We start from the raw sequence: 72,089 nt of genomic DNA, 5'->3' as shown, positions 1-72,089 counted from the left end.
GTCCACTTTTACCGCTTCTTTTTTGAAAGCTTACTCTGTTTATATGATAAGCTGTCATAAAACCTACTATCATCATGAAAAGAGATAGAGTTGGAATATTTACCTGAGTCCAGAATCTCATAACTTGTCAATGAGATCTTTACATCCTTTAATGATCAGATTCAAATTAGCTTGTTGAGTTACTCTATTAGATGATGTTTCCCAAGTGTTTCATGTACTTTTTGAGTATCTTTACGAACCCTTATCTGTGAAGGATTTTTTGACTTATTCTTTAAACAATTTGAGCTACTACTAACATTATGAATCAGTATTTTACTTATTTGTGGATCATTTAATGGTTGTTAAGTATACCGTATCTATTTTTAGACATATTCATTTTTATAGCAATAAATAAAATTTTCTATAATGGCTTTGACATGCGAATATCAGTTACACCTTTAAGAATCAGATTTAAGGTGTACTGGAGACGACCAAACTGGTTATTTTCCAATCTTAACTTGCACTTTCTTCGAACATGTCCTTTTGTTTTGCAATAGAAGCACACTTTCTGTGTTTCTGAGAAATCAGATCAAGTAGTTTTGACACACATGTTTTTTTTAAGCTTTCTTCCTTCCTAGAGAAACATTATTTTCTTGGTCAGAGAAATTCAGTTGTTTATCTCTAGACAAAGTACGTATACCTTGTTTATGTAATTCTAAAGAAAATTTTGTTAGATTATCATGAGACTCAGTAACTGCCACATTTTCTAACATGTTAATCTTATCAGAAGCGATTGATATGGTAGACTCTTTTGAATCACAAACGTTAAGTGGAGTTTTAGATGCACTCAACAAACGTTTGAATTTTAAGGCATTATCTCTTAGTTTGGCCTCAAGTGAAATTATTTTCAAATCCACTTCGGCTTTTTCTTCAATAGGAATCTTTATTCGAGAGTCACGTTCATTAACTATACCAATCAAATTATTGACTTTTTGTTTCAGCCTATTGACATCAGAGGACCGAATTCTAACATTTTCTTTGGATGCTTTCCTTTCTACTTCAGAGTCAGACTCATCGGTAAGATAATAAGGATAACACTTCTCCATGTTGGGTTGTTTTATTATGAGAAAAAAAATTTCATCTATATTTGGGGCAGAGGAATCAGTCTCATTAACAGAATCCATAACAACAACGCTTTCAGACCTGGTGCTACGTTTATCAGATATAGAATTGTCCATAGAATCAGATTGCTTCAAACACAAACTTATTAGGTCTTAGTATGTTTTCCTGCTCTAATACCAACTGAAAAGACCGGGGGTACAAGTACATCACCAACTTTCTTGTTCGGCAACCTATATGAACTAAACTCAATTACAATCCCGAGAGTTACAACTTGATGAATCTCAATCAGGGAATAATATAAAGAGTCTATATCTGTTTCTCTCACAATCAGTAGTAAAACAAAAACAAGTTTGTGAACCTGATTATACCGTGGGAGTACTTGAGCGATTACAAAGATCAATATCCAAGATCAATCAAGTCGTATCCAACAAACAAGGATGGATATATTTACATTGATTGATTTACGCACAAACTGTGATATTTCAATTATATAGATAAACAAATATAATGCGGAAAATAAATAACACAGACACCAGAAGTTTTGTTAATGAGGAAACCGCAACTGCAGAATAACCCCGGGACCTCGTCCAAATTTGAACACCAAACTATATTAAGCCGTTACAAACTCAAGCCTACTATCAATAACTTCGGACTGGAGATGTTTATGGATTTCTAATGTAATATTTTTGTTTTTATAAAGAAAGTTATCTTTAAATTAATATTCAAATCGAAACTAGTTTTACATTTATTAAGTTCTAACATATAACTAAAATTAACCATAATTGCATTACATATACTTAATCAATATTAAATCCCTACACATGAATCTTGTAGAGTTGATAGCATTCATCATGCTTAAACCGTCTTCTGTTGTCTTCAACAAATTTTGTATGAGCTATAATATTTAGTTCATCGATTGAAAACCCAGGATGATCCCGACCTTTTTATCATCCATAAAATTTGCGCATACTTTCTCACTTCTGTATTAATGAAGCAATATCTTTCTTGAAGATACTCATTTATTTTTCTTGAATTTATATGACTTAACATCATAGAATTTTGAAACAAAGTGTTTCATAAATTAAAAATCGTTAAATTGAAATCTCTATCGCTTGTAAATGATATCCAATATCGAATTAGAGAAACATGTTCTTCTTAAGTGAAATGAGCACTAACCACTTTGGTGTAGCGAGAACTAACTATGTTAAAGTGATTTTGAAGTTGGGTATTTATAGGAGGTGAATTCCTGGATGTTAGATGATTAACTGCTAAACGATGATCATACTAGCGAGCCAGCGCTATGCTGGCTAGCGAGCGTTTGTATGACCATAAAGCGATGAACATTTCGAGCGCTCGCTAGAGACTCCATCTTGTATGCCTAAGTGGTATATTTGGCAGGCACATACATTTTCCATTTTACCATACCCATAATGGGTGCAAAAGTGGCAAACCATGGTGATTGGCATGTGCATAGAAATAGGCCTAAGCATGTGAAATTCCACTACAAGCTTAGAAGAAAATATTAAAACGTGTCACCAGATTTCTTGTGTGGTATGTGTCCAATACCAAGTGTCATCATTATCAGCAGTTGTGATTCATTTCCTTGAACTTTCTTTTACGTATGTCTGGGGATAAGTATAGGTGGAAGAAGGAAGGGAAAGAAGGATGATACTAATGGATGTCGTTGCTTTTTCATTTGTATGCCAATGGAGTCTGAGTTCTCTGTATAGGCATCATCAATTCACTTCGATGGATTGAATTTCCAGCAGTAAAGTTAGGTTTCAACAGGTTGAACTTGACTGAAATAAGTGCATTTGGTGATGGGTTTTCGAAGGCAAAAAAGTTAATAAGAGAAATGACGTTTACGATTGATGCTACCTGGGGCAAATGGCTAGTTCTCTATCATGAGATTTTGGTTCTCGATTTAAAAATGGGCTAGCGATGTATGATTCTAATCATATGTTGGTTGGATGGTTTTTTGATGGTAATTGGTTGAGCTTGTGTATCCCAGCGATAATGAGATTTATAAGGTATGAGAATGTATGGATGATGCTGGTATTTGCATCAGGAAGGAATGTTAGAAGATGAAAGCTTGCTGGAATTGGGTCTAATTAGAAACTGGTGGTGAATTGGAGTTGGTGGTTGTAGGTGGATAAAACTGGTGAAAAGACGAGGGTACCCAAATACACCACAATCTTTTTATTTGATCACAACCTATTCAATCTCTACCGTGTATAAACCTCTTGGAGAAACAATCACTCAAGGAATATTTCAACACAGTGTCCACTTGAAATAGGGTTAGTCCGGACTGTCCTAACACGTGAATAATTATATCAGATAAGTAGAGAAATCCAATACACTTTGTGTGATCGTCTATGGATATGAAATCGAGACAATACTACAACAAAGTGTTCACTTGATAACCGAAACCTTATAAGATAAATATCAAGTGCCTAGTTAATGTACAAGTGTAATTACTTTAATTATAATATAAAAAACATTATAATGCGGAAATAAAGTAAAGCACACACCAGAATTTTGTAAACAAAGAAAACTACAATCTTCTAGAAAAACCCCGGGACCTAGTCCAGATTTGAATACTCAATGAATTAAGACACTATAAAAAGTAAACCTGTAACTTCGTGTAGACACTACTAAGTAAACTTAAATCCTAGTTACTCAGCTTCAGCAGTATTCTTGTTTTGACAATATCTAGCAGAACCGAAGTTCTCAATAGATATTTAATACCAGATATCCTAACAGAACATGCGTTCTCTTTAGGACTAAATCTAATATATCTTCTTAATGGTTCACAACAACTTCTTCTTCAACTCCACAAAATCTTCAGTCTTCGATTTAATCTTCAAAGTAACAATCTGCAAAAACAAATTTGATTCCTTATTGATTTGTCACACAGAACGGAGTCTGTTAAAAATGGCAAATCAATGAATCTATCTTACGGATCTAGAAAAAACTTAGATCTGTAGAAACGTTAAATCTTTGATCTAGTTTGAGTGATCCTTATATCAGAAGAGAAGGTTCTCAAGAATAAACAAACTAGGTACAATCAAAGATTCAACAACCGTTAGTCAATCAAATCAATCGAAAACAAAAGATAAACTGCAATTATCTAGTTTCCCACCAACGGTACTAATAGAGCTTCTCAATCCCAAAGAAGACTGTAAAATGAGCGGCTGTAAAAGATTTCGCCTAATTAGGTTACTCTCCTCTCCGAATAGGCGGCTACACCAGTAACAACACAACCGAGGAAGTTTGCTGTCACGAAGGATTAGTTTGCTAGAAATGCAAACTTCAAGTATTTATAGACTAGGAAGTTTGGACACCAAGGAATTTCCAAAATCGAAATATTCTCAAGATATTCATTAAAGCATAAATTCCGTTTCCATAATTCCTGGAAATGCTCTGTCCAAAAATAATGATCGAAATCTCTCAGAAAATCTTTAGTTAGTAAACGCACATTACTAATTCTTATTTTCCTAAAAATGAAGTAATTACCTTAATTAAAATATTCTTAACTTATTTGTGTTTCGATCCTGGGATTCTCTTCCCTTAGTTATTAAGGAATAACTTTGAATAATTAAATAATAAATATTCACAGCACGTGTTCAAAGTATGTCGACATTTTTATACATTAACCAAATATATTTTCGGTATCCCTAATATTTCTAGAATAATAGAAAATTCGAAAAGATATTTTTGGATAACTTTTTGTGTTAAAAACACAAAACATGCTCGGATTTGATTGAGACTTTTTGTGACGGACCGGAAAATTACGCTTTTGGCGCGTTGCCCCGCAGACCGTAACTTCCCTTTGTGTGCCATGATGAAGCAACGATCCGGGCCTTAAGGCTAGGAAGATGTACTTCCATACTCCCTTGCAGGCATGCTCGTGGAGCATGATGCAGCTAACTTAGCTTCCACACCGTTCCAACTCATCCTTTTTCCGCGAAGTGTTTATTAAGAAAATCAAAAACCTCCTAAAATGGCGAAAACGGCCTTTTGAGGCCCTAAACGAATGAATTTGGCTAAATTCTGGTGAGCATGTGGATCTACAGATCGACATGTCTTGATCTTTGGGCCGTTTCCCATCAAAATGGACTCCTCTTGAGCTAAATTACGACCCTCGGGTCCTTAACTTCCAAATAATCCAGCGCGCGTGCTATAACTTGCTCTTTGTAGCTTGATAGGAAGTATGAGCATTCCACTTGCTGGCATGCAACTAAGCCTCATCAAGCTTGACCACAATCATCCCTTGCATCGATCTACCGAGCTTAGATGATATGAGGGGCCAATCTGCAGCAATCATCTCGCAATTAGATGATATGAGCGACAAAATGCTGGACCGGAAATGTTGCAACTCATTGCGGCTTCCTACGTACCATTCCCTACTCTAAAGGGATCAAGCATAGACCGTAGTTCATCCGCAAAGGGACAGAAAACTTAAACCAACTCGTTTGCGAGGCCGTGGCCTAGCAAAAATGGTAATGGCGTAGTCCGTATATGCCGTTTCGTCATGATGCACAATGATTATGCATCATCGGGTCCGCGACATGGCATAGTAATGCCTAAGCATCAAATTCTCCATTCGTAAGGCTACGCAGCTATAAATGAGGCATAAACATCATTTATACTCTTATGTCTAAGCTATGAAGCTTACTTGGTACATAGTCCGCATATGCACCTTCAACTCACCACCCCTCCCTATATATGTCTTAATGGAATTTCTACAAGTATGGAAAGGGGACCATATTGACATGCCTGCTTCACTATTCATCGCAATGATTGCATGTAATGATTGCGCAACACTCCTTTGGTCATCCCTCTCTGGCCTGATGCACAATGATTGTGCATTACTCGTTCCGCCAGCCCTATATGTCCTGATGCATAATGATTGTGCACAATGATTGCGCTGCAACGCTCAAAGCCACCGACCCAACTAGACTAATGCATCATAAATGATGCAACGCTGGTTTCGGGAAAATGCATCTTACTATACAAAGGAAGATTTAATGAAGCCTCAATATCGGGCTATGACGCATCTTTTGCATGCGCCATGCTAAATACACGGGGTGTTACATTATTCACCCCTTTAAAGAATTTCGTCCCAGAAATTCAAAACAAAACTATTGTGGACAATCTCTTCGGTTTGGATTTCCTGAGCAAAAGTCTCATACCAGATGCTCAGAAATCACGGGTTTCTTCAAGCTATCATGAACAAAAATTTAGACCTTCTGAGCAACCGTCCCATACCGCCTGCCCGTGAATCCAAAAGTGCCCACAACAATTTCAAGAATCGCAATTGTCCAGTGCCAAGAGGATATCTCGACCAGGTATCCTAGATGACATCCCATACTACCACCCAGGAATCCCTAAGGTTCACAAGTTTAAAGATGTCATCGAAATGACAATATTTTCGCACAGTACTGTGTGGAACAGTTTCCAGTTGCCCACCGTCCCTGACGGTCATCCAGGTTGCCACTCGTAAGTGGGATGCTAGCCTGGCCTGAAAATGCACACCCTTGGCCAGTTGCCAACGTGTGGGGATGATCAGTCTCATTGTCTACCCACCGTCCCAGACGGGCTTCCGGATATCCACTCATAAGTGGGGTGCCACTTAGCAGGCAAACTCACAGTACTTGAACAATCTCAACTCGATTCCCATAGTAACTGGATAACCAGTTACAAACTCTTTCTGTGCAAAAGTTGGCCTACCCTCCAACTTTAAGTTTCCATTAAGGAAAATACTCGCCAATGGGTCCACTCCGCACAAGTCCCTAGAATTTTCTCGGAACTTGCTCTGATACCAACTATGACGAACCGGAAACTTACGCCTTTGGCGCGTTGCCCCGCAGGCCGTAACTTCCCTCGGTGCGCCATGATGAATCTACGATCTGTGAAACTTAAAACTAGAGGCATTTTGAGGCCTTCCTAAAACGGAAAAAACGGCCTTTTGAGGCCCTAAACGAATGAATTTGGATAAATTCTGGTGAGCATGTGGATCTATAGATCGACATGTCTTGATCTTTGGGAAGTTTCCCATCAAAATTGACTCCTCTTGAGCTAAATTACGACACTCGGGTCCTTAACTTCCAAATAATCCAGCGCGCGTGCTATAAGTTGCTCTTTGTAGCTTGATAGGAAGTATGAGCATCCACTTGATGGCATGCTAAGCCTACCAAGCTTTAACACGAGCTTAGATGATATGAGGGTCCAATCTGCCGCAATCATCTCGCAATTAGATGATATGAGCGACAAAGTGCTGGACCAGCAATGCTGCAAATCATTGCGGCTTCCTACGTACCCTTCCCTACTATAAATGGATCAAGCACAGACCGTAGTTCATCCGCGAAGGGACAGAAAACTTAAACCAACTCGTTTGCGAGGCCGTGTCCTAGCAAAAATGGTAATGGCATAGTCCGTATATGCCGTTTCGTCATGATGCACAATGATTATGCATCATCGGGTCTGCGACATGGCATAGTGATGCGTAAGCATCAAATGCTCCGTTAGTAAGGATATGCATCTATAAATGAGGCATAAGCATCATGTATACTCTTCCGTCTAAGTTATGAAGCTTACTTGGTACATAGTCCGCATATGCACCTTCAACTCACCACCCCTCCCTATATATGTCTTAATGGAATTTCTACAAGTATGGAAAGGGGACCATATTGACATGCCTGCTTCACTATTCATCGCAATGATTGCATGCAATGATTGCGCAACACTCCTTTGGTCATCCTTCTCTGTCCTGATGCACAATGATTGTGCGTTACTCGTTCTACCAGCCCTCTATGTCCTGATGCATAATGATTGTGCGCAATGATTGCGCTGGAACGCTCAAAGCCACCGACCCAACTGGCCTAATGCATCATAAATGATGCAACACTGGCTCCGGGAAAAATGCATCTTACTATGCAAAGGAAGCTTTAATGAAGCCTCAATCTCGGGCCATGACGCATCTTTTGCATGCGCCATGCTAAATACACGCTAAATTAACATTCAAACAGCACAATAACCTGGAGAGATTCAAACCATAAATGCCACTGTTGACATTATAATAACAAAGCTATACTACTCCCCCTAAAAGTAAGATAGGTAAATTTCAATCCGCACGTCTTTGTTATACCAATTAATATGATATGTTACTCCCCCTTAGTCTATGCTTTCACTCTTTCGTTTACATAAACGTTTAAGCACCAATGTTATTTTCCTTAGCGATACCAATCAATATAAAATCAATGCCAGTATTGAAAAAGCGGGGGTCTAACAACACCACCCAATATTTCGTTTAACAATCTGTATGGACTAACTCCGAAATACTATATAGAGAATCAATTAGACAGTCAGACTCAATCTAGGTAAAAGTATCTCAAGGAGTTAATATCTCTCTCTTGTTTTGATTTACTCGAGCTAATAGAAATCAGCGAGTCTTTAATCAAACACAAGGAATAACTTGGATGGTACCAAAATTAGTGTTTGGGTCGTAAATTTTGGTCATATTTAGTGTTTGGGTCCTAAGTTTGTCCGTTATAGTGTTTGGGTCGTAGACCCGTTAGTCAAAGGGTCAAACTGTTAAAGTCCGTTAACTTCCGTTAGAAAATTAATTTACACATTTTCCATTATAAAATCTCGTAAATTTTTTTGAATATACGGTCTAGATTGAAGCATCTGCGTGGTTACTGTCTCAATCAACGGGAACAGTTTCAACCTCAGTCCTGTCATGGCCCTCGATCTCCTCCGTTCATCACTAAAATACATGGAAATAATCAAGGTTCTTCCCTATTTTCTCGGCAACAGAACAATTCAGAATCCCACCAAACTCTTATCAAATTTACAGTGTCTCTCTGACCTATGAATTCTTTCTAACATGTTGAAAACACCCACTGAACCATACTTATGTCGAACACTTGATGGGCAGGAGCTGGTAATGGTGTTGTCCGGCAAGGAATCATCTTTTATTGCTCTCAAATTCCCTAAAAACCTGATATTTTTATCCATAAGCCTTTATACCCAAGATCACTGAGCTTCATTGGTAGGTCAGTTGTATATAGAATTTTCTGTGTTGCACATCATCAAGTAGCTTCTCTATACTCTTGTCCTTCTTCTCTGAATAGTATGGCAAGGTTCAAATGTGGTCCTTCATGTACTCGATTATTCTTGGTGCAATCCATCTTACAGTAGCCATAGGATTATCCACACATTCAAATACGAATACTTAAGGTCACCAACTGCAAACTCAACTAATCAAATACAAAATTAAACAAAGAGAAACAAGAAAGAAAACTCATAAATCCCATCCTTTACAGTTCCGCAAACAAAACCCCATCTAGAAAAAACAACACCACCCACGAATCAATTACAATAATTACATCTCAGAAACATCATAAATAAAAAAATAACTAAATCGACCGGTATATAACTTACTTGGATTGCTTCTTTATCATCGTATCACCGATTGTTGTAGAATTTACAACAGAAGCATCAAGCTATTAAAAACCCCTTTAATTATCTTATAATCTATCGAATCTTTCCTGCCCTAATTTCTCCCAATTCTATTTTTCCCTTATAGGATGATATTATAAATGGAACCATCAGGTTAAAAGGAAGGTGATCAATTATTTCTCATACATGTAAGGAAAGATTTAGAATTGAAACTTGCATGAAGGATTGAAGGACATAACTGTTCTCTTATCAGACGAAAGTTGTTGTGGAGGTGGCGGAAATGAAATACCGAACAGAGTTGACACTGTGGCAAACGTGTAAATAAAACCTTAACGGATGTTAAATATGCTAACGGCTTGACCAGCTGACTAACGGGTCAACGACCCAAACACTAAGATGGACAAACTTGGGACCCAAATCCTCTATTATACCAAAATCTACGACCCAAACACTAATTAACTCTACCAAAAACCAATATCCAAGGATCAATCAACGACAATCAACAACCAAAGGTTGGATTATTCTAATTGATGATCTAAACGCACAACCTGTATTATTTCAATTATAAAGATAAGCAATTTAATGTGGAAATAAAAATAACACTGACACCAGAAATTTTGTTAACAAGGAAACCGCAAATGCAGAAAAACCCCGGGACCTAGTCCAGATTGAACACACACTGTAATAAGCCGCTACAGACACTATCCTACTCCAATCTAACTTCGGATTATACTGTAGTTGAACCCCAATCAGTCTGCCACTGATCCAAGGTACAGTTGTACTCCCTACGCCTCTGATCCCAGCAGGATACTGCGCACTTGTTTCCCTTAGCTGATCTCACCCACAACTAAGAGTTTCTACGACCCAAAATCGCATGCTTTGATAATAAACAAATATGTCTCACACAGACAAGTCTATCAAAGGATCAATCTGTCTCCCACAAATAAACGCTTAAGGTTTTGTTCCGTCTTTTGATAATAATCAAGGTGAAAAGGAACCAGTTGATAATCCGGTCTTATATTCCCGAAGAACTGTCTAGAGTTATCAATCACCTCACAACAATCTTAATCGTATGGTAGCGAAACAAGATGTTGCGGAATCACAAACAATGAAACGAAGATGTTTGTGACTACTTTTTATATCTTGCCTATCAGAGATATCAATCTTAAGCCAACCAATCTGATTGTACTCGTACGAGAGAAGTGATAAACACATTTTTGTGTCTAATATGATCTCAATTGTATATATTTTTAGTGCTCGATTTTGTACTTATTTTGGTTATTTTATGTCTTTATAAGTATTTTGGAGAAATAAGCTTTTGCGGCGAAATTGGCTCGAAAAGCGGTTTTTGTGCTCGTGGGAGAAAATTACTATACGGACTCTCACTTTGGATAAGGGGTAACCTATTTCGGGCATGTGCTAAAGGGACACCAGAACTGGATAGGGGTAGGTCATCTTCTTCAAAATTCAAATGCAAAAAATGGCGGGAAAAGTTACAACAATTCTGGCAGATTTAGGGTTGGATTATTGGACGTGTTTTAATGAGATTCAATGGCCTATTTTCATGGGATGGACGTGATATGGATATACAATGCTAATATGGGTGATTTCATGGGATGAATTTGGCTAGAATAGCCGGAAAAAGGAAATCAAGGTTAAGTTACACACGGGTCCCTGTTTGGAGCTATTTTTGGAATTCTAGGGAGATTAAAGTGCTACAAAACTTCCCAAAGATTGGTATCTATCTAAGGAAGAGTTTGAGATAAGTTTGGAATCCCAGAAACGCGTGAAACAATTTTTAGAAGAGATTATTGCCGTGACTGCCAAGAAACAAAAAAAAAAGGAATTTAATTCAATTCGGGAGGTTTCTGAGTGATATAAAAGGATGGGTCGAGTCCCATAAATCAGAATCGAGGTCTGTCGAGAGTTTGGGGTCGAGAGGAGAGCTCAGGAGGATAGAATCGGAGATTACAGGAAGCCTGTCTCTGCTGCTGCAGCTGCTGAAGAACAAGCGTTGCAACGAAGAACAACGTCTCAAATTCGCAACAGTGCTACAATATTCTCTCTGTAACAGCTGAACAGCCACATTTATCTTCAGTTAGCCACACCTCCTGTAACAGTGAACTCTGTAACGCCAGTACGTCGTTGCATATTCACTGAATCATATCATCTCTTCAATAAAAACAACTTTTGAGCCATGATTTATTCTTTTGAGCCTGTTTTTGATATGAGGAGCTAAACCCAAACACTGGGATGACGGAGGAAGCCCTATTTCACGCATGTGGTAATTCTAATAATTCTTTTATGACTATTTGCATTGATTTTTAATTGATTTATGATTTTTATTGAATGGGTGTGATTTCGTTTGATGGTGTATGCTTGGTCTATGTATTTTTGATACATCATGCTTTTGATTTATAGTCATTGCTTTTCAAAAATCTATTTTTGGCAAAGAAAAAGAGTCCATATTTTTATTATTTGAACTATAATTGATTAGAATTATTATCTGAGTCGCATGAATGGAATTTGGCGGAATCCTAAGTCTCAGTCTCTCTCGACATTGTGACAAACCTTTTGTATATATATTTTCTATTTTTATTTTAAGTCTAGAACCCAATCTTATCGAGTCCGAGTTTGAACGATACTCTACTTACCACTTTCATTGTTGTGAGTTATCAATCACCTCACAACAATCTTAATCGTATGGTAGCGAAACAAGATGTTGCGGAATCACAAACAATGAAACGAAGATGTTTGTGACTACTTTTTATATCTTGCCTATCGGAGATATCAATCTTAAGCCAACCAATCTGATTGTACTCGTACGAGAGAAGATGCAAGATCAGATCACACAACTACGATAAAAGTAGTATCGGTCTGGCTTCACAATCCCAATGAAGTCTTTAAGTCGTTAACCTGATTTTAGAAGAAGAAAACCAAAGGTTAAAGGAGAATCGACTCTATCACGCAAACTAGTATCACACGTAAGGTGTGGGGATTAGTTTTGCACAATACTAGATGTCTCCTTTATATAGTATTTCAAATCAGGGTTTGAAATTAAGTTACCTTGGTAACAAAGCAATTAATATCCACTGTCAAATGAAAAACTGATTTAGATTCAAGCTAATATTTCTCAACCGTTAGATCGAAAACTTAGCTTGTTACACACACTTGACAATGCACGTTTCTAGGTTTGTTAACCGTACCCAAACGTATGCACTTTGTTGGTTCAACAATAGTTAACCAAAAGGTTATCCATATGAGCATTTCATATCAACCATGTTCTTCTTCGCCATAACTAGTTCAAATGACTTCAAGATGAACTAGTTAGAGAGTTGTTCAATTGAAAGGAAATCTTATGTACTCCACAAGACACAATTGAAGCAAAGATGATTTGATTCACTTGAATCGGTTCATGAACTTTTATAGCCACGGTTTGCAAACTGCATTCCTTATTCTTTTTAAGTTTAATTTCAGAAATCATCTTCAGATATATAACCTTCTCGAGTTCTCATACTAGGTTCGCGGACTTAAGTTACCGGGCAGAGTTTACAAACTCCAGCAGAAATTCTCGGGAATGAGAACTTCGCCGGTTCGCGGACTGGGTTCGCGGACTTAGCTTCACGCAAGTAGGTTTTCAACTCCAGCAGAAATTCTCGGGTTTGAGAACTTCGACAGTTCGCGGACTGAGTTTACGGACTTGGCTCACGCCATTCTTCCGGTTCTCTTGATCAACAAAGTTTGCAAAATTTGGTTTAAGGAATGGGACTTATACATAAATGTGTTTCCACAACAATGCTTATGTCCACTATTGGTTATGTAATCTAAACTCTCATTTCAATCATTGAAACATTCTTAGAGGACGTTACGTAGTTGTTACACCATTTATCGTCAAAGCAATTTTCAAGATGATTGAAACATATCATGACTTTCGTCACTAGGTAAAGATAAACTTGATCAAAGTGAAAAGCTTACCAACACATATTTCGAGATATAGATAAGTGAGGTATACTCGGCTCAAAATACCAAATGTGTATAATCAAAGTCTATATGTATAGCATACGACTTCTTCATCAAAGAGTAGGATATAGAGTAGATAGAATTTTGAGTGATAGATAAGTTCAAGTCTTCACATACCTTTTTGTAGAGAAGTTTCACCGGTTCCTTTAGTAGTTCTTCTACTTGTATGATGAATCTCCATGAAGACCTTGAGCTCAACTACACTTTCTATCCTAGTCCGAGACTTAGCTATAATAGACTAGAAATCAAGAGTTATAATTTTTATCACTAACATTGACAAACATGCTTGAGATAGCAACGCATGCGAGTTCGACCGAGCAATGCTCTAACAATCTCCCCCTTTGTCAATTTTAGTGACAAAACTATCAATATATATGGAATACAAAAAAGATAAAGAAACTTTAGTAGCTCCTATTCCACATGTCTAATCTTCAACATTCCTCGAAATCTTCGTCACTTCCAAGTACTCCAATGATCCCAAAGGTTGTAAGTTTAGCATCACCGCTGTTGAAGATCCGTAGCTATAACAATGAGATAACATAGTTCTCGATCATTATTATACAGTGTCATAGTATTATTACACAACGTCAAAGTTCAATTGTATCACAACTTCAACAATAATACTATGGTGATATGTAGCACTCCCCCTTAGTCAATACTCCATTTCACACGGAAACCACTCCCCCTTACACAATGATCCGAAAATTATATGTATTTGTAGTATGAATTACATATTAATTATCCCCCCTTTTGTCAATAAAATTGGCAAAGGTACAAGAAAGGGATCATAATAAAATTTTCGGGAGACACATTTCATGACAAAAGGAAAAATACATACCAACTAATTTAGATGCAATCATAAAGCTGCAGCTAAATGCATTCATCAAGGAGTTTAAAGATACAAGATAACCTCTCTAAAATTCCACGGCCGTACACCCCTCAAGATATGACCATTAAGCACAAGTTCAAAAGAACTCTCCCCCATTTGATGTCATTCCCGAAAGAACAACAACGAGCGACCTTAATTTCAAAAGAAAAGAAGGATTTTATTGGACACCAAAAACCATAAGAATGATTTTCTATATCCAAAAACTCAATCAAATTAATCACAAGTAAATCTATGATTAATTTAATCGGAATACTCAATCAAATTAAACACAAGAGTGATCAATTTAATTTAAAATGCTTAACATAAGAGAACTTACGGAGCTACGACTAAGTTAACCATAAGGAAATGATTAGCTTAACCATTCATATATTCAACACAAGAAAGACTTATGAAGTAATGCAGTATACACATAAAATATGGATCAGGGAAGATCAATACTGCGGAATATACAAGGATTCATTCTATCTTACGTCACTATTTGCATAACGACAATCAATAGACATAATCCTTGTTCACAAAAGATTTTAACTTATCTTCCATCAAGAATTGACAATATAGGCTTAACTTTTGTATTTGTCAAAAGTTCATTCACTCTCTTATCAATATGTGAATATCGACAACGAAAGACTTTACTTTTGACAAAGTATGGGACAAAAAAAGTTCACAGACATAAACACACATATCCCATAACATATTGCAATATATAAAATCATAAAGATTAGTGCTTCAAAAATCATCTTCCAAATAAATTTAGAATTTAAACCAATAAATATAAAAACATGAAGATGAAAACGTTGGACATAGCTATGTGTAATCACAATAATGGCTATTCCAAACTCTAGTAATCCTTCTCAAAAGAAGAATAAATTCTCATAAGAAGTTTCCTAGGCATCAGGACAAACTCGTAATGCACATATAAGATGATTTGTCCTTTGAGGGTAGAACCAATCTTTTTCGGCCGGATTTACACCAAGAATATCTACCAAAGGCGTATAAACATATTTTCTTAACAAAGAAGAACATACAAAGTCATTAACGACCATGCATTACCGTTCACATAAGATGATTGTGAACATTCAAGAATCCCATAGTAATGCATACTACTGCCTGTTCTTGAACTTCCTTCTTTGTGATTCACCAACAACATTCTTTTAAAAGATACAATGAGCTTAGAATAGTAGTACTCCAAGAATACAAGTGCCAAGTCCAAGAGAAGTGGAACAAGTGCAACGAAACTGAGCAAAACACTCAAAATCAAGAGACAGGACAAATACCCATCTTAACTCATCCAAAAACAATAATTCTCATATCAATTTTGAAGAGAATTCAAAGAGGAAGATAATGCAAAAATAATAAGGTTATTCCGAGTTCGAACGAAGAAGTTACGGCCAAAACAAGTTTACCGAATATCAATGTCAAGTATGCATACGGGTTTGCAAACGAATTTTCAAGTCCGCGAACTTAAACCCCTGGATTTTTATTTTAAAAGATGTTATGCATACATGGTAGGTGTACCATGAAGTCCAAACATCCCAAACTACTATTTTCAAACCTAAACGTTTAAGAACCTTAAACACAGATCAAGTTAGGTAGAAAAGAACGATAAGAAAGGTACGTGAATCGTTATAAGTTCTCTAAACAAATAAAAGCACAAATATTGCTCAAGTTTATAGACATACCTTTTTAGGTGAATCCAATTGAATTCTACAGCCTTACCGAACATAATCTGTATGCCCCAATTTTCGTACTTCCCTCACCGTATACATAGCAGGGAATTCCTTGGTTAGGATGCACTTACAACACAATCAAGTTGTGTTGGGGTGAACAATGTCTTGTTCACCACAATTGACCTTTGGATTATCATGAAAGGGATCACTTTAGAGACTTTCACATCCAATTCCATTTTTCCAAAAAACTTGTTAAGTTCCAACATCATGGATATTTCCTTCTCCATAGTCATGAAATTTTCTGGAAGATCATTCCTTTTCACACTCAAAGCATCATTAGCTTTCTTTGGTACCCACTTCTGAGTGCGTTTAGGAACAACCGGAACCTTCTTCCCATTACTCTCTTCAAGATTTCTCGGAAGAGAATTGGATTGACTATTCTTTTGCAAGTTAGTCTTTCTCCAATTGGGAGCATCGGATCTTGTCTTCGTCATTACGAAGTTATCCTTTTGATAACCATTACGATTATGAAAAGGCTTCGTATAACGTTTATAGGCAAATCTAGGTTTATCACAACAACGATCCCTTTGCCTAAAGGTTGGAAAGTTACAACCTGTAATGTTAAGGGGATTAACCTTAGCATATGATCTTGGTTTCACAACTTCTTGTGATGCCTAAACAAGAACATCATGAAGTTTTTTATTCCTTATATGAAAACGACATCTCCTTTCCAGGTGACCTTTATTTCCGCAATAGTGGAAAACATAAGGAATGTTCTTACCTCGATCAGTATGTGATGACTTTGGAGGTTGATATTCTTTGCTTTTTCGAACCTTAATTATCGATGAAGGTATTTCACTTTTGCCATCACTGGAAAACTTTTGTTGAGAAGAATCACTAGCCTTGACCAATTTTACCTCTTTGCTAATACTTGGAGCATATATTCCCTTATAGCCCAATCCTCGTGTATCACGATGAGTTTTACTTGCTCCTAGCATAATGGTTAATTTGCTTGAACTAGTATTCAACTTTTTCAAGTCATCTTCCAACATCTTGATTTTATCAAGAGAGCAGCTAAATCAGCCTCAAGGCGTTTTTCTCGAGCGAGACAAGCACTTTCTCTGTCATCGAAACTAATTTATTGAGAGTTAAACCTTTCTTCAGATTCTGCAAGTTTCTCTTCCAACAAAAAGTACTTTTGATAAATATTATCATATTCAAGTGAATTAATGATGAGTGCCAAATAATGTATATATTTATCCCTTTTTGTTGGCATTTTAACTCATCTTTTGTGCATTAATTCTACATTTTATCCCATATTCTATATTTTCATTGTTTTCAAGAATAAATATTTTTCTTACTTAATTTTGCATTTTTAGGTAATAAATAAAGTCTGGATGAATTGCGGAGCGGAATAGAGCAGAAAAGTAGTGAAAAGCCGGGAGGAATTACGCAAGGAAGCCGCAAAGAATGGAGCGCACGTCCAAAAAGCTGGAAATGGGCTCAAGAAGAAGAAAGTTTTTCTTAAAGAAGAAGTGGGCTCAAGGTTTTCCAAGCCCAAACTCATTTCCCAAACCCATATTCTATACCCAAAAGCCTAAAACCCAAATCCATACCCGCTTGCGTCTTCAGCCGTCAGATCAGTTCTCAGAAGCATCCGACGGTCGCTCCCTTGCTGTACATCGAAGTTTGATATCTCCGCCTAACACTACAACACCTAACTCCATCTGGCGTCGTTGATTTTGTTGTATTATATAATCCAGCGGTCGCTACAAGCTTCACTCCATCTCGCCGTCAGATTGTTCTGCCATCTTCCCATCCATCGGTCCAGCTTCGCGAAACATCAAAATCCTCTACACCTGCTCAACACCCTAGCAACCTATACCTATACCCTAAACTATCGACCCATTCTTCTCCTCTTTCTTTCTTCTTCTTCCCCTCTCCTGCAACAGTGACCCTTCCCCCAAATCACTCCACCATCTTCTCCCCCAAATCACTCCACCATCACCATAACCTCCACCATCACCCGACAGAACAAACCCCCAAACAATCCCCCTAAACCTAGCTGTTTTATCCTCTCTCACCAACTGTCCTAGGTGAGGTTGATAAAACATCTCGATTTAGGGAAATTAATGGTAGCAGAAGATTCAGGAGGGAGCATAAGGACGATTCAAAGCATGGGTGCTCGATTTCAAGGCTCAATTTTCAACAAATTAGGTAACCCTAATTTCTGACTTTTGGAAAAAGGGGGAAGAACCCTAATTTTAATCTGTGGGTATAAATATGTACTGTTGGGTTGTGTTATAAACTATCTCTGGGCTAGCCAGTGAACAATTTATTGAATCAATTCTCATTTTTTTCAATTTCTGTCTTAGCAACAGTTGATAGTGTGTATGTGTGTATCCTGTTTATCTGTTGCATTTGAATTCAGTTTGTTGTATGAATGCTTTAGTTATACTCATGGTTAGCATGAGCTAAACAACATCAGGCCAAGGCTCAGCTGAAGCCTTGTGCACTGTCAAGTGACTAGAAGCTAGGATAGTTACTTCCATGCTCTGTTTTGCTTGAGCAAATGGGAGATACCAATGCACATAGTGCCTGTGATTGGCTGTGCTGTCAAAAGACAGCCAATGCTAGGGGCAGACTATTGAGCAATTTAGTATTCTTCTATTTCTAGATGTATGCATAGGATCAAACTCAACCTAGAAACATGTCATTTGGTTAGGACACAAGGTGGATCCTAAGCCTTGGCTTACCCACCAATTCCTTCTCAGTCACTTACATTTTCAGTTCTGTGTGCTTTCAATTCAGTTTATTTTCTTGCCTTTTTTTCTTGCACTTTGAAGCCTTTTGTGCACTGAAGTCAGTGCACAATCCTCACCTTGCCCTTGGCTTCCAAGCCTTGGTTCTTTGCTGCTTTACCTTGCTGTTTTCTTAGCTGTTTCTTTGCTGCTTTACCTTGCACCCTTAGTTCATGCTATTTACCTTGCTTTGCTCACTGCCATAGTGCATTGTCACCATGTTGCTTAGGTTTCTCTTGTATGCTCCCACTCCTGTGGGACTGACCCCTGCTTACCTTCATATCATAACTTGGCCTTGTATACTTGCAAGCTTTTGTGTGTCTTTGCTTGTCACACCAAGTTTTTGGCGCCGCTGCCGGGGAGTGGTGTTGCCACTGCTGAGTTCCATTAGCATCTCTGCCTTGCAATCATTGCAGGCCTGCTTCACTATCATTGCAACCCTCTGCTTGCAATCATTGCAGCAGATCATTGCACACTTGCCTGACTATCTTTGCACTCTGTGATCATTGCAGGTACCACCTTGCCTGAGCTGCTGTGCTGTGCTGCTGCTGGTGCTGCTGCCAAGCCAAAGCCAAAGCCTGCTGTGCTGTTGCTGTGCTTTCTCTGTTGCTGCTGCTGTTGGTGCTTCTCTGCCAACTGCTGCTGCTGTTGTTGCTGCTGCTGCTGTGCAAGCCTGCTGCCAAGCCAACTGGGCTGCCAACTGAAGCTGTCAACTGGGCTTGTGCACCCTCTGCTGCTGGGCTCTGATCCAACTTGTGCTGGGCTTGAACCAACTGAGCTGGGCTTAGTAACCTCACTCGCTGGGCTTCGCTGCAGATTCTGCTGGGCTTGTGTTGCTGAGTCCACTTTGCTGCTGGGCTTGACGTGAGCTGCTTAGGACGATCATAAAGCCCAACTGGGCTGTGCAACTAAAAGGGGACTAAAAGCCTATTTTTGGGCTTCCCTCCAAAAAACAAGTAAGCCTAACCCATGAGTTAACCCACTTGGGCCTCATTTAAATTCAAATTCGGGCTTGTAATAATTAATTTAATTATTTATTTGGGATTGTAATTTTTTATTTTTTTTTTTTTTTTTTTTATATTGGGACTGTAATTATTTTTTTGTTTTTTTTTTATTTTTCTTTATTTTTCTTTTTCTTTTATGGGCTTGTCTTAATTATTATTATTGTTTTTTTTTCTTTTATGAGTTGTGCTAATTTATGCTAGGTTTAGTTCAAAATTTTTTTCCAAAGCCCAATTTTAAACCAAAACCAAAATCCCTTCTTATAAACCAAACCCATTCAAAACCAAATCTTCATAACCCTTGTGGGCCAAATGTTTCCGATTGCTCTGACTGAAACATGTTAGTTAAGGTACCTACTAGGACATGATTGTGACCTACAGAGACCAGACAAACAGACTTGTTAGAATTAACCCAGACGAACCTATCGAAATTCTAAGTTCTGAGGGAGACAGTCCAGATCAACCAGAAACAATGGGAGAACCCCGTACCCTCAAGGATTATATGTACCCAACTAGAGCCAGTCAACCTTCTTGTATTTGCTGCCCGAGGCTAATGGCCATTATGAGCTGAAATCAAGCACAATACAGATGCTTCCTATTTTTAGAGGTGTTGAGAATGAAAACCCGTACCACCACGTGAGAGAATTCGAGGAAATTTGTGGAACTCTGCGTTTCACTCAAATGACCGACGAAACCCTGAAGTTAAGGCTTTTTCCTTTCTCCCTGAAAGATAAGGCAAAGGCCTGGCTCTATGCTTTACAGCCTCAATCCATCATGACATGGGATGACCTCATAAAGGAGTTTTTCAAAAAGTTTTTCCCGAACCACAAGACTGCGACAATTCGTCAAAGTCTGAATAGCTTTGTGCAATTAGAAGGTGAGACCTTAGCTAGATACCTGGAGAGATTCAATGAATTATTGCTCCAATGTCCCCATCATGGTTTTGAAAAATGGAGACTTGTGCAAATTTTGTATGAAGGTCTAGATGTGTCCACCCGAACAACGGTTGAGTCGATGTGTAATGGTCTATTCGTAGATAAAACTGCTGACGCGTCTTGGGACTTCTTGATTGAAGTAGCTGAAAAGACGCAACAGTGGGAATCCATCCGTGAAACCAGAAAGACTACATCCGAAGCAAAGGCTTTTAGGATTGAAGCGGATTTTGAGGGAAGAGCAAACATGGCATCAATAGTTAGGAGATTAGAAGAGTTAGAACTACATAAAAATTCAAAACCTTCCACCACTACTCTCCGAGAACATGTCGCTTCGTCTGTTTGTGCTGCTTGTAACGACCCCAACCATCAATTCCAAAATTGTCCAGATTTGCTTGCAGTCCAGGAGTCTAGGCTTGAACAGGCACATGCCATGTTTCAAAAACCAGAGCATAACCCTTATTCACAGACCTACAATCCAGGATGGAGAAACCACCCTAACTTTTCATGGTCAAAAGGACCCACTCAAGGAGGACCATCTCAACCCAATCAGAGCTATCAAAACAATCAGGGATATCAGAACAATCAAGGTTATCAACACCCGAGAAACCCTCAACAACAATCAAACTCTCAACAACAATCATATCCTCAACACAATACCGACAAGAGATTATCCACCCTAGAGGAAATGTTCCAGAGTTTGATGCAAAGTCAGAAAAATCTAGATCAAAAGATGGATCAAATATGTGAGAGAGAAAAGGGTAAACTTCCGAGCCAACCCCAACAAAATCCAAAGAGGATATTTCAAACAGGCACAACATCCTGCACTGAAACCTCACCTGATCAAATCCATGCCATTACCACCCTCCGAAGTGGTAAAGTCATCGAGAACAACGTGGGCGAACCTAATGAATCTGATACAAATTCCACTGTCTCCACAACCCCAGAAAACCAAAGAATCTGAGCAAGTTGGAAAATCTGACAATTCTACTGCTGTGAATGTCCCTTTGCCAACTCATCTTCCTGTTGCCCCATTTCCTCAAAGATTGATCTATCAACAGAAAAGTACCCATTACAATGAGATGTTAGATCTGTTCAAGAGAGTCAACATCAACATTCCTTTTCTTGAAGCAATCAAGCAAATCCCTGCTTATGCCAAATTCCTCAAAGACTTGTACTCAAAAGCGCAAGCTCAATGTGCAAAAACGTGCTTTCTTAGCTGAGCAGGTAGTTCCATCATTCTGAACAAAACTCCACCCAAGTTTAGGGATCCAGGATGTCCAACAATTTCTTGCACTATAGGAGAACACACGGTCAATAAAGCGTTATTAGACCTAGGTGCAAGTGTTAACCTACTGCCATATTCTGTTTATGAGCAGTTAGGTCTTGGGGAGTTGAAACCAACATCTATCACTCTACAACTGGCAGACCGATCTGTCAAGATTCCTCGTGGAGTGGTCGAAGATGTTTTGATCAAGGTTGACAAATTCTATTTTCCCGTAGACTTCATTGTCTTAGACACTCAACCTGTACAAAACCCAGACTGTCACATTCCTGTCATCTTAGGACGTCCTTTCTTGGCTACGTCCAACGCGATCATTAATTGTCGGAATGGAGTGTTAAAACTGTCTTTTGGTAACATGACGGTAGAATTGAATGTGTTCGATATTAGTCAACAACCTGTGAATCTTGATGATGATGTGCATGAAGTTAATATGATTGAAGGATTAATGCAAGATTCGTTGACTAACATTCTATCCGTCGACCCCTTTCAAGCATGTATGGAGAACTTTAACCCTGATTCCTATGATGATGCATACTGTAGTGACGTCCTATCTCTGCTCGAATCTGTACCTCAAATGGACGTCACTGAAAGGAAATATGAAATGGAACCACCCCTACTCTCTGATTCCAAGCTTATTCCATCCATTGTTGAGCCACCCAAGCTTGAATTGAAAACGTTGCCTAGTACGTTGAAGTACGCATTCCTAGGTTCTTCTGATACTTTACCTGTCATTATTTCATCATGTTTAGACACGGAACAGGAAAGTAAGCTTTTAGAAGTACTTAAGGAACACAAAGAGGCCTTAGGATGGACCATCTCAGATCTCAAAGGAATTAGTCCCACCATTTGCATGCACCACATTAACCTTGAAGAGAATGCCAAACCATCGAGGGAAATGCAAAGGAGACTTAATCCTAACATGAGAGATGTAGTCAAAGGAGAGATCCTGAAACTACTTGATGCGGGTATCATATACCCAATTCCCGATAGCAAATGGGTTAGTCCCATTCAAGTTGTGCCTAAGAAGTCAGGCATTACTGTAGTTCAGAACGACAAGAATGAATTAGTCCCTACTCGTACAACCACAGGATGGCGAGTATGCATCGACTACAGGAAGTTTGAACACAGTAACAAGGAAGGATCACTTCCCGCTCCCTTTCATTGACCAAATGCTAGAACGTGTGTCTGGACACAGTCACTACTGTTTTCTAGATGGCTTTTCCGGTTATAACCAAATTCACATTGCTCCGGAAGATCAGGAAAAAACTACATTCACGTGTCCATTTGGGACGTTTGCTTATAGACGTATGCCCTTCGGGTTGTGTAATGCACCTGCTACTTTTCAGCGTTGCATGATGAGCATTTTTTCTGACATGATAGATAGTTTTCTCGAGATCTTTATGGATGATTTCTCTGTTTTTGGTTCCTCGTTTGACGAATGTTTGAAGCATCTTGCCCTCGTGATATCCAGATGTAAAGAAAAGAACCTTGTTCTAAATTGGGAAAAATGCCATTTTATGGTGAATTCAGGAATAGTTCTAGGACACATCATCTCAGAAAAGGAATTGAAGTGGATAAAGCTAAAGTTGACCTCATTCAACATCTACCACAACCTTGCTCTGTGAAGGAGATCAGATCATTTCTAGGTCATGCTGGTTTTTACCGGCGATTCATCAAAGATTTCAGCAAAATCTCCAGACCTCTGTGCAGTCTTCTCTCCAAAGATGTTGCCTTCAATTTCGATGCTGCTTGTGTGAAGGCATGGGAGGAATTAAAAACCCTTCTCACCACCGCTCCTATAGTCCGACCACCCGATTGGAAGCTTCCGTTCGAACTTATGTGTGATGCCTCTGATTATGCTGTTGGTGCTGTTTTAGGACAGCGAGTTGATAGACTACCATATGTGATATACTATGCTAGCAAAACCCTTAATGATGCCCAACTCAATTATTCAACTACCGAGAAGGAATTGCTTGCCGTCGTTTTCGCATTAGACAAGTTTAGATCTTATCTGATAGGGTCTAAGATCATCATATACACAGACCATGCGGCTTTGAAGTATCTTCTTTCCAAGAAGGATGCTAAAGCTCGCCTTATTCGATGGATACTCTTATTACAGGAATTCGATCTCGAAATCCGTGATAAGAAAGGTTGTGAGAATGTGGTTGCTGATCATTTGTCTAGATTAACTTTAGAGTCTATTGATGAATGTGAGCTGATTAGAGAATCATTCCCAGATGAACAGCTGATGTCTATCTCAGACCTTCCTTGGTTTGCTGATATTGTTAACTACCTCGCTACAGGTAGGATGCCCTCACGTTGGTCGAGACAAGACCGCTCTAAATTCCTGGCTGAAGTCAAACATTTCCTTTGGGATGACCCATATTTGTTTAAGTACTGTCCAGACCAAATCATTAGGAGATGTGTCCCCAACACTGAACAGAAAGATGTGATATCTTTCTGTCATGACCAAGCATGTGGAGGCCATTTCAGTGCCAAGAAAACCGCTGCAAAGATCTTGCAGTGTGGATTCTATTGGCCATCATTGTTCAAGGATTGCCATGATTATTGTGTTGCTTGTGAACGCTGTCAAAAGCTAGGAAGCATTTCGAGGAGAAACATGATGCCATTGAACCCCATTTTGATTGTGGAGATTTTTGATGTTTGGGGGATAGACTTCATGGGTCCATTTCCCATGTCTGACAGCAAGTTGTACATCCTAGTCGCAGTTGATTACGTTTCTAAGTGGGTAGAAGCCATAGCAACCAGAACAAATGACCACAAGGTGGTACTTTCATTTCTAAAGGAAACATATTTGCACGTTTTGGTACCCCTAGAGCTATCATCAGTGACGGCGGTTCACATTTTCGTAACAAGTACTTTGAGTCTTTAGTACGCAAGTATGGCATAACTCACAAGGTTGCTACTCCGTACCACCCTCAGACTAGTGGACAAGTGGAAGTGTCTAATAGGGAAATTAAGCACATTCTGGAGAAGACGGTCAACCCGTCCAGGAAAGATTGGTCATTGAGATTGAATGATGCTTTGTGGGCCTATAGAACAGCTTATAAGACACCAATTGGCATGTCCCCCTATCGTCTAGTGTATGGAAAGCCGTGCCATCTACCTGTGGAATTAGAACATCGTGCCTACTGGGCAATCAAAGAGCTGAACTTTTCTCTGGACGAAGCTGGAATTCAAGGAAACTTCAACTCAACGAGTTGGAAGAATTGAGAAATGAGGCTTATGACAGTGCCAAGCTGTACAAGCAAAGATGAAGATTTCATGACAAGCGTATTCTGCGCAAATCCTTCACTCCTGGTCAGAAAGTCTTGCTGTATGACTCCCGATTACATCTTTTTCCAGGAAAACTGCGTTCCAGATGGAAGGGTCCGTACCTAGTACGCACAGTTTTTCCTCATGGAGCTGTAGAGCTGGAGGATGTCTCCAACAAGAACGTTTTCAAAGTCAACGGGCAGAGATTAAAGCCATTCCTTGAGCCATTTCCACCCGACATTGAAACAACCAACCTGGAGGACCCAGTCTATGTGGACTAAACTGGTCCACTCTTTCCCTAAATAACCAAAAAGTTTTCCAAATCTTTCCCTAAAAACCAAAATTTTTCGTTTTCCCATCAAAACCAAATGTTTCCCAACAAAACCAAATTTTTTCCAAAAAGTCCAATCCCATTAAAAACCAAATTTTCTTGTAGATAATGTGTTAGTTAAATTTCCTTTTGTATATATTTTGTGCTCATCCATTGTGACTCCTAATATGATGGATTTTTGCCTTGAATAACGGAGTTTTAATCGAGCTGCCGCCGTACAATCGGGTATTCTCTCTCCTTTTACTCTACTCAGCATGTTCCTCTTCATATATTGTTTTATAATTCTTTCCATATTTTGAAACATTGAGGACAATGTTTAGTTTAGGTTTGGGGGTATAGAGTAGATACCATGATAATTTGCCATAATTGAAAACGAACTCCTTCTTTTTTTGAAAAAATTGAAAAATTCCAAAAAAAAATTGAAAAATCAAAATTGAAAAAAAATTAAAAAATGAAAAATCATAAAAATGGAGCTCATTTACCTTGAAATGTTGACTCTTGTGCAAATATGTATTATTAGGAGTCTTAGTCTAGATATTTAGGCACCCTGATTCTAGCACAATTCACATAGTGATAAGAAATTTGCACGCGCACGATCTACCAATACATGTATGGCCTCGATCTTCAAGGTGTTTGATAGGAAGTTACGATTGCCAATCACTTTAGAATACTGAACGAAACTTGACTAGCTTGTTCTTTGGTTGGTTGGGATAGAAGGTGGAGGTTACATTAAGAAAGACAACCATCGAATTTAACTGGGTGCATCAAAAAGGGCTACCTCTTGCAAAGTGTCATGTAATCTTTTGTTTCCTTTTGTTATGTATCAAAAGTGTTTCCTTTTAAAAAAAAAAAAAAAAAAAAAAAAAAAAAAATCAAAAAAAAAAAAAAAAAAAAAAAAAAAAAAAAAAAAAAATCAATTCCATCATCTCTTGTTCCAAAAATAAAAAGAGAATAGTCAATGTAAATAAGAGTCATGTAAAGAGTCATTTTTGTTTTTGTAATAAGCAAGGAGGGTGTATGCCATTGATGTACAACGCGAGTAATTGTGAAATACCTCCAACTCATTCACAATTCTCGTAAAGTCCGGACAGCTAGCTAGATTTCGACCTCAGTTCTTAGCCTGAGAAACTATCTCTTGGTGATTAGTATAACTTCAGATCTTTCTTTACACATGTGTAGATACACTTTACACTCTTATCACATGTCTTTTTTTGTTATCAGTGCTAGGATTGTGCCTTCGATAGCTAGATTGACATCTCCATTTTGCTGTGAGCTTAAACTGTTTTGCACATGTCACATTTGATGGAATCTGAGCTTATATTTTGACCTAGAACTTTGTAGGTACGTTCTAAGCAAACCTTCACGAGACTTCAACTCGTCCACTAGGGACACTTAGTGGTTTAAAAGGCTTAGTGCATACGCTAAATGCATTCGAGAGACCAGCGACAGTGGTATAGTTAGGATTTCCTTAGTTTTGTTTTACTTGAGGACAAGTAAAATTCAGGTTTGGGGGTATTTGATGAGTGCCAAATAATGTATATATTTATCCCTTTTTGTTGGCATTTTAACTCATCTTTTGTGCATTAATTCTACATTTTATCCCATATTCTGTATTTTCATTGTTTTCAAGAATAAATATTTTTCTTACTTAATTTTGCATTTTTAGGTAATAAATAAAGTGGATGATTGCGGAGAAAGAGCAGAAAAGTGGTGAAAAGCCGGGAGAAATTACGCAAGGAAGCCGCAAAGAATGGAGCGCACGTCCAAAAAGCTGGAAATGGGCTCAAGAAGAAGAAAGTTGTTCTTAAAGAAGAAGTGGGCTCAAGGTTTTCCAAGCCCAAACTCATTTCCCAAACCCATATTCTATACCCAAAAGCCTAAAACCCAAATCCATACCCGCTTGCGTCTTCAGCCGTCAGATCAGTTCTCAGAAGCATCCGACGGTCGCTCCCTTGCTGTACATCGAAGTTTGATATCTCCGCCTAACACTACAACACCTAACTCCATCTGGCGTCGTTCGTTTGTTGTATTATATAATCCAGCGGTCGCTAAGCTTCACTCCATCTCGCCGTCAGATTGTTCTGCCATCTTCCCATCCATCGGTCCAGCTTCGCGAAACATCAAAATCCTCTACACCTGCTCAACACCCTAGCAACCTATACCTATACCCTAAACTATCGACCCATTCTTCTCCTCTTCTTTCTTCTTCTTCCCCTCTCCTGCAACAGTGACCCTTCCCCAAATCACTCCACCATCTTCTCCCCCAAATCACTCCACCATCCTTTCCCCAAATCATTCAACCATCACCATAACCTCCACCATCACCCGACAGAACAAACCCCCAAACAATCCCCCTAAACCTAGCTGTTTTATCCTCTCTCACCAACTGTCCTAGGTGAGGTTGATAAAACATCTCGATTTAGGGAAATTAATGGTAGCAGAAGATTCAGGAGGGAGCATAAGGACGATTCAAAGCATGGGTGCTCGATTTCAAGGCTCAATTTTCAACAAATTAGGTAACCCTAATTTCTGACTTTTGGAAAAAGGGGGAAGAACCCTAATTTTAATCTGTGGGTATAAATATGTACTGTTGGGTTGTGTTATAAACTATCTCTGGGCTAGCCAGTGAACAATTTATTGAATCAATTCTCATTTTTTTCAATTTCTGTCTTAGCAACAGTTGATAGTGTGTATGTGTGTATCCTGTTTATCTGTTGCATTTGAATTCAGTTTGTTGTATGAATGTTTTAGTTATACTCATGGTTAGCATGAGCTAAACAGCATCAGGCCAAGGCTCAGCTGAAGCCTTGTGCACTGTCAAGTGACTAGAAGCTAGGATAGTTACTTCCATGCTCTGTTTTGCTTGAGCAAATGGGAGATACCAATGCACATAGTGCCTGTGATTGGCTGTGCTGTCAAAAGACAGCCAATGTTAGGGGCAGACTATTGAGCAATTTAGTATTCTTCTATTTCTAGATGTATGCATAGGATCAAACTCAACCTAGAAACATGTCATTTGGTTAGGACACAAGGTGGATCCTAAGCCTTGGCTTACCCACCAATTCCTTCTCAGTCACTTACATTTTCAGTTCTGTGTGCTTTCAATTCAGTTTATTTTCTTGCCTTTTTTTTCTTGCACTTTGAAGCCTTCTGTGCACTGAAATCAGTGCACAATCCTCACCTTGCCCTTGGCTTCCAAGCCTTGGTTCTTTGCTGCTTTACCTTGCTGTTTTCTTAGCTGTTTCTTTGCTGCTTTACCTTGCACCCTTAGTTCATGCTATTTACCTTGCTTTGCTCACTGCCATAGTGCATTGTCACCATTGTTAGCTTAGGTTTCTCTTGTATGCTCCCACTCCCTGTGGACTGACCCCCTGCTTACCTTCTATATCATAACTTGGCCTTGTATACTTGCAAGCTTTTGTGTGTCTTTGCTTGTCACACCAATTAATACGTAGGTTTTCCTTAGAATCCTTGAGGATCGATTCGTTAGAACGATTCGAAAAATAAACACATGCGTAACATCTTCTCAATTTCTTGTTTTCTCGACAGAGAGGAGTCATAAGAGGTGAGACATGAGAAGTTGTAATCTTCTTCATCTTCCACGAATCCAAAAACTTAACATACTCTGAGACTTCCTCATCAACATCTCTATCAATATCTGAATCACCTTCATCAGAAAGTTCATCCAACTGTTCTTCTAGGAGAGTTTCCCAATAAACAGTTTTTACATCAAGAGAATGTTTAGATATTGACTTAGATGTGCTAGTTCTCTCAGGTGAATCCAAGATTTTAGAATCATCTAGTAATTTCTGAACTGGTACGTTAGAGATAGACTCGTCCATAATCTGATCACTACAAACACAGACTTATAAGGTCTTTAACGTGTTTTCCTGCTCTGATACCAATTGAAAAAGCGGGGGTCTAACAACACCACCCAATATTTCGCTTAACAATCTTTATGGACTAACTCCGAAATACTTTCTAGAGAATCAACTAGACAGTCAGACTGAATCTAGGTAAAAGTATCTCAAGGAGTTAATATCTCTCTCTTGTTTTGATTTACTCGAGCTAATAGAAATGAGCGAGTCTTTAATCAAACACATGGAATAACTTGGATGGTACCAAAGACCAATATCCAAGGATCAATCAACAACCAAAGGTTGGATTATTCTAATTGATGATCTAAACGCACAACCTGTATTATTTCAATTATAAAGATAAACAATATAATGCGGAAATAGAAATAACACATCACCAGAAGTTTTGTTAACGAGGAAACCACAAATGCAGAAAAACCCCGGGACCTAGTCCAGATTGAACACACACTGTTATAAGACGCTACAGACACTAGCCTACTCCAAGCTAATTTCGGACTGGACTGTAGTTGAACCCCAATCAGTTTCCCACTAATCCAAGGTACAATTGTACTCCCTACGCCTATGATCCCATCAGGATACTGCGTACTTGATTCCCTTAGCTGATCTCACCCACAACTAAGAGTTGCTACGACCCAAAATCGCAGGCTTGGACAATAAACAAATCTGTCTCACATAGACAAGTTTATCAAAGGATCAATCTGTCTCCCGTAGATAAACCCTAAAGGTTTTGTTTCGTCTTTTGATAATAATCAAGGTGAACAGGAACCAATTGATAATCCGGTCTTATATTCCCGAAGAACAGCCTAGAGTTATCAATCACCTCACAACAATCTTAATCGTATGGTAGCGAAACAAGATGTTGCGGAATCACAAACAATGAGAGAAAGATGTTTGTTACTACTTTTTATATCTTGCCTATCGGAGATATCAATCTCAAGCCAATCAATTTGATTGTACTCGTACGAAAGAAGATGCAAGATCAGATCACACAACTACGATAAAATTAGTATCGATCTGGCTTCACAATCCCAATGAAACCTTTAAGTCGTTAACCTGGTTTTAGAAGAAGAAAACCAAAGGTTAAAGGAGAATCGACTCTAGCACACAAACTAGTATCACACGTAAGGTGTGGGGATTAGTTTTGCACAATACTAGATGTCTCCTTTATATAGTCTTTCACATCAAGGTTTGCAATTAAGTTACCTTGGTAACAAAGCAATCAATATCCATCGTTAGATGAAAACATGATTTAGATTCAAGATAATATTTCTCAACCGTTAGATCGAAAACTTAGCTTGTTACCCACACTTGACAATGTACGTTTCTAGGTTTGTTAACCCTACCCAAACTTATGCACTTTGTTGGTTCAACAATAGTTAACCAAAAGGTTAACAATATGAGCATTTCATATCAACCATGTTTTTCTTCACCATAACTAGTTCAAATGACTTCAAGATTAACTAGTTAGAGAGTTGTTCAATTGCAAGGAAATCTTATGTACTGCACAAGACACAATTGAAGCAAAGATGATTTGATTCACTTGAATCGGTTCATGAACTTTTATAGCCACGGTTTGCAAACTGCATTCCTTATTCTTTTTAAGTTTAAGTTCAGAAATCATCTTCAGATATATAACCTTCTCAAGTTCGCAGACTAGGTTCGCGGACTTAAGTTACCGGGCAGAGTTTACAAACTCCAGCAGAAATTCTCGGGAATGAGAACTTCGTCGGTTCACGGACTGGGTTCGCGGACTTAGATTCACGCAAGTAGTTTGTCAACTCCAGCAGAAATTCTCGGGTTTGAGAACTTCGGCAGTTCGCGGACTGAGTTCACGGACTTGGCTCACGCCATTCTTTCGGTTCTCTTGATCAACAAAGTTTGCAAAATTTGGTTTAAGGAATGGGACTTATACATAAATGTGTTTCCACAACAATGCTTATGTCCACCATTGGTTATGTAATCTAAACTCTCATTTCAATCATTGAAACATTCTTAGAGGACGTTACGTAGTTGTTACACCATTTCTCGTCAAAGCAATTTTCAAGATGATTGAAACATATCATGACTTTCGTCACTAGGTAAAGATAAACTTGATCAAAGTGAAAAGCTTACCAACACATATTTCGAGATATAGATAAGTGAGGTATACTCGACTCAAAATACCAAATGTGTATAATCAAAGTCTATATATATAGCATACGACTTCTTCATCAAAGAGTAGGATATAGAGTAGATAGAATTTTCAGTGATAGATAAGTTCAAGTCTTCACATACCTTTTTGTAGAGAAGTTTCACCGGTTCCTTTAGTAGTTCTTCTACTTGTATGATGAATCGCCATGAAGACCTTGAGCTCAGCTACACTTTCTATCCTAGTCCGAGACTTAGCTATAATAGACTAGAAATCAATAGTTATAATTTTGATCACTAACATTGACAAACATGCTTGAGATAGCAACGCATGTGAGTTCGACCGAGCAATTCTCTAACAAGTATCACTTGTTTACTCCATATATTTCTCCCCCTTTTTGTCACAAAATGACAAAGAAACGAAAAAAATAAAGGACAAGGGACGAAAATAATCTTACATCTCAAAATAGACTTACAACCTGTAGAGTTAAGCACGAGGGTTCCACACACCATGTTCTGATAACCAATATGAAAAACCGAAACTACAAGTAGTTTTATTTTGATATGTTACCAAGGAAAATATTGTCCGAAATAATTTTTCCACTTTATTTTAGCAAAACAAAAATCAACTAAGCACCTTAGTTCCTTTGCTAAACCGATTGTACAAAAACAATCGCTTATTCGATAAGACCAAAATAAAGATAACGTTGTTTTTCTCATCAGGTTCTAATTATTCATAAACTTAGACCATTCAATTTTAAACAAGACAAGTACTAGGTTAGTTAACTAGCATTTATTGTTAAGGCATTCGATTAGACTTGAATAACCGAACCCTCACTTTGATAAGTCTAACTAAGATCACAATTAACTTAATTTATCTTATCCGGAATCGAATTGGACTAAACAACTCATCCCGTAAACCTTTTCTTTCGTTAAGCCATAAATAATTCATACAAACCAAATAAATCAACTTGCATAATTATTCACTTCAACCGGAAGCAATTGAAATAATATAGATATTAAAGCGCCGTAATTGCACCAAAATTGTGTAAGCCTCAAATTTCGCATCCACTTCTCCAATATGTTTGGATCTTCTTCCAGGGAGAATTGTTATCGAAACACCATTATGTTATCATACTTTCGCAAAGACATAAGAACAACAAAAGCAACCTTTACCAGAGAAAGGTTGAAATGGTTTTAACTATTACGTGCCAATAGTAATAAGTTAATACCAAAGACTCATATGTATACTATATACACAACTTATGAGAAATAAATTGATAACAGTATAATCGTGACTCACATATGGAATTAATTGTCATCATCCTTTTATGATTATTTGATTAAGCAACCCAAAAAGTTAGATATGAAATCCGCTAAATCAAAAGTCACAAAATCATAAAAAGGTAACCGATTATGAGACCTATCTCATATAACAATGACAACACGGAGATACATTCATTTGATCAAGAACGTTTAGAAAAATATTCTGAATGTCATGAGTATTGAAAATTATCATTCGAGTGTCATCATTGTGACTATCTTTTAATACCTTCCTGGTTGTCTTTAGAGAAGACTTTGGACTCCATTTAGAAATGGGTTTTACAGGAGCAACTTTGTTCTTCCTATTATTTCTTCCTGAAATCCAAGATGAATCTCTTGAGGAAACATTAGGGTAACTGAAATTTTGAAAACTCTGAGAGTTGGCCTTTCCCCAATTTGGAACATCAGATCTAGTCTTTACAAAGTTATCTATTCTTTTATTGTTTGAGCGATAATGAGAAAACTTTGTAGAAGCCTGATAAGCAAACTTTGAACTATCATTACAATAATTCTTTTTCTCATTTTTAGGACAATGATGTCCTAATTTAGCACGAGAAGCATTATTGATTTCAACCAATTTTGCGGAAACACGTGCATCTATGGATTTGTCATTCCTTTTACGGAATCTTCACCCCTTTTCCAAGTGTCCTTTATTTCCATAATAAGAGAAATGCTTAGTAACATACGAAACATGGAGTTTAGTGTTACCTTGTTGTGGATTCTCTTTCATTGGAGTTTGACGGATTTTACGTTTTCCGTTTTTTGCTGAAGATGAAGGTGCTACAGATTTTTCTTTTATGGAAGAGCAATCTTTTGTGGCAACTTTTGAAGCAATTTCTTCAGCAGAGTCTTTAGGCTTTACAAACTTTGTTTCATGTTTAGTATTCAAAGTTTGTTTACCATTGTAACCCAATCCTCGCGTGTCACGAGGAACTCTGGTTGACTTCAACATTGAGTCAAGTTGTTTTGTGATACTATCGAACTTTTTCAAGTCCGTTTTTAGACTCAAATTTTCTTTCTCCAACATTTTTATTTTTTCGAGAGCATTATCTAGATCAACCTTAAATTTATTAATTTGAACTTTATAATCTAAAGAAATTTCAAATTCTGTAGAATTACTTACCTTAGTGTTCTTTAGGTTCTCCACCTCTGTATATAGTTTCCTTTCTCGATCATGACTTTCTTCGATTTGCTCTCTGTAACTTCTCATGGCTCCAAGATAATCTTGCTCACTGCTGATAATTTCGATATCCTCATACAGATCATCAAGTTCTTTTTTCAATCTTTCATTCTCTTCACGAAGATCACAGTCGAGTGCCTTTGGCTCTGGAGCTTCTCGATCATCACCTTTTTGTTTTCTGTATTCTTTAGAGACTTCAAGATAAGTTTGACCATTGCTTACACGTTCTATATCCTTATATAGAATATAAGTTCCTTTTTAAGATTTTCATTCTCTTTGCAAAGTTTATCACATTCAAGTGCATTTGACTCTAAAGTTACTTCAGTATCCTTTTCAGGTGTGCATTCAACAGTTGCATGAAAAGCTTTGTTCTCTTGATCCTTGGAACAATTAGAGCTATCACAATTATTTTGTTCTCTATTCTCTACACATTTCTGTGTTTTTTGAGAATGAGAAGATTTATCTTTTGAAGAACTCCTTTTCTTTTGTCTTAATAACTTTCTAAATTGTCGTGCGGTCGTATCAATACTCCGATTCTCAGTTTTTGTATCCGAAGAACAAGTCTTAGTTACAGCTTTAAGGGTAATACCCTCTTCATTCTTGAATTGGTATTCAAGGTCAAAGATCTTTAATTCACCAACTAGAGCGCTTCTAGATAGTGTGGAAAGATCATTAGCTTCCATGATGACATGCTTTTTAGATTCGTATCTTGGTGGTAAAGACCTTAGAATTTTACACACAATATCTTTATCTGAATTTTTTTTTCTTAAAGCATAAGAGGCATTCACCATTTCAGAAAGTTTTTTTATCAAACTCATCAAAGGTATCGTCTTCATCCAAAGATTTTCCCATCCAGATGATAGGGTTTGAAGCCTAGCTTCATTTTCAGAGGCATTTCCTTCAATTACGATATTAAGAATATCCCAAGCCTCCTTTGATGTTTTACACTTAGTTACATTATGATGGAGGTCTCGAGTTACAACATGTATAATGGCGTTTAATCCATAAGAATTTTGCTTCGAAAGCAATTTTTCTTCATTATTGAATTCTTTCAATTCCTTTAGTCTAAACTCAGTGGTTGAGTTGTTGACGAGTACTTTTGGGTGTACATATCCATCAATAACTAAAATCCAAGTGTTAAAGTCATGAGCTTGAAGAAAAGATTGCATATCCATTTTCCACCATAGATAGTTTGATCCATCAAACCCTGGAGGTACGTTGACCGAATCAATTAACATTTGATTAAACTTTATAGGTTGGATCACACCAAACACATATTGTTAGATCTTTTCGTGTTTGACCGCTCTGATACCAATTTAAAAGACGAGGGTACCCAAATACACCACAATCTTTTTATTTGATCACAACCTATTCAATCTCTACCGTGTATAAACCTCTTTGAGCAACAATCACTCAAGGGATATTTCAACACAATGTCCACTTGAAATAGGGTTAGTCCGGACTGGCCTAACGCGTGAATAATTATATCAGACAAGTGGAGGAATCCAATACACTTGGTGTGATCATCTATGGATATGAAATCGAGATAATACTACAATAAAGTGTTCACTTGATAACTGAAACCTTATAAGATAAATATCAAGTTCCTAGTTAACGTACAAGTGTAATTACTTTAACTATAATATAAAAACAATTATAATCCGGAAATAAAGTAAAGCACGCACCAGAATTTTGTTAACGAGGAAAACTACAATCTTCTAGAAAAACCCCGGGACCTAGTCCAGATTTGAATACTCAATGAATTAAGACACTACAAAAAGTAAACTTGAAACTTCGTGTAGACACTACTAAGTAAACTTAAATCCTAGTTACTCAGCTTCAGCAGTATTCTTTTTTTGACAATATCTAGCAGAACCGAAGTTCTCAATAGATATTTGATACCAGATATCCTAGCAGAACAAGGGTTCTCTTTAGGAATAAATCTAATATATCTTCTTAATGGTTCACAACAACTTCTTCTTCAACTCCTCAAAATATTCATTCTTCGATTTAATCTTCAAAGTAACAATCTGCAAAAACAAACTTGATTCTTTATTGATTTGTAGCACAGAACGAAGTCTGTTAACAATGGCAAATCAATGAAACTATCTTATGAATCTAGAAAAAACTTAAATCTGTAGAAACGTTAAATATTTGATTTAGTTTGAGTGAGCCTTATATCATAAGAGAAGGTTCTCAAGAATAAACAAACTAGGTGCAATCAAAGATTCAAAAATCGTTAGTCAATCAAATCAATCGAAAACAAAAGATAAACTGCAATTATCTAGTTTCCCACTAGCGGTACTAATAGAGCTTCTCAATCCCAAATAAGACTTTAAACTGAGCTGTCGTAAGAGATTTCACCTAATTAGGTTACTCTCCTCTCTGAAAAGGCGGCTACACCAGTAACAAAACAACCGAGGAAGTTTGCTGTCACGAAGGATTAGTTTGCTAGAAATGCAAACTTCAAGTATTTATAGATTAGGAAGTTTGGACGCCAAGGAATTTCCAAATTCGAAAATATTCTCAAAATATTCATTAAAGCACAAATTTGGTTTCCATAATTTCTGGAAATGCTCTATCCAAAAATAATGATCAAAATCTCTCAGAAAATCTTTAATCAGTAAATGCACATTACTAATTCTTATTTTCCTAAAAATGAAGTTAATTACCTTAATTAAAATATTCACAACTTATTTGTATTTCGATCATGGGATTCTCTTCCCTTAGTTATTAAGGAATGACTTTGAATAATTAAAACAATAAACATTCACATCACGTGTTCAAAGTATGTCAACATCTTTATACATTAACCAAATATATTTTCGGTATCTCTAATATTTCTAGAATAATAAAAAATTCGAAAAGATATTTTTGGATAATTTTTTGTGTTAAAAACACAAAACATGCTCGGATTTGATTGAGACTTTTTGTGGCCGATTGCACATGTTCATAGGATCGGTTCCCCCTTGTTGCACATGTCCATAGGATCGGTTCCCACATATTTATGGTATCTAACTTGTATGTGTTGCACATGTCCATAGGATCGGTTCCCCTTTTCCTAAAAACGTGTTGCACATCTTATTAGGATCGGTTCCCCTTTACCCAGAGTCGGTCATACACAATCACAAACTCGATCATACCATCTTAGGTGATTACTTAAGATCGGTTTCACTAATAAAAATCATACCAATACATAAGTCAGGCCTTTGTGAATAGTTTTACCAAGAACACAAACAAGTCATGAGCGGTTATACTAAATCACACATATTGGTTGTTCACAAGATATGCAATGAATAAAAATCCCAATAACGCCTGGAGATTTCCTTTTCGATTCATAAACAAGTTTATGAACTTACTTCCTTAAAACACATGTAAAACATTGTTTCCTAGGATGAAATCCTCACCTTATACCCATACATAATCACAATAACATTCAACCGATTATGTTGATGTCTTATCTACAAAGTTTAATGGTTACGCAATAAACCTTGTATTATATTCCTTAATACTATGTCTAACTAGAGTGTAATCATGCTTCGCAGTTTTTGTTTTCAATATACACGACTTGAAAGACAGGAGATAGATATGGAACAAGTCAAGTCATAGTTACTAACCTCAAGCTGAAGGATGATGTCTTTGTTGTCTTCAATCCATCTTCAGATCTTTGTGAGTAACTGGAGTACAATAATTCTATCATTTCTAGTCTAACCTATCGAAGTTGACTGTAGTTTACATAATAGCGTCTCGAGTTTTGGAATTAAATATGACAACCAATCTTGATATACCAACGCTTGGTGGGTTCAACCGAGCAGTGCTCTAACAACTGGAAAGGCTTAGGATTATGAGGTTTTTGTTGAATACTACTTTGCAAGTGAAAAAAGCTATAAAGAGAGGTTGGAAATCGAACACAAAGACAACGCCCCATGAACATAACAATACCTGAAACATGTTTGTGAATAGGCCTAGAATATAATAGTGAATGGTGACTGTCGTAATGGGTTACATCTATTGTTAACTGTGAGTAGGTTTAATTGGGAAGTCAGGTTACAGAGAAGCCAAAATGCGTGTGTTAGCTGGTTTGATGCAATGAGAGGCTGTCGGTATCTAACTTTGGGGATATTCAGTTGGTCGAGCTGGTTGCAATCGATGAAGTTTGCTGGAGGAGATAAGAAATAGGTGTTCCTAGCGGACTTGGAAAAGGGTATGAATTTGGTTATCGCTGGTATATTAGGACTGGGCTTTTGGACAATGACTTTTTCGGTCTTATTTGAAACACTGGAGCAACTTTATATATTTGACGAGACAAACTCAGTAGAGAGGCCGTATTCAGCCGGCTACAGAGCCACTACAGAAAATAATGGTTTGAAGTTTTGTTTCAATTCCGTTTTGATTAGCTAGGTTTTTGCTATGTTTTTTTTTTGGATTGATTTATTGGCTTTTGAGAAAGCCATGTCTAGCTAATCCATGATAAGGTGAAAAGATGAACTTGTAGGATATATTTGCTTGTGTTCTAAACAAGGGTTTTCATAATTTGAGCTCACAACTAATGGTTTTGGTTCTCTATCAATGTTTACTTTCTCAATGTTTTACTTTCTATACCATGTATAGTTCCTTATTAGATTAGTAAAAGTACTCATTGAACCATATCAATAATTGAATTATGAATTTCCTTTGACTATTTATACCATGTATATCCGGTGCTTAGAATTTTTACTTTTAAGTGAGAACAAACAATTCATTTTTGATGATTCTTGTCAATGATTATTAAAAATAATATCTTCCATGTATGAGTAGGTAGGCCTGCCACTTTACATGAGTAAATTCGAGACCCTTTGTGATTGACTGCAATAATTACCTACAACGGATTCCCGGAACCTTAACGCTTTCACATTCTTGGTTACATTTTTATTATTTTGCTTTCATAGTTTATAATCTTAGTGAACAATCCTTAAATTTCAGAACTATTGAATTTGATTGGTTGATTCTTGATACTAGTTAGAAGTAGTATTTCACATTCCATATGGGTTCAATCCGTATTTTTCACTGAACTTACATTTAGAGGCCTCAACAATAATTAAAGGTCCTTGAACTCCGTCTCTTAGCCTGTTTTGTAAAATATAAAGCTACATCTTTGGTAAAGGTTCACGAATACCCATACACGCTCAATGTTTATAGCATGTTTTTTGGATAATATTTCAAAAATCGCTTTTCGGCTCAGGAAGCAAAAATGCCACAAGCTAGTTTGAAAACACAACTCCAAAATGATTTGTAAAACCAAAAATTATAACTTGTCGTGAAGCAAATTATTTTTACTTCTAACTCCTGAAATTTGAACAGAAGTTGGATTGGAGTGGGTTGACCAAGTCCTTAAGTCTTCGGTGGCGGTAGTGATTGGGGCGATGACGACACAGGAATTTTACGAAAATCACGCAATCCCAGCGTTAACATCCCACGTGTATCAGTAAGTTCACTCTAACTCAGTTCAACCGTTATAACAGAAGTGTAGGGTCCATTTAAAAATGAAGCAATAAATCTTTGTCCAAACACAAATCGAACTCTCTCCTTTCCGCAGAGTGGAAAACAATACAAAATCATTTTTGGAACACAAAGAAAATTAAAAAAAAAAGGGTTAGGGTTTTTGAAGAATTTCTCAGGTTTGATGAAGGAATTTCAAAATTGAATTAAAGGAAATCAAAGATGCTGGAACGATTTTTAGGATCTCGACGGGTACGTCAAATTCAGAGAGCATTTCGTCATGGTAAGATTACAATTCTTTGTCTAGTAATGACTGTTGTTGTTCTTCGTGGTACAATGGGTGCTGGTAAATTCGGTACACCAGAACAAGATTTTATTGAAATTCGTGATCATTTGTACTCGCGTAAGCGTGCAGAACCTCATAGAGTTCTCGAAGAAGCTCAAACTACATCGACTGAAACAACCTCAGCTAATGCTAATAGTTATGTTGCATTTGATCCTATGAAATTATCTGTTGATGAAGAAGATGATGGACCAAAGCGTGATCCAAATGAACCTTATAGTTTAGGACCTAAAATAACTGATTGGGATGAACAAAGATCAGATTGGTTAAAGGAGAACCCTAGTTTTCCTAATTTTATCAGGGAAAATAAACCTAGGGTGTTATTAGTTACTGGTTCATCGCCGAAACCATGCGAGAATCCTGTTGGTGATCATTACTTGTTGAAATCGATTAAGAATAAGATTGATTATTGTAGGTTACATGCTATTGAAGTATTTTATAATTTTGCGCTTCTAGATGCTGAAATGGCTGGTTTTTGGGCTAAACTTCCGTTGATTAGGAAATTGTTGTTGTCACATCCCGAGGTTGAGTTTTTGTGGTGGATGGATAGTGATGCTATGTTTACTGATATGGCATTTGAGATTCCGTGGGAGAGATATAAGGATCATAATTTTGTGATGCATGGTTGGAATGAAATGGTTTATGATGAGAAGAACTGGATTGGGTTGAATACTGGAAGCTTTTTGCTTAGAAATTGTCAGTGGACACTTGATATTTTAGATGTTTGGGCACCTATGGGACCAAAAGGGAAGGTTAGAGATGATGCTGGGAAAATACTTACTAGAGAACTAAAAAATCGACCTGTTTTCGAAGCTGATGATCAATCTGCAATGGTGTATATTTTGGCAACGCAAAAAGAGAAATGGGGAGATAAGGTTTATCTTGAGAATCATTATTATTTGCATGGTTATTGGGGAATTTTGGTTGATAATTATGAAGAGTATATTGAGAAGTACCATCCTGGTTTAGGTGATCACCGTTGGCCTCTTGTCACTCACTTTGTCGGTTGTAAGCCTTGTGGGAAATTCGGGGATTATTCTGTTGAGAGATGCTTGACTCAGATGGATAGAGCTTTTAATTTTGGGGATAATCAAATACTACAGATGTATGGGTTTACTCATCAGTCATTAAGTAGCAGGAAGGTCAAGAGGATTCGAAATGAGACCGACAATCCTTTGGAGGTCAAGGATGAGTATGGGTTGCTGCATCCCTCGTTCAAAGCTGTCAAGGTATCCTCCTCTTGACTGCTTCATAAGTTCCTGCTCTAGCTGCTTGTTGTTGTTAATGATAATACATACTATGTGTTCTTAGCATAATTGCCATTTGTTTCACCATATTGGTTCAGACTCATATTATGTTACTTGTCAGTGAATTTTATAGAAATTTCCAAAGGAAAACAGAGCTCATTGTGCGTTTGTCATACTGTAATATTGTAGTGTAATGAGCAATTTTAACACCACCACGCAATGTTGAATTTTATAGAAATCTGCTGAGTTTCTTTGACACAACATTGCGTTACTAACTTAACTAATATACTTCAACACCATAATATCACTTGTGAGTTAGATGCAAATCTGCTGAGTTTCTTTGACACAACATTGCGTTACTAACTTAACTAATATACTTCAACACCATACCCTGGGTTCGTATGTCACCATGGATTATCCTTAGACAGGCTTCCTTCGATTTTTCATGCTTAGTTTACGATGACTTTCAAGTTCTTCTATCTGATTGTGTCCCTAAAACATTTATTTGCTTTTGTAGTTTCGGCTCCACTAATATAATTGATTAATTATGTGGTGAAATCTCAGATGATTTTGTTGGATTAGAAGATTAGGGAACAGAAAGAGATATTTCCGTAGGTGTCGATGGCCCAAAGCCTGAACTGATGATATGATGAATATTTAACCTCAACTACTGATAGGTTTAAAGTACAGAATAGAGTAATGTCAAACAGTCAAGCAATCAACAATCTTAGTTGCTTAGCTTCTATTTTTAACTTGTAAAGAAACTGCATTTACATTTGGCTTCCCTTGAGTATATTGGATTTGAGCATTAACAAGGATAAAGCACAATCACTCTGAATTGACTTCGCCAACAAAAATAGTGTAAAATGAAATCTGTTCAAGACATATACAGTACACACTTTTTTAAATAGCTTTAGCAATTCCGATGCACCCCTCTCATAGCCTCAGCCTAAACGGTGCTTTGTAGTTCCTATTTTTCATTTACTCTTACTGTCGCCAGTATTTATGATTCTACTCTGCAAACAACTAAATTTTAATAAAAAAGCTTGCCTCCTCTGGGTAGTTATGCTGTCGTAGGAATACAAAGGACTAAGCTGCAATGGGTTCTTGAAATCTAGTAGTTCTTCCTAGATATGTTTTTACTTATTTAGATATTTGGAAGCATTCATATTGGAAGTTTTTTCCTTCTCTCCCAAAATAAATGTTCTTAATTACTGATCTCAGATTTTCTTTTAGTAGCTGGTAAGAATGCATGGTGTTGATCATAACTCTCCTAGCAGCTTGGCTGCACTGATCCAACCTAAATGCAGCCTTATACTATTTAATGAGCTAATTTAGGTTTCGATTAACATGAATTTCTAGTCTATTATTAAACATCAATTTTCAATACAATTTTGTGTCTGACTCTGCTTGTAAACTTCACCTGTCACTATTGAGTACTAATCTTCATGTTTGAGCTGTTCTGTTTTGTTCTACGGATTCACAGTAACATATGTTTTCACCGTGAGCAATTTAGATATATACCTCCCATATGCCTGACAGATTCTTATGGTTCTCATTTTTCATTTATTTTTATTGTTGTTACCTGATCATATATCTATTATGCAAAGAATGTCTAGGATTGCCTCCTCTAGGCAGTGCATTGGATTAGGCTACAATGCATCTTAACATATCATTTTCCTTGATATGTTAGCACTTATTAGACATGGGAACCTTTTACGTTATTAAGTAGCGATCTTGGATTTATTCTAGTAGTTGAGGAGGTCGGTGTTGATCGTATTTCTCCTCTCTTAGGCAACTTGACTGCACTGATCATAAACTTAGCCTTATCATATTTGATGTTCTACTCGCCCACTAAGTTTACTCAGGTTTAGATCAACTCTCAAGCATACTACTTACCCACCAGCATATCTCAACAATTTCTCTTAATTCTGTCTGTAATTCACTTGTAATAAGTACTTATCTTCATGTTTGAGCTGTTTTACTTTTTATGACTGAAGAAATGCAAATATTATCAAACATTCAATATTGAACTGAAAAAGATCAAACGAACGGAAATTCTTACACTGACAAATTTCTATCACCTGTAACCTTTTTATTTCTGTTGTCTGTAATCTGTAGTTTTGACATAGATGTAGAACACCAGTTTCATTCCCTCAATCCTTGCATAACAAGTTGAGAAATAAGGGTCTTACGGCTACCGTGAAAGAAAGTCTTGCACTGACCTTTCATCTTTGTTGTCTGAGCATAACACTCTTAACATCAGCTTCATCTTTGCGCACTCCTTGACGCTGCAAGAGAAAGGAGTATCTGAAGACTGAAGCAGCATTACACTCGTTAAGCAGATTTGTACCGACAACAATAAACAATGTGAAGTACTATGAAGTTTCCTCACCGAACATGAGCTGTTCCAGTCTTTTTACGTCCATTTCATTTCCAGACAAAACCCACTACCTTCACTGGAAATCTTTTTGACCAACAAAATTTTCTTACTTACTTTATTTATTTATTTTTAATTTCGTTTAATGCGCATGTTCAATCTTAGTTCTGATCTAATCATCTATCACGCCCCTTAATACATGGATCAAGCCGCACGATTCTAAAATTCCAAAATTTTAATTTCTGATACTCGGATTAAATACGATCACATGACATTTACTCAATTTTCCTGTTACCTTCCGTGTGTATGTTCACTGCACCTGCCGAGTCAAGCAGTCTATCGAATATGCTAGAGTTGTTCTACGCGTTAATGTTTCTCGAAAGAATTCTATCATTCCTATGGCATCTGTCGGCGTAACAAGATTACAGATACAGAATCCGGCCTAATTTTGTTTTCAAGTGTCTTGGCTGTGTTCGTTTGTCGCTCTTTGACATCATATGATTGAAAATAGTAGGTCAAATTTCTTAAAATTTTGTAAAAAAAATGAAGAGTGGCGCTAATCAGGCACTCCCTTGACAAATCCAATCAAATGCTTAATTAAAAAATATTATGAGCTATGCTACTAAAAAAAAGAGCACCACCGCCCACATACACACGAGAACATGGGTCCTACTACGTCGAACCAAAGCATTTAATCACTGTCCCCACCAATTCTGTACAAAAACTGATCTCTGTCGGGAATCCCTCTTCACCATCTCTCTCAGTTCCTTCCCCCTTCATATTCTTCTTCTCCTCCCAATCTTAACAAAAGAGGGAAAATCATCAACTCCATTTCAAATTTCTCCCAAAATTAACAGATCCGCATTTCCAGGAATTCCTAAACCCTACCATATGCAACTCATCTTCTTCTTCTTCTTCTTCTTCTTCTTCTTCTTCTCATATGACTCGATAACAATTTCTCCAATCTTCAACTCAATCTCATTTCATTTTCTAAAGGCAACGAGAGAGAGTGAAATCGAAGATGCTGGAAAGGTGGTTTGGACCGAACAAAGCCCGACAGATACAAAGAGGAATCCGTCATGGTAAGATTACTGTACTCTGTTTATTCATGACCGTTCTTGTTCTTCGTGGTACAATCGGTGCTGGTAAATTCGGTACACCTGAGCAAGATTTTCTTGAGATTCGTGATCATCTTTACTTTAAGCGGGCCGAGCCTCACCGTGTGCTAACTGAAATCTCAGAAACAACCGATACCAATACTAATAGTTATGTGGCGTTTGATCCGATGAAATTAGCTGTTGATGAAGAAGATGATGGACCGAAGCGTGATCCAAATCAACCTTATAGTTTAGGACCTAAAATTACTGATTGGGACGAACAAAGGGGTAGATGGTTAGAAAAGAATCCTAGTTTTCCTAATTATGTTTTACCTAATAAACCTAGGGTTTTATTAGTTACTGGATCGTCTCCAAAACCTTGTGAGAATCCTGTTGGTGATCATTACTTGTTGAAATCCATTAAGAATAAGATCGATTACTGTCGGTTACATGGTATTGACGTGTTTTATAATTTTGCGCTTTTAGATGCTGAAATGGCTGGGTTTTGGGCTAAACTTCCATTGATTAGGAAATTGTTGTTGTCTCATCCTGAAGTTGAGTTTTTATGGTGGATGGATAGTGATGCTATGTTTACTGATATGGCGTTTGAGATCCCGTGGGAACGGTATAGAGAGCATAATTTTGTGATGCATGGTTGGAAGGAAATGGTGTATGATGAGAAGAATTGGATTGGGTTGAATACTGGTAGTTTTCTGCTCAGAAATTGTCAGTGGACACTTGATCTTTTGGATGCTTGGGCACCTATGGGACCGAAAGGGAAGGTTAGAGATGATGCTGGGAAGATTCTTACTAGGGAACTTAAGAATCGACCTGTTTTCGAAGCTGATGATCAGTCTGCAATGATTTATATCTTGGCGACGCAAAGAGAGAAATGGGGCGACAAGGTTTATCTCGAGAATCATTATTATCTGCATGGTTACTGGGGGATTTTGGTTGACAATTATGAAGAGTATATGGAGAAGTATCATCCTGGTTTAGGTGACCATAGATGGCCTCTTGTTACTCATTTTGTGGGTTGTAAGCCTTGTGGAAAGTTTGGTGATTATTCAGTTGAGAGATGCTTGACTCAAATGGACAGGGCATTTAACTTTGGGGATAATCAGATTTTGCAGATGTATGGGTTTACTCATCAAACGCTGTCGAGTAGAAAAGTGAAGAGGATTCGAAACGAAACAGATGCTCCATTGGAAGTCAAAGATGAACTGGGTTTGCTTCATCCTCCATTCAAAGCTATCAGGGTCATACCTTCTTCATGATAATCTTGTTACCAGAAGCAAAGCATTGTCTATTGCTTATCATTTTGTTGTATTAAAGTGTTGTTCAATGCTTATTTTTGTTGTGTTCAGTAATGCTGATAAAATTGTATTCATTTACTTATGTTATCAGAAGTTTCAATTATAGGCAATTACTTGGGAAAACGATCCATTTCTATGTTTAGCGAAATGGTGCAGTTTTACTGTAATTTGAACTCAAAATGAATGAACCGCAGAAATTTATGTCAATTGTCATAGTTGGGCACTCGAAATTCCCATCAGTAAATGACTTGATCCCCCCTCCTCCAAAACAGTACATCAGGATGGGTTCAGAATCCAGATTATGACTGGTGGTTCGGTTAGCAGTGGTTGTCGTTGTGGGGGTACACATTTACTTCTCTGGGTCTTTTTCTTTTTAGCATTTAAACTGCATCTAAAAGATATGACCTTAGGATGTGCCTGGTGTAGGTAAAGCTGGGGAAGGGAACTCCAAACTCTACTGTCAGGAATACAGATCCATCGGCTCCCTTAACCGATCTCCATTTCATGGTTCATTAACTTCTCATTTCATCTTTTAATAAGCAAACAACGTCCGCAATTACCGGAACAACTCCAGAAGCACGTTTCAACGTTGAATATGAATTTTGTTTGCCGGAGGAGTGCACAACCACGATGCAGGAATCTTTCTTCATATAATTAACATTAACAAACAAATTGACAGGTAGAAAGAAGGAACAACAAACAGAAAACTTGCATTTTTAAACACTTGAATCGAGTTTCCCAATGAAGTTATTATTTTTACCATAAAATTTACATCTTGAAATCCGGATGAGCGCACAGTTTTGCTTAACAAATCAATCTGGTAAATGAAACGAAGAACGTAATAAGAAGAAGCTTAAAGAAATGCTGGAACGATGCTTTGGCGTTCATTTAGCCAGAGCTGTTAACGGTAAGATCATTCTTCTCTGCCTCTTCACGGTTGTTATCGTTCTTTGTGGAACTATTGGTAGTGAAAAATTTGGAAGTCGCCCAAAACCTGATTTCGTTGAGCTCCAAAATACTGTAACCACGGCAAGAGCCACTCCTGCTACTAATTGTTCCAGCATTAGTACTTCTGCTTCCAACGGTTCTGCTACACTCGAGTCGATAAAACTAGACGTTGACGAGGAAGAAGACGAGGTTGTCAACTTGAACCAAACATATAGTTTGGGTCCTAAGGTTTCAGATTGGGATAAGAAAAGATCAAAATGGCTCAGGAAAAACCCTGATGTTCCAAATTTTATCGGTCCGAATAAGCCTAGAGTTCTTTTAGTTAGCGGTTCATCACCAAAGCCTTGCGAGACTCCATTTGGCGATCATTACCAGTTGAAGTCTATTAAGAACAAGATTGATTATTGTCGGCTTCATAAGATTGAGATATTTTACAACTTTGCTACTCTAGATGCACAGATGGATGGTTTTTGGTCTAAGCTTCCACTTATCAGGAAACTTTTACTGACTCAGCCTGGGATTGAGTTTCTCTGGTGGATGGATAGTGATGCAATGTTTACTGATATGACATTTGAGATTCCATGGGAAAGATATAAGGATCATAATTTAGTACTTCATGGCTGGGACGAGAAGGTTTATAATGAGAAGCATTGGGTTGGGTTGAACACCGGAAGTTTTTTGCTTAGAAATTGTCAATGGACACTTGATCTCTTAGATGCTTGGGCGGCAATGGGTCCAAAAGGAATGACCAGAGTTGAAGCCGGGAAAGTCCTGACTAAGGAACTTACAGATCGACCGGACTTTGAAGCGGATGATCAATCTGCAATGATTTATCTTCTAGTTACACAAAGGGAGAAATGGGGTGACAAAGTTTACCTTGAAAGTGCTTACTTTTTGCATGGGTTCTGGGATATCATCGTCGATAGATATGAAGAAATGGTTGAGAAATATCATCCAGGGCTAGGGGATGATCGATGGCCACTTGTTACTCACTTTGTTGGTTGCAAGCCATGTGGGAAGTATGCGTCCTATCCAATGGACAAATGCTTGAAACAGATGGATAGAGCTTTCAATTTTGGCGATAATCAGATATTACAAATGCTTGGGTTCACCCATAAACCATTGGATAGTTGGAGAGTCAAGAGAATTCAAAACACTTCGTAATTAGTCGAGTCGTGTTTATGCTGGGCAAATGTTGCACCTCCTGTATTTCTTGTAATGTTCTTCCAGTAAAGTTTAGTTTACGAGATTTATTACTTTCTGGTAACCGAGCTCCCGTTGCAGTTGCAGTCCTCTCATCACAAACTTGTACCAACTCCTGTATTTGATACAAAAATCAGTTACATTTGTAAGTGCAGTTGGTTTTTTTAATATTATTTGGTTACTCAAATACTTTGAACCCCCGTAATCAAGATTTCACCACTCCAGCCTCCGGAGACATGTGCCCTTGAAGAGTCTATCAAATATGAATTGAAGAGTGCATCAAAAATTGACAAAATAAAGGCAGAATTAGAGCGTATTTGGAACCTAAATTCAATGATATTTTCACTAATTTCGAACCGTAAATTATATAATTAAGAACCTAGTATTATTTGCATCCAAGAAACAGAAAATGAAGAGTTTACTGAAGTTTAATGAATACTGGAGATTTTGTGGGTCAAGATGTTTTCCCTTGGGGAATGTATTACTAGTTAGGAGTAGACATAAATCACCTGCAACGGTTTAGACTGGACCAACTCACCGAAAACATGAAAGTCCAGATTGACATAAATCACCTGCAACGGTTTTGATCGGACCAACTCACGGACAAAATGAAAGTATATGCATCTTGAAAGCCTAAAAGGAGAGTATACGAGGTGATGAGCCCAAATTTCATGTAATAGAATAGTGTAGAATATATCCCTAGGGATATCCTTCCCTTTCCCTACTAGGAGGTCACATCTCATCCGCCTTGTAGGGAAGGGAAATCACACGGCTATTGAGTAGCCATAGCTTTTTACACGGCTACTGAATAGCTGTTTCAGGAAAAATATTTGTTTGACCTTTTTTCGTTTACACCTCTCTCACATCCGATATCTTCTCCACCGTCAGATCCTAACGGTCATTTTTTCAAAATCCTCTACAAATACCACTCTAATTCTCTACTCAAATCACATCAAATCAATTGATTTCTTATTTTTCTTCTTCTTACATCAATTGATTTCTCATTTCTCTTCTTCTTACTATACCTCTTTGATTTTTACATTTATCTTCTATTACTCAAGTTTTTATATTTTAGTTTCATTCAAAATGATTAATAATTTTGTTCAACAGGAAGAGATTGATCTTACTGCTGCCTTTATTTATGTGAGTATGGATGAAATTGTGGGTTCCGGACAAAAAACCGCTACGTTTTGGATATGTATTCACCAAATTTTTGTCGAACGCAACGACAATCCAAATGGAAGAGATCGGGAGCCATAAAAACCAAGATGAAAAATATAAAAAAGGATGTCAACGAATTCGTGTCCATTCTTAACGTTATATATCGGCAAACCAAAAGTGGCGCGAACCACGAAGATTTGGTAAGTTTTATTAATTTGTTAAGTTTTTCCATATAGTGGTGATAATAGTAATAAACATAATTTTTCAAACAAAAGAGGGTCGGGAGCAATTTCAGGAACAGACAGGACAACCATTCAAGTATCGCATGTTATGAAATTTTTAGAACAAAGGTCCCTGGATATAATTATGAATTCACTGTGAGCCAAAACAGTGAGTTGTTTAATAATCATCGTAACTTTGTATCACTCGAAGATAATGGAGAGACTCGTTGGAATTACAAATATAATGCACGTCCTATAGGAACAAAAAAAACCAAAATGCTAGCCAGGCAGAAGAAGGATCGTGAGCAAGGTATATTTAGAGAAGGTGATGAGGGAACATCTTCAGTTAAGATGGAAGAAGATAGGATCTATGAACAAAGTTCTAGTATTTTGGAGTATCTTAAGGAAACACGATCAAGGAAGGAAAAAATGAGAGTGGAACAAGAATCCCAATACCAAACAATTTGGGAGTATACTCAACAACCGAGTTATCAAATGGAAGAACAACTCAATTTGCAAAAGCTTCAACAACAGACTAATCAAATGCATCAACAACAAATGCATTTAGATCAAGACAATGCTATAATGTTTATGGACCTTAGTCGGTTAGCTCCCAATAAAAAAAATATTATCGACGCAAGCAAAAGGAGATCTTGAAGGGGATGAATATAATCAGCGTTGAAGATTCAGAAGATGATGATGTAATCCATCTCTAGTTGTTTTATCTTTTATTGAGTTTAGTTTTTTAATTTCTAGTCTAGGTTTAAATTAAAAGTGTTGTCCTAAATTTCTAGTTAGTATTGTTGTTAATATAATTTTAAAAGTGTTGTCTATATTAATTTAAAAGGTTTGAATGTGTTGTAACGAAACTATTTTCATATTCAAATTAATAACTTTATTATCATTTCATTAAACTAATGTTCATTAATAGCTTTAAAAAGAAATTACAACAGATCATTCGATTAAAAGCGTGTATCGCTCTGTCCTTGTTTCTTAATATGGTGCACGATAGGTCTGAATACATTACATGTTATTATTTTTCTTGGTGTAAGATTCAACAATCAATGCCGCTTCGATATGATAAAACTGTTCTCCTCTCCAGGCTTTATATGCATTTTGTGCAGCGGATCTATCCCTTCTGTAACTATCGAGAAACTCATTGTACTTGATGCATAATTTCCTCACATGATTAACCCTTGAACAAATGTGGGATGGTTCATAATTAAAGCGTGGTATATTGCCCGTCGATTTAATGTAAGGACCCCAACCAACTTGAATACAAAATATAGTATGATATTTAGGATCTTCTGAAAAATCATCCTTGAGAAGGTAAAAGTTTCTAATCCATTTTGTATCTTCTTCAACATCCTTTAACCTTGCCCTCAGTTGGAATTGTTCTTGACCTCGTTTCTGTGCCTTGAGTTTTTCTTCGTATTATGTCGCAGCCGATGATGAATCTTTGGTTTCTTTTGTGGATTTTCGTTTGCTTAACACTTCATCCATCACATTATTTGATTTTGTAGGTGATGAAGACGTTGTTGCGTTCGTAGTAGCTTGATCTCCTATTTTTCATATCTCTTTTCCCATTACAACAATTGATTGAGTGATTCGCTTGCATCTTCAAAGAATATCTTCGACTGAGTTGGTAGTTGTTGATTGATTTTCCACTGTATAGATGTTTAGATTTGATTTTCACCTCAAAGATTGATACTGCAAAGAAGAATGGGTAGATTTATGTTGCAAAGAATAATTGGTTATATTCCTTATATAGGAATCGTTCCCAACGGCCATATTTGTTAGAACTCGTGCCCAACGACTCTATTTTTTAGAACTCGTGTCCAACGGCTGAATTTCTTAGAACTCGTGTCGAACGGCTCTATTTTTTAGAACTCGTTCCCAAAAACTATATATTTATTTTTATAAATATAGAACATTTTTTCTAACCAACAACAATCTCAATTCATTCTCAAATATAAACCTCAATCAAGTATTCTAACAGTTCGAGTAGAAATGGAAAAAAAATAGTATGTGTGGAAGCAAAAGAGGTTTGTTCATGTTGTTTCATGGATAATCATAGTCAGTTTCAGTGCCCATGGCTATACACAAAATTTCCCCAACGTGGTTGCACCGGCACTAGGAAGGTAAAAGAGTCGATATCGGAGAAGATAAGGTATTTGGAATGTGAGTATGCTAAATGTCCGGGAGAAGCACAATGTTTGGAGGATGCGATGAAATATGCAATAAAACAAGAAAAAGTTGACGAACTCTGCAAGAACTTAAAACTAAAAGGAAAAGTGGAGTTTGAATGCAGCAAGGGGATTCCCTGTGAAACTGAGGGTTGTAATTTCTTTATGGAAATGCACCAGTCAAGTGAAAAGAAAACATATTGAAAACGTTACTGGAAATGCCTTGTCTGTGAAACGGTGGCATGGGCTGGATAAATGTTGTTATGTTTTAGTTTAATCAAGAGTTTGAATATCAATTGATGTAATGTGTTTTTTTTATAATTAGTATGTGTTGTTGTAAGAGTTTAAATGTGATGAACATGATGTAATGTGCTTCTACAATAAATAATAATAGTTATTTTCATATTCATATGATTAATGATTACATTCAGCACGTGCAACCAACATTTAAACCAATAGGTGACCCTATTGGACAAGTAATGTCTCGTGAGGGTTTACAGAGAGATATACCCACCAAACCTATCATTATTTAAATTCTTTACTCTTCATCTGATGATTCAGAGGATGAATCTTCAAAGGGTGAAGGGTTATACTCTGAGAAACTGTTTTCAAAATCACATAGCAGTTAAAAAATCTAAAAGGTTTCCCCATCTTTTTTTTGTAACTCTCCAAATCAAATTGTTCCTACAACAAAAGAAAACAATATCGATTTACAATTAAATTATTCAAAAATTCAGTACACATACACAAAAAATTGTTGGATAGGTAACCGATAAGTTTCTTACGATTCCCGAAGGAACTGGTGCCCTCCATAGATATAAGGATCTCTGTGTCGATACATATACTTTCACGTCTGAAGTGATAACGTTTAACCTTGTTTTCATATACTTAACTATTCTTTCATTAGGATTCCCGTTTTGTATAGTCAACCTTTGCATAAACTGCTCCAAAAGATTTATGTTATTTAGTTGTTCATCTTCTTCTTCATTCTCTAGATGAACATCAACCCATAAACTAACTATCAATTTGTCATCCTCCGGAATAAAACACACCATAATTAAGAAAGAAAAGTATTGTAGATAATAACTTAGAAAAAAATAAGTGTTTATTTTTGAAGATGGAGAAGAGAGTCGGTCGAACTAATGTGTTTATTGATGTGCACCTAATATTGCATACAGTCTTATCATTTTGTAGGTGTTTATGTCATTTTGTTGCATTAATTGCTTGTATTTGTTCCAAATAATGTATTTTGAAGTTCTTGTTCATTGCATGTAAAATGTGTGGCAATTGTCCTGATTTTTTTTTTGTAATGATAGGGGAATGGAAAGAATGGTATGAGCATGGGTTATGCACAAAGTGGAGCTGCTACGCCTTGTCGAGTAAATGTAAAGTCAGCTTTAAGGAGATATGTGCAATGGAGAAGGAAGTTGGGGTGCGAGCTGATTTATGAAGCGAATGGAACCAGTAGTGAACAAGAAGTGCAGAAAGAAGAAATCAATGGGATGAAATTCAGAACTCAAATTGCATGGAGAGCAAACTAATCCCAAAATCCATTCTTGTATACCAAAATCAGGTATTCATGATTTACACCCAATCGGACCCCAAACCCCTCTTTCATTTCTCCATCATTAGAATCAGCCCCCATTTTCTTCTTCACCCTCGACAATACCCTCTCTACCAGAGACACAACCCTAACTTTGTCGGTCCTATCTCTTTCTATCCCTATTTCGTTTCATGTCAAGTCAATCTCAAGACAGTTCTCGACAATTTCATATCTCTCTACTGAGAATCACCCTTTCTATCCTCACCCATTTCAGTCAAAACCCTATGCTATGAAATACAATAGTAGGTCATCTATTTGGTTCTCAAAAGTGACAGAATGGAAAGCTAGAGGTCTGAATTTGGTTCTTCTTGGGAACTCCAACAACTTCAGCAGAAAATTGGCAGCAAATAGGTGGATGTGGTGTATGCAAGCTACTGGCATGGTTAAAAATTAAGGTTGAATCTGACATCTTTGCAACACCTACAATATCAGTCAATTGAAGAAGATAAGGCAGTGACAGTACATGAATAAAGATGATTACATAGTAGTGAGTTTTCGAGAAGCAAAATCCCTAAAATATTATATTATATATGTTGGTTGTAGGGTCTGAAAAGGGGAAGAATTCATGTATAAAAGGGGGTTATGTTGTGTAAAGAAAAAGGCATTTAGTAAGGGAGTGTGGTCTGAAAACACTTAAGTAGTTTCTTGTGTTCTTGAGAAATCGGTTGAAAAAGAATAGACTTCAGTTGGTTCTATGGTTTTATATTCAACTGAAATTAACTTGTCTCCTGATTCTATCATGTTCTAATTTATCAAGCTAGGGCATAGATGAAGCCCTTAATTCATTGCTAGATTATTCATGTTTTCGACATGGTTCTTGTTGTGTTTCATTGAGTAAGGATGGTTTCAACCTAATGCTGCCATTTATAACTTTCACTTAGTATGTCAGGCATCCTAAGTTGTTAGAGTAATTATATCTTGTAGCTTCAACCTGTGCTTACATGATCTATTCTAGTCTGTGATTAGTTGTGCTGTCGAAAGACAACTAATGCTAGAGATTGATACTTCTAGTTGATGTTAAACCATGTATATTGTGAATTGATTCCTTATTGAAGAAGCGAGAGACTTGTATCTTTATCGCTGTTCTCCACAAAGGAAAAATGAACTTTGTCGACAACTGGATTTTCTAGTAGAGGTTAAGCGGTGGATTCAATTGACCTAGTGCGTTTACTTGTGTGTTTAAATCCTTTCTTTCTGTATTACTATTTGTATTTCTGCATTCCTATATGTATTTCAATCACTGCCATCATCTTGTCGTTCCGACATACAAAACCCCCGCTTTTATTTCTTATTTGAATCAGTTTTAGTTAGGCTTTAGATTCAACGTTACACCGACCTAGTCTCTGTGGGTTCGACCCGTATTTGCCCTGGCTACATTGTTGATACTGTGCACTTGCAGTTTAGTATAATTGTAGGCTAACTTTTTAGTCCTACCAAGTTTTTGGCGTCGCTGCCTGAGACTCGGTAGCGGTGTAGTGATCTAAGGTTTCTCTTTACCGATTTTCAGTTCAGTGTTATAAATATTTGTTCAACTTCTACTTATTTTCCAGTCACTATTAATATAACTAAGTTGTTTAGATTTTGTTTCCGTAGCTTTCTAGCTTTCATTGTTGTAATCCTCTCATATCCTGTTAGTGTAATCATATGTTATATATCTTGCATTTTGTTTACTTGCATTTTCATATCATTTCATTCTAAAAAAAAAAGAGTTTTTAGTGCCTGAGCCAGTTCCATCTGTAATCTTGCAGTCTTTCTGTTAGCCATTCTTAGTTTTACTGTCTTAGCATAACTAGATTTAGGTTAGGAATCTATAACAGTAGCATAGTCCTGTAACCTCGTAGCTGTACTAATAGTTGTAGTTTCTCTTTTAATTTCATTCTTTTTTATATATACTTGTCATCTTATCTCTTTAGTATTCTCTGTAGCTATTAATTTTGCTTCATTAAAATTACCTGCATCTAAGCTCCTGTTGTTTTTCAATTTGTAGTTCACTTCCATCTGTAAATAGTTATATCTTGTAAACTGCATCTGGTTTCAGTTAGGGTACCTATATCATAGTCCTGGAAGTTTTCCTTAGCATATTTGTTAGCTTTTCTTTGGTTCTCTTTCTCAGTCACTGGTTGTCACAATCTATAGCTTAGTTGTCCATCTGTTCATATGACCTGTTAAATATTTCTATCATCTCTTTCTGCAACTCATCAATCTGCTGTCATTTCCTGTCACCTGCCTCGTCAGCTGTCTTGCATCTTGTTCTAGTTAAAGCTGTTTGTCACTGCACTTTGTACCTTGTCCCTTTTCTATATTCTGTAGCTTCTTACATATGTATCTGTAGTAGCAGCTGTACATATCTGCATTCTCATATCAGCATCACTGCCAAAACTAGTTTAAGTTATTTGCATCTACAGTTCACCATTCATAATATCCTGTAACATATTCTTAGTGTTAGCTGCATCATTTTTTTAATTTGGCATGTGTAACTAGTTGCATTCTACATATTAGTTGTGAATTTGTTAGGTTTGCTACATCTTTTAACCTTTAGCTCATAGGTCAGTGCGTCTGTGACTCTCCAGTCTGCTAAAATCATTCCAGTAGCTGTAAGCATTCCGTTGTAGCTTAGCTTTTGAAGCGTTTTCACGAAAATTCCATCTTTGGGTTAAGCATTGAAGAGAGTAGTGTTGTTTCTGGATTTGCAGGTCATTACCAGTTTACAGTATTCATCATCCTATAATATATCTAGCATAATGTGTCAGTAATTGTACTTTGTCCATAGCTGCATATTGTGTCAACCCCAGTCAGTCCAAATAAGCATAATAACTATCCATTTCCCCTGTATAATATCCATCCCAGCATCCCTGCATTTCATATTGCATAACTCTTTTTCTGAAAATTTTCAGTACTAGTGCTCTCTCGACTTTTCTCCATCTATGAAAATCTGGGAACTGAAACAGGTTGTTGAGTTAACAGGTACCTGCTGAGATGAAATACAAATCAAGGAAAGGAAAGATAAAGGAGCAGCAGAAACTATTTTATCTTGCCCAAACCCAGTTTTGTACTGGCGGTATCGTATTCTCAAACTCGAATTTTGTCTTAACTATCTTCCTCGTCTGCTGAGATAAGTGCTCATTAATGATTTTCAAATTCTCGTACCCGTATGCTTGACTCTGTGATAACTGAGTGAATTGTTTGCTTGCAATCCAACAACAAATCTCTGAATTTTTGATGCTGTCACGAATAATATGCCATGTCTGCCTGACAAACTAGCGGCCTGACTGAACCTTTGCCTTAATCCGGTGAAATTGAATAATCTGTTTACGTATTGAACTTGTTCTTTTGTTTTGCACCTCTTGATCTCGGCAGAACCAGTGCATTCATAAGCATTAATCTGTGACATACGATAACTGTCTATTGAACTGGTTGCCTGGGTATCTTTGTGCATGAGTCTGTGACACTTGCGTAAACTCTGTGCTTGCTTCCTGAACTTTCTGCATGTGAGCTGACTGAATCACAAATAGTTTAAACTTTTATCCTTTGTGTTGTGCAATCATATGTTAGATTTAAATTACAGTCAGTAGCTGTCAATTGGCTTACATCATATTACTGGGTCTGTAACTTTCTATCCCACTTGAGTTACTTCTGTTGGTCGAACATATGCCAGCATAACTTAGATTTTGCTAAGGATTTTATGTCACCTGTGCTTGGAGTTTCATCAAGTGTGTAGCGGTTTTGCTAGTTCACTGCTACTCAAAAAAAAATTAATCACCCTGTAAAATTTCATTCAGTGCTAGTGCTTTCTTATTTCACCTATATCATTTCTGGGAACTGAATTTCCTCTTTTGAGCCCAGAAGGTGCTTGAAATCTCTGTTATGCAAACCCAAGGAGGAGAAGAAAAAGAGCGAAGCAACCTGGGTGTTGTGCCTAAACCCGGTATTATACCGGCGGTATCGTGCCTCAACTTTAATATCCTTGTCTTGAATGATACACCATCTTGCATGCAAACTGAACTAGTTGCTAAGCATTGTCAAACCCTTGCCACTTATAACATCTTTGTGTATGATCCTGTGACATTTGGGTAATTTTCTTGCTAGATGAATTGCAATTTCACTATGCTTCTTTGAATCTCTGAACTAATGATGTTTGTATGTATGCTTGCATAGTCTAGGCATTCATTCACATAAACCCTGAGTTGAGATTCGGAATTGTGATGTGCTTGGTATCTGAATTGAGTTGAATTTCTTCCTGGTTCACTGGGTGTTTAACATGTTGAATGGTATGTCTGTTAGGCTATGATTGTGACTTTTCGAGACCAGACCAATCGTCTAGTTAGAATTCAGCAAGAGAACGTAGTTGAGATTCCTGTGTCTGTCGAGGAAAGACCTGACCAAACTGAGACAATGGGTGACGAGGTAATCCCAGCCCGCAGTCTCAAAGATTACTTGTACCCCACGAGGACAAGACAGCCCTCTTGCATTGTTCCACCAGAAACTGCTGGTCATTTTGAGCTAAAAGCGAGTACAATACATATGCTCCCTGTGTTTCGAGGGGTTGATGTTGAAAACCCTTACCATCACGTGAGAGACTTTGAGGAAATCGGTGGGACTCTCAGATTCAATCAGTTGACAGAAGAGTCCCTGAAATTGCGTTTATTTCCTTTTTCTTTGAAGGAAAAAGCCAAATATTGGTTATATGCTTTACGGCCCCAGTCCATTAGAAGTTGGAATGAACTTACGAAAGAACTTTTCAAATAATTCTTCCCAAATCACAAAACAACCACCATTCGTCAGGATATCAATAGTTTTGTTCAACTAGATGGTGAGACATTGTCCAAGTATTTAGAAAGGTTTAACGAATTGTTACTGCAATGTCCTCACCATGGTTTCGAACAGTGGAGACTATCAACAATTCTATATGAAGGGTTGGATTTTGCCACTCGAACCTTAGTTGAATCTATGTGCAATGGTGAGTTCACAGATAAAAGTGCCGACGAGTCGTGGGCCTTCTTGCATGAAGTTGTCGAGAAAACTCAGCAATGGGAGTCTGATAGAGCACCTAGGAAGTCGACCATCAGGGGTAATGTTCATAAAATAGAGTCTGAATTTGAGGGTAATGCTAAAATAACATCATTGGTTAGGAGAGTTGAGGCTTTAGAACTAGAGAAAAGTGTGAAATCTGCTGCAACTACTTCTTGCAACCAAGTTGAGGTTTCTATTTGTGCTGCGTGTAATAGTTCTGATCATCTTATTGATAACTGCCCACAATTGCATGCATTTCAAGAGTCCAGACCTGAACAAGCTAATGTTTTGTATCAAAAGCATGAGAATAACCCCTATTCTCAGACATATAACCCAGGGTTGAGAAACCACCCTAACTTTTCATGGTCCAAGGGTCCTGTACAAGGGGGAAATCCAGGAAATACACAAGGATATTCATATCCTAGAAACCCCCAAGTACAATCGCACACACAGTATCCTATAGAGAAAATGTCTAGCTTTGATGATGGTGTAAACCAAATGAATATAATTTTTTTGCAATATCAGAAGATGAATGACCAAAGGTTTGCTAGTCTAGAACTTAAGTTGTCGCAAATCTGTGATTCCCTAAATGAGAGGGAAAAAGGTAAACTCCCTCGTCAACCTCAGCAAAATCCGAAAGGCATATTTCAGGCAAGTACATCTAATTGTAATGAGACTGCACATGCTGTCACCACTCTTCGCAGTGGTAAAATTGTTGATAACAATGTAGGCATACCACAGACTAATTAGTATGAGTTAGACTCATCATTGCATACAACGCCACAGAAAACATCCATTGTAGAAAGTGACTTTGAGCGTGTTTGTAAATCTAAAAATTCTACTGATGTTAATATTTCTTTGCCAGCTAATGTTCATGTTGCTCCATTTCCTCAAAGGTTGGTGCAACATAAGAAAGGTACCCATCACAATGAGATGTTAGAGAAGTTCAAATGAGTTAACATTAACATCCCCTTTATTGAAGCCATAAAGCAGATCCCTGCTTACGCTAAGTTCTTGAAAGATCTGTGCACACAAAAGCGAAAGCTTAATGTGCATAAGCGTGCCTTTCTTGCTGAACAGGTTAGTTCTATCATTCAAAATAAGACTCCACCTAAGTTTAGAGACCCAGGTTGTCCCACAATCACTTGCATGATAGGTGACCATAGGGTCAATAAGACATTACTGGACTTAGGGGCAAGTGTTAACCTACTGCCATATTCAGTGTATGTGCAGTTGGGTCTTAGAGAGTTAAAACCAACACCTATAACTCTGCAATTGGCGGACAGATCCGTCAAAGTGCCACGTGGTGTTGTAGAAGATGTTCTAATCAAGATTGATAAGTTCTATTTTCCTGTGGACTTCATTGTATTAGATACTTAGCCTGTGCAAAACCCATACTTTCACATTCATGTCATTTTAGGACGCCCTTTCTTGGCGACGTCCAATGCAATCATTAACTGTCGTAATGGAGTGTTGAAATTGTCGTTTGGTAACATGACTGTGGAGTTGAATGTTTTTAATGCTATCCAACAACATTTATATCTTGATGATGATAATGATGTGCATAAAATAAACATGATTGAAAGTTTGATTCAGGATTCGTTGTCTAGTAGCATGTCTGTTGACTCATTGCATGCTTGTTTGAATAACTTTAACTTAGATATGTTTGATGATGAATACATAAGTAAAGTGAATTCTTTGCTTGAATCTGCACCTCTCATGGACACCACCAAATGGAAAGATAGAGTGGAGACACTTCCACTCTCTGAATCCAAGTCTGTCCCGTCTCTTGTTGAGCCACCAAAGCTCGAACTGAAAACATTGCCTGACACTCTTAAATATGCATTTTTGGGATCGTCTAATGCTTTGCCTATAATCATTTCATCCGCCTTAGATACAGAACAGGAGAGTAAGATTTTAGAAGTACTTAAGAAGCATAAAGAAGCATTAGGATGGACCATCTCAGACCTTAAAGGCATAAGTCCCACTGTTTGCATGCATCATATAAATCTTGAAGAAAATGCTAAACCATCTAGGGAAATGCAGAGGAGACTCAATCCTAACATGAAAAAGGTTGTTAAGGGTGATATTCTAAAACTTCTTGATGCGGGTATCATATATCCGATCTTAGATAGCAAATGGGTTAGTCCCATTCAGGTTGTGCCAAAAAAATCAGGTGTTACTGTAGTTCAAAATGATAAAAATGAGTTAGTTCCTACTCGAGGAACACAGGCTGGCGAGTTTGCATTGATTATAGGAAGTTGAACACAGTAACAAGGAAATACCACTTCCCTCTTCCATTCATAGACCAAATGCTAGAACGGTTGTCTAGGCACAATTACTATTGTTTCTTAGATGGCTTTTCTGGTTACAACCAGATTCATATTGCACCTAAAGATCAAGAAAAGACTACATTTACAAGTCCATTTGGAACATTTTCTTATCGTATGCCCTTTGGGTTGTGTAATGCACCCGCCACATTTCAACGTTGTATGATGAGCATTTTCTCTGACATGATAGATAACTTCCTTGAGATCTTTATGGATGATTTCTCTGTGTTTGGATCTTCTTTTGATGAATGTTTGAACCATCTCACTCATGTGTTGATTAGATATAAAGAGAAAAATTTGGTTTTGAATTGGGAAAAGTGTCATTTTATGGTGAACTCAGGCATAGTTTTAGGACACATCATCTCTGAAAAATGCATAGAAGTAGATAAAGCTAAAGTTGACCTCATCCAAAACTTGCCGCAACCTCGCTCTGTGAGGGAGGTTAGATCATTTTTAGGCCATGCTGGTTTCTACCGTAGATTCATTAAGGATTTCAGTAAGATCTCAAGGCCACCGTGTAATCTACTTGGTAAAGATGTTGCATTTGTGTTTGATGATGCTTGTGTGCGTGCATGGGAAGAACTCAAAACTCTTTTAATCTCAGCCTCTATAATCCGACCACCTGACTGGAAATTGCCATTTGAAATCATGTGTGACGTATCTGATTTTGCTGTTGGTGCTGTATTAGGATAGCGCGTCGATAGACTTCCATATGTGATATACTATGCTAGCAAGACTCTTAATGATGCTCAACTTAATTATACAACTACTGAGAAAGAGTTGCTTGTTGTTGTGTTTGCATTGGACAAGTTCAGGTCATACTTGATAGGGTCTAAGGTCATCATATACACTGATCATGCTGCCCTGAAATTCCTTCTTTCTAAGAAGGATGCTAAAGCTCGTCTCATCCGATGGATATTGCTATTGCAGGAATTCGAGATAAGAAAGGTTCTGAGAATGTGGTTGCTGATTACTTGTCTAGATTAAATGTTTAGTCTTTTGATGAGTCCGTGCAGATTAGAGAGTCTTTTCCTGATGAACAATTAATGCTTGTGTCTGAGTATCCTTGGTTTGCTGACATTGTGAACTATCTTTCCACGGGAAGAATGCCTTCACATTGGTCTAGACAAGACCGTTCTAAGCTCTTGGCTGAAGTTAAATACTTCTTTTGGGATGACCTGTACCTGTTTAAGTACTGCCCAGACCAAATCATTAGGAAATGTGTCCCCAACAGTGAACAAAAAGATGTGATATCTTTTTGTCACGACCAAACATGTGGTGGCCATTTCAGTGCCAAAAAAAACTGCTGCAAAAGTCTTGCAGAGTGGTTTTTATTGGCCATCATTATTCAAAGACTGCCATGCTTATTGTATTGCTTGTGAACATTGTCAGAAATTAGGAAGTATTTACAAGATAAACATGATGACATTGCACCCTATTTTGATTGTTGAACTGTTTGATGTTTGGGGAATTGATTTCTTGGGTCCGTTTCCCAATTCTGAAGGTAAGCTATACATCCTTATTGTTGTTGATTATGTTTCTAAGTGGGTAGAAGCAGTTGCGACCAAAATAAATGACCATAGGGTGGTTCTGGCCTTCTTACAAGAAAACATATTTTCTCGTTTTGGCACACCTGGAGCTACAATTAGTGATGGTGGTTCACACTTTTGCAATAGGTCTTTTGAGTCATTAGTTTGCAAGTATGGCATAACTCATAAAGTTGCAACCCCATACCATCCACAGACCAGCGGCCAAGTAGAGGTTTCTAATAGGGAAATTAAGCACATTCTAGAAAAGACTGTTAACCCGTCTAGGAAAGATTGGTCATTACGATTGAATGATGTTTTATGGGCCTATAGAACATCATATAAAACCCCTATTGGCATGTCTCCATACAGACTTGTGTTTGGCAAACCTTGTCATTTACCTGTTGAACTAGAACATCGAGCATATTGGGCAGTTAAGAAACTTAAATTTTCTCTTGATAAGGCAGTTTCCCAACGGAAACTCCAACTCAACGAGTTGGAAGAATTGTGGAGTGATGCTTATGGCAGTGCAAAGATGTACAAAGATAGAATGAAGGTGTTCCTTGACAAGCGCATTTTGCGCAAGTCATTCACGCCTTGCCAGAAAGTGTTATTGTACAACTCAGGTTTGCATCTTTTTCCAGGTAAATTGCGTTCTAGATGGACAGGACCGTTCGAACAATATTCCCTCATGGGGATGTAGAACTCAAAGATGTAGCAACAAAGAACGTCTTCAAGGTCAATGGACAAAGACTGAAGCCGTTCCTTGAACCAATCCCACCTGAAATTGAGACAACTGATCTGGAGGACCCTGTCATCTGGATTGAAGTGGTTCACCTTGTACATACCAGGTTTAGAATTCCATTTTCTGTCTTTTGCTTTCTTTCGGTTTCAGTTTGATAGGCTAGTTTTTGTTGTATATAATCTATGTTTTGTTTTTGTGATATCTACCTTGATGCTCGACTATCTGGTTTGGCAAACACTTTTTGGATCCGGTACTCTCTAACCTTTCTTTATCTTCATGAACTTCATGGAATGTTATAGCTTTGTGAATCCTCAGAAACGTTGAGGACACTGTTTAACATAGGTTTGGGGGTACAAGTAGATATCACATGATCGTTATAGAAATTTGGTATGTTTGAATCTTGTGAATTGATAACATCTTAGAAAAAAATGAAAAATGAAAAATGGAGCTCATTTACCTTGAATTGTGATACCTGCATGTATGTTATCTTAGGGTTCTTGATCTAGATGATGAGGTACTAGTTTGATATCTTTCTGATTCTAGCACTACAACATGTGAGTTCGATTTACATTTTTTTTTTTTGAAACTTTTTGAACATGTGTTCTGAAAACGTACTTGCACTATCTGTCAAGCTTGTATAGCGCCTGATTTGCGTAATCCGGTAGACTGCCATTCATCTAGAATACTGATGAGACTTGACTAGCTTGTTCTTTGGTCGTCTGGGATAGTAGTTGGTGCGTACGTTATGAAAAGCGACCTTTGAATGTTACTGTGTGCATCGAAAAGGGCCACCTCTTGCCAAAGTGTCATGTAATGTGTTTTTCTGTTTTCCGTGTAAAGTTGTTGCGTCATGATGTATTTGTATCTCTCATTTTTGCAAAGTCAGTTGAAAATCCAGCTAAAAAAATCAGCAAAAGAAAGAAAGAAGAAGTATCCATTGTTTGTTATGTTTTGTTTCAGATGTAAAGTTCCTCTCTTGCCTCAAATTAAGAGAGTAGTCAATGTAAATGTGTAGTCAATGTTCGGTGTTGTTGTATGTTGTAAATGATCTTGTAATAAGCAAGGGAGGGTGTATGCCATCGATGTACAAAACGGGTAACCTGAAATATCGCCTACATTTTAGGTGAACATTCACATCTCCCATAAATCTAGCTTGTGTTTGAATCGGTTCAACTATCTTTTAGTATTGGCAGTCATGACTTAGGTTGATAAATCAATTACTATGCATGTTCACAATAGAATTACACCTTACACTTTGATCACATGTTAACTAGTCGAACTCTTGGATTTCAAAATGATTTTTGTGATGTAATCAGTGTGTGTCACGTGTACCTTTGAAAGCTAGATCGACATATCCAATTGCTGTCAACTAAAACTGAATGAAGGTATCACTTTCATGGAATCTGAGCTTACATTTTGTCCTAAGAACTTTTTGGGTATATTCTGGCCTGCGTCAGTGGCGTAGGTAGCCCTTTCTTTTGGTTTTGTGTTTTACTCGAGAACGAGCAAAAGGCAGGTTTGGGGGTATTTGATGGGCACCTAATATTGCATACAGTCTTATCATTTTGTAGGTGTTTATGTCATTTTGTTGCACTAATTGCTTGTATTTGTGTCAAATAATGTATTTTGAAGTTCTTGTTCATTGCAAGTAAAATGTGTGACAATTGTCCTGATTTTTGTTTTGTAATGATAGGGGAATGGAAAGAATGGTCTGAGCATGGGTTATGCACAAAGTGGAGATGCTACGCCTTGTCGAGCTAAATGTCGAGTCATCTTTAAGGAGATATGTGCAATGGAGAAGGCAGTTGGGGTGCGAGCTGATTTGTGAAGCGAATGGAACCAGTAGTGAACAAGAAGTGCAGAAAGAAGAAATCAATGGGCTGAAATTCAGAACTCAAATTGCATGGAGAGAAAACTAAGCCCAAAAGCCATTCTTGTATACCAAAATCAGGTATTCATGATTTACACCCAATTGGACCCCAAACCCCTCTTTCATTTCTCCACCATTAGAATCATCCCCCATTTTCTTCTTCACCCTTGAAAATACCCTCTCTACCAGAGACACAACCCTAACTCTGTCGGTCTTATCTCTTTTTATTCCTAGTTCATTTCATGTCAAGTCAATCTCAAGACAGTTCTCGACAATTTCATATCTCTCTACTGAGAATCACCCTTTCTATCCTCACCCATTTCAGTCAGAACCCTAGGCTATGAAATACAATAGTAGGCCATCTATTTGGTTCTCAAAAGTGACAGAATGGAAAGCTAGAGGTCTGAATTTTGTTCTCCTTGCGAACTCCAAAAACTACAGCAGAAAATTGGCAGCAAATAGGTGTATGTGGTGGATGCAAGCTACTGGCATGGTTAAAAATTAGGGCTCTGACATCTCTGCAACACCTACAACATCAGTCAATTGAAGAAGATAAGGCAGTGGCAGTACATGAATGAAGATGATTACATAGTGGTGAGTTTTCGAGAAGCAAAATCCCTAAAATATTATGTTGTATATGTTGGTTGTAGGGTCTGAAAAAGGGGAAGAATTCATGTATAAAAAGGGGGTTATACTGTGTAAAGAAAAAGGCATTGAGTAAGGGAGTATGGTCTGAAAACACTTAAGTGGTTTCTTGTGTTCTTGAGAAATCGGTTAAAAAAGAATAGAGTTCAGTTGGTTCTATGGTTTTATATTCAACTGAAATTAACTTGTCTCCTGATTCTATCATGTTCTAATTTATCAAGCTAGGGAATAGATGAATCCCTTAATTCATTGCTAGATTATTTATGTTTTCGACATGGTTCTTGTTGTGTTTCATTGAGTAAGGATGGTTTCAACCTAGTGCTGCCATTTATAACTTTCACTTACTATGTCAGGCATCCTAAGTTGTTAGAGTAATTATATCTTGTACCTTCAACCTGTGGTTACATGATCTATTCTAATCTGTGATTAGTTGTGCTGTCGAAAGACAACTAATGCTAGAGATTGATACTTATAGTTGATGTTAAACCATATATATTGTGAACTGATTCCTTATTGAAGAAGCGAGAGACTTGTATCTTTATCGTCGTTCTCCACAAAGGAAAAATGAACTTTGTCGATAACTGGATTTCCTAGTAGAGGTTAAGCGGTGGATTCAATCGTCCTAGTGCATTTACTTCTGTGTTTAAATCCTTTCTTTCTATATTACTGTTTGTACTTCTGCATTCCTATCTGTATTTCAATCACTGCCATCATCTTGTCATTCCGACATACAAAACCCCCGCTGTTATTTCTTATTTGAATCAGTTTTAGTTAGGCTTTAGATTCAACGTTACACCGACCTAGTATCTGTGGGTTCGACCCGTATTTGCCCTGACTACATTGTTGATATTATGCACTTTCGGTTTAGTATAATTGTAGGCTAACTTTTTAGTCCTACCATTTATTGATAAACAATATGTGAATCCTTTATACATGGCCAGTATACATATCCATACACTGTACAAAGAGATTTTACGGATAAGTATACTAATCCATATACTGTATAAAGAGATTTCATGGATATGCATACGTATCCATATACTATACAAGGAGATTTAAATGATTTAAACCATATGCCATCAAATGTAAAAACCATATGCCATCAAATGTAAACGTATTAATTTGCATACGTAAATGAAGCCCATAAATAATTTAAAGTCTGGTATTACATATGCATGTAACATTCGAAATCTTAAAACACAATAGTGAAATACATCTTATTCCTCAACATCATCATCATACATACCTGCATCATTGTACGCAACATCACCGTCACAGTCAGAATCCTCATCATCATCGTCCTCCTTATGGTCATCGTCATAATCCTCCTCATCGCCATAATCCTCATCGTCATCTCCATCATGTTCATATCCGTCTCCCATATGTCCGTCTCCATATACATGTTCAACTGCATGTTCAAAGTCATATGGGATTTGATCATTGTAATCTCCATAATAATCAAATACTCCATCCTCGTTTTGATCAGGAACTACTTCTTCTTCTAAATCTGTATCATCATAATCTCCTTCTGATGATGGAAGTACCACGTATTCCATATCTGAACCCTCCAAACTAGACAAGTTCGCTGCATGACCTCCTCTACTAGGACGCGCATCAATGTGCTTGACAAGATCATTTCTTAGTTTAGGTGCATTTCTAGGTTTTTAAGAGATGACATAAATACACGACCATTAATGGTAGGTTCCGGAATCGGAACATGAATAACTCTGCCCCGATCCGACGTTCATGCTCGATAATCATGTTCTGTAAAATTAGATAATATTTCATAATTAGGTTCATGTCATATTATTGCCAATACTTACATGGAGATCCCCCGAAGCACTCCAAAAGCACGCTCGACATCCTTTATTTTATCCATTTGATACTTGTTGAATCTCACATAGTCGGGAATGTCCAATGTCTGAGAGAAATCTTGTACAATTGTAGTCAACTTTGGATAAATACCATCGGCTAAGAAATAACCCATGTTACAACGGTGACCATTGATGAAATAATTTCATGGAGGTGTTACACCCTTTAGCATGTTATCAAAAAGGGGTGAGTGTGACAACACATTCAAATCGTTGTTTGATCCAGGCATTCCAAAAAAAAACATGCCAAAACCACAAATCGTATGATGCCACCGCCTCTAATACCAAACTACTATGTTTATCTTTACCCCGGTAAGTTCCTTGCCAAGCTACCAGACAATTATTCCATGGCCATTGCATACAATCAACACTACCAAGCATTCCAGGAAAACCTCGTTCCGCATTCTCAGCTAGCAACCTCTGAACATCTTCAGGAGTGGGTTCATGCAAATATCTTTCTTCAAAAGTCATGCAAATGGTGTGGCAAAATATTTTTAGATACTTGTATATTGTAGTTGCACCCATACGAGTGTAATCATCAACACTATCAGCTGCCGTATTTGCATAAACATTTCATCACGGCAACTAATTTCATATGCGGAGAATGCTCGATAGTACCGGGCATCTAAACGTTGTTGCCATTCTGGATCAACTTTCCTAACAATTTCTCGAATAAGTCTTCCCTCATGCCTAGACGTTGTTTGAATTGTCTTGAGGTATAACCAGTTCCAGGCGTAAAATAAGCATTCATCATTTTGGCATCATGCCACACTTGATCACGCGTTATTACACTATGTGTTTGTACCTCCCTAGGTACCGGTTGTCTAATAATACGCAATCGTTCATCCAAACATAGTTGTGTAAATATTAGCAAAGCTTTCTCTTCTTCATCATTAGAGCTATCCAAATAAATTCCATATTTAACTCTCATATAAGCACGCATTAGACTCATTATGCACCTTTTCAAACAACAAACACAGTATCAATTTGTGTATACCATACATAAATACAGGCCAATCAATGTTATACATCGATATGGTAGTTTACAAACATTTCATTCAACATAAATCAAGACACACAACAATTAATCATGGATTTTTCATTAAATATATGTTTTAATTACATTATTGAATTGCATACTACATACATAACCAACCTAATATTAATATTTTCATCAAAATCAAAATCAAAATCAAAATAATTTAAAACCCTAACATTAGAATCACTCACCTTAGATGATTTTTTGGATGAAATTCGAAATTGAAGAATGGATTTGTTTTACCTTGGAGTAACGATCAAACTTTTTTAATTTAAGCCATCGAACCGCAATGAATCAATATGAAAATCGAAAGGGGGTAAAGAGGGGTTTGAAAGGGTTTTGAGAGGATGAAAAACTAGAGAAGAAGAATAATTGGGAAGCCCGAGCTCGCTTCTGGTGACTTAAACCTGTAAAACGGCTACTGAGTAGCCGTTTGGCACTATTCATACGGTTACTAAGTATCCGTTTCGTGTAGGGAAGGGATAAGATGGCACCATAGTGAGGTTTACTTCCTAGGGATATCCCTTCCCTACATTTGAGGGAAAGGGAAGGGATGGAGGGTACCATAGTGCTAGCTTTAATTACTCTAGTCTTGAGTAGTACCAGATCAAGGAGGAATGCCTCCAATACATAACCTTGGCCTCAAAGCTAAGGGAAATTTCTATTGCAATCAACAAAACATCATTTTGCACTATGGGAAAAGCAGTGGGAAGTTGGTCACTTAACGCGTGGGTAAACTCAACCCAGTGGCGGTTTAGCCAAAACCTGACGGACGAATGAAACCCGTTGGCAGGTGACTATAAACCGCAACGACTAGTTTTTAAAAGTAAAAATGGTCATCTTTTTACCACTATAAATTACCATCATCTTCAAACAACCCACTCACACTAAAATTCACTTCTCTTGAGTTTTCTCTTCTAAATTTAATTCAAATGTCTGAAAAGATGATAACACTTTTTTACGATGCAAAACTTGAAGCTGATGTTACAAGATACGTGGAAGTTTTAAAAATATTGAAAATTATAAAAGGAAAATGTAAGTTTTAGAAGTGGCTCCAAGAAAATGTTTCGCTTAAAGCCAGAGAAAAGCTCCAATTTTGAAAGTGCACAACTGAAAATTCAAAAACAAAGGAGAAACAGTTCAGAAGCGGGTTGGATGGAAGATATGTCAAATGAAGATAAACAGAAGGCCTAAGCTTGTACTTGATTTTTATTGAAGTTATTAGTTTTAGTTTACTTCTTATTATTTCTAAGTTTATATCTTGTAAAAAGGTGGCAATAATATTATTAATCAATGAAATTATTTAGATCTTAAAATTGATTTCCGTTTCATATTAAACGATACTTATTACATTTAAACTTGCATATATAATAATGACAACAATATCATCAAACTACATCAAATCCAACGACATTATCTCTATAGAGTTCATAGCATTCAAAATGCTTAAACTCTCTTCCGTTTTCTTCATTAAACTTGGTCTGAGCGATGGTTTTCTGAAAAACGGATAAACAACAAGTTAGTTAAGATATTATAAGTGATGACAAAGGTATTAAGATATACTCACCAGTTTTTCGTCAGACAATCCATAATTACTATGGTGAACTATCCACAAAACTTCTGTATAATATTTGACTTCATTAGTGATGAATGAAAATATTAATTCGAGTCTCTTTTTGTTTCTTATATACTCATTTCTCCATGCCACGAAATCTTTGCAACACTTTTTCCCATAAATGGTCACTGTACATACTTCTCGTTATAAGATGTATCCAACATCAAACAAGAGTAACATCTTCTTCCACAATAAAGACAGGGAGAGCCCTTATGATATAGTGAAGATGTGATTGAGATGGACCATTTTTAAGAATGCTGAAACAAGCTTAGTAAAGAAAAGGTTTTCCGTGAGCTTCCTTCCAATTATCTAGAGTTGGTTGGATCACTTCAGCTTTAGTTAAACAGACAAATTTTTCTCGATCAATTTCCCTTACACGATCAAAGAATGGCGTGACAGGAAGATTAACTGAATGAAAACGAAGATACAAATCACGAGCATCTCGGTTTCCGAGGTTCCTTTTTTGTGAGACGAACATTGTGAAAATGATCTTTCAAAAAGAAGAGTCCGACATGTCTTGATAGCCCATAACATTTTCTCATTTGTTATGAAAAACATAGGCTTTGCATATATCTAAATACTCCTCTTGAGTAAACTTTGGACCGCAAATTCTAGCAGACATTTTTCTATAGATTGAGATATGATGAGATTTAGAAAAAAAGAAAGAAGAAGATGTGAATCTGATGATGGGAAGAGTTGAATTTATAGGGTAATAAAAATAGAGTCGTTGGAGGTTGAATTAAAACCACGCGGATTTACTTTGACCGCCCATTTGAATTACCAACAGTTATTTTTTCTCTTCTTATAAATACAGCACTAGCTTTGAATCTCAACCAAACCAACATATTTCTTTGTAGCCAACAACATCCACCATGTTTTCTAAAGGCTAAGCGAATCAAGTATTATGTGTTGAAGCAAAAGAGGTTTGTCCATAGCCATTAATAAGGCTTCAACCGGTGACTTTGGAATAGTTCTCGAAGCGCCCATTCCCAAGTCTCCCGCTCAAGTCACAATGTGCTACTCTGTATGAGGAACTCCTTCCCTTCTGCCACTCTCTTTTCACACGGTTCTCAAAGCGGAGGAGAAATGGCGGGCAGCAGGTACCACGATCCCTCTGTCCCACATCCGAGAGAAAGATCTTACAACCTCCTTCCCAGTGACTCGAAGTGGAGGAGTTTCCTATTAGTTGTTGGATTTGAATTTTTCATCCGGCTTGAGAAACCAAGATTGGGATAACAAGTAAGGTACGAAACTTCTTCATTTCATTTGTCTTGATTGATTGGGACTTGGTTTGTGAATTTAGGAGAGGTACGTGGACATCCTTTGGTATCTGGATAAGACTTCCTACATGGATAACCACAGTCTAATGCAATGCCCTTGGATGTATTTAAAGTGTCCGCGGGAAGGTTGTTCACGCATCAGAATGGTGATTGAATCATAACCGGAAAAATTCAAGTATTTGGAATGTCAAGATCCCAACTTTCCATAGGAACTACAATACGCTAGATAATTCCATGAAGGTTAAATAAGAAGAAGAAAAGTTTGCAACAGTTTGTAGAAACTTCAAACTTAAAGACAAATTGAAGAAGAAGTTGTTACAATGCGAGCATTGTGGAGATGGAGATCACGAATACAAACATTTCCCACGGAGAATTAGTGGATGCTCAAAGCCCGATTACAGGAGTTTTATGCATTTGTGCACTTTTACAGAAGAAGACACATACGAAAAGCACTCCTAGAAATGTCGTAGGTGTTTTTTAGTGGAGTGGGATGATTAAACTGTGGGGACTAATCGATTCAATATGGTATTATGTTTTTTAGTTTGGTGTTATGTTTTGTTATGATTATCTAATCAAACCAAAATTTCTTCACATTTGCACTATCAATATCATAATTAATTTAAACCTTTATTATAAATAAAAACATACTACATTGGACTAAACCAATTACATCATATTAAAGCAAATACATTACATGA

At 37.3% G+C, this 72,089-nt stretch overlaps 4 protein-coding genes and 1 long non-coding RNA gene across 5 annotated transcripts; 3 read left to right on the top strand and 2 right to left on the bottom strand.

Moving 5' to 3' along the window:
- Positions 1-39,833: 39,833 nt before the first annotated feature.
- On the top strand, positions 39,834-41,599 carry LOC113350250 (xyloglucan 6-xylosyltransferase 2-like). Its single transcript, XM_026594364.1, has one exon. The coding sequence runs from the start codon at positions 39,978-39,980 to the stop codon at positions 41,340-41,342; it is 1,365 nt and encodes a 454-aa protein (XP_026450149.1). The 5' UTR covers positions 39,834-39,977; the 3' UTR covers positions 41,343-41,599.
- A 1,829-nt stretch (positions 41,600-43,428) lies between these two features.
- On the bottom strand, positions 43,429-43,810 carry LOC113354392. Its single transcript, XR_003361854.1, has 2 exons — positions 43,741-43,810; positions 43,429-43,662 (listed from the first exon to the last, which is right to left on the bottom strand). It is a non-coding gene; the product is annotated as an uncharacterized LOC113354392 (long non-coding RNA).
- A 633-nt stretch (positions 43,811-44,443) lies between these two features.
- LOC113350248 (xyloglucan 6-xylosyltransferase 2-like) lies at positions 44,444-46,280 on the top strand. The gene has a single exon (XM_026594363.1). The coding sequence runs from the start codon at positions 44,747-44,749 to the stop codon at positions 46,097-46,099; it is 1,353 nt and encodes a 450-aa protein (XP_026450148.1). The 5' UTR covers positions 44,444-44,746; the 3' UTR covers positions 46,100-46,280.
- Positions 46,281-46,584: 304 nt separating this feature from the next.
- On the top strand, positions 46,585-48,457 carry LOC113354391 (xyloglucan 6-xylosyltransferase 2-like). The gene has a single exon (XM_026597735.1). The coding sequence runs from the start codon at positions 47,000-47,002 to the stop codon at positions 48,248-48,250; it is 1,251 nt and encodes a 416-aa protein (XP_026453520.1). The 5' UTR covers positions 46,585-46,999; the 3' UTR covers positions 48,251-48,457.
- Positions 48,458-66,803: 18,346 nt separating this feature from the next.
- Positions 66,804-67,573, bottom strand: LOC113352593 (ciliogenesis-associated TTC17-interacting protein-like). Its single transcript, XM_026596402.1, has 2 exons — positions 67,410-67,573; positions 66,804-67,242 (listed from the first exon to the last, which is right to left on the bottom strand). Exons 1-2 carry the CDS (start codon positions 67,571-67,573, stop codon positions 66,804-66,806), a joined length of 603 nt encoding a protein of 200 aa, XP_026452187.1.
- Positions 67,574-72,089: the final 4,516 nt, after the last annotated feature.

Source organism: Papaver somniferum, chromosome 2 (genome assembly GCF_003573695.1).
Source record: "Papaver somniferum cultivar HN1 chromosome 2, ASM357369v1, whole genome shotgun sequence".
NCBI classification, from domain to species: domain Eukaryota; kingdom Viridiplantae; phylum Streptophyta; class Magnoliopsida; order Ranunculales; family Papaveraceae; genus Papaver; species Papaver somniferum.
The sequence above is the reverse complement of the archived record's forward strand: the minus strand, read 5'-3'. Positions and strand labels throughout refer to the sequence as shown.

What these genes read in the sequence shown, in the direction of transcription:
- LOC113350250 (XM_026594364.1), top strand. Translation starts at nt 39,978, where the DNA reads ATGCTGGAACGATTTTTAGGATCTCGACGGGTACGTCAAATTCAGAGA.
- LOC113350248 (XM_026594363.1), top strand. Translation starts at nt 44,747, where the DNA reads ATGCTGGAAAGGTGGTTTGGACCGAACAAAGCCCGACAGATACAAAGA.
- LOC113352593 (XM_026596402.1), bottom strand. Translation starts at nt 67,573, where the DNA reads ATGGGTTATTTCTTAGCCGATGGTATTTATCCAAAGTTGACTACAATT. An exon ending in GTGCTTCGGGGGATCTCCAT is followed by an intron (nt 67,243 to 67,409) that starts GTAAGTATTGGC and finishes TTAAAAACCTAG; the next exon opens with AAATGCACCTAAACTAAGAA.
- LOC113354391 (XM_026597735.1), top strand. Translation starts at nt 47,000, where the DNA reads ATGCTGGAACGATGCTTTGGCGTTCATTTAGCCAGAGCTGTTAACGGT.